Source organism: Rattus norvegicus, chromosome Y (genome assembly GCF_036323735.1).
Source record: "Rattus norvegicus strain BN/NHsdMcwi chromosome Y, GRCr8, whole genome shotgun sequence".
In the NCBI taxonomy this organism is placed as follows: Eukaryota; Metazoa; Chordata; class Mammalia; order Rodentia; family Muridae; genus Rattus; species Rattus norvegicus.
In genome coordinates, this window is record NC_086040.1 from 396,382 (window position 1) to 457,329 (window position 60,948).

The 60,948-nt window shown below is 40.0% G+C and overlaps 3 protein-coding genes, 1 non-coding gene and 2 pseudogenes across 4 annotated transcripts; 5 read left to right on the plus strand and 1 right to left on the minus strand.

Moving 5' to 3' along the window:
• The first annotated feature begins 4,491 nt into the window (after positions 1–4,491).
• Sry3C (sex-determining region Y protein 3C) lies at positions 4,492–5,001 on the plus strand. Its single transcript, NM_001416757.1, has one exon. It carries the CDS (start codon positions 4,492–4,494, stop codon positions 4,999–5,001), a length of 510 nt encoding a protein of 169 aa, NP_001403686.1.
• A 23,339-nt stretch (positions 5,002–28,340) lies between these two features.
• On the minus strand, positions 28,341–33,326 carry Kdm5dl1 (lysine demethylase 5D like 1). Its single transcript, XM_063280660.1, has 3 exons — positions 32,050–33,326; positions 28,825–28,944; positions 28,341–28,740 (listed from the first exon to the last, which is right to left on the minus strand). The coding sequence occupies exons 1-3, from the start codon at positions 32,206–32,208 to the stop codon at positions 28,540–28,542; spliced, it is 480 nt and encodes a 159-aa protein (XP_063136730.1). The 5' UTR covers positions 32,209–33,326; the 3' UTR covers positions 28,341–28,539.
• LOC103694570 (myosin regulatory light chain 12B pseudogene) lies at positions 32,552–43,177 on the plus strand (annotated as a pseudogene).
• Positions 35,573–35,677, plus strand: LOC120099618 (U6 spliceosomal RNA). Its single transcript, XR_005498741.1, has one exon. It is a non-coding gene; the product is annotated as a U6 spliceosomal RNA (small nuclear RNA).
• LOC103694569 (transcription factor E2F6 pseudogene) lies at positions 37,475–38,277 on the plus strand (annotated as a pseudogene).
• Rbmy1j (RNA binding motif protein, Y-linked, family 1, member J) lies at positions 42,516–52,814 on the plus strand. The gene is made up of 9 exons (NM_001408913.1): positions 42,516–42,587; positions 46,541–46,653; positions 47,030–47,136; positions 47,731–47,908; positions 49,459–49,611; positions 50,177–50,285; positions 51,595–51,684; positions 51,762–51,850; positions 52,150–52,814. The coding sequence occupies exons 2-9, from the start codon at positions 46,545–46,547 to the stop codon at positions 52,479–52,481; spliced, it is 1,167 nt and encodes a 388-aa protein (NP_001395842.1). The 5' UTR covers positions 42,516–42,587; positions 46,541–46,544; the 3' UTR covers positions 52,482–52,814.
• Positions 52,815–60,948: the final 8,134 nt, after the last annotated feature.

The window sequence follows — 60,948 nt, forward strand, 5'->3', positions numbered from 1 at the left end:
CATGGAATCTTAACATCCCCTGTCATATTGTTCTGTCACGGCTTCTGTCCCTCCCCCTCCTGTTTCTTCTTTTCCGTTCCAATCTTCTCATCTTCCTTCAAACTTTTCTCCTGCCTGTCCTTCCTTCTCATTCAAACACAGACCTCCTTCTATCCTGTACCTGCCTCACCTGTGACATCATCCCAAATGTGTGTTTTTCTATCTCCCTCTCACTCTCTGTCTCTCTCCATCTCCCTGTCTCTCTCTGTCTCTGTCTCTCTCTTCCTGTTTTTCTTTGTATGTGTTTGTGTGTGTTTGTTTCTCTCTCTCTCAACCTCTCTCTCTCCCTGCTTTTCTTTGTGTGTTCCTCTCTCTCAGTCTGTCTCTGTCTGTCTTTCTCTGTCTGTCTCTCTATATCTATATCTATATCTATCTATCTATCTATCTATCTATCTATCTATCTATCTATCTATAGACCACTCTCTCTACCTCTTTTTCTTGTGTGTGTGTGTGTTAGCACATATGTGAATAATGTTGACTTTCTTCTATATACATATATGTCATTTGAGTGTAAAGAACAATGAGAGATATGCTCATCAACAGGTAGATATTTATTTGAGAGTGGCATCTGACACCAGCAGTGCTGTTCCTGAAGTGTTAGGAGACATTCAGAGGGTGCTTCTCAGTACATTCTGAGATGAGCTATAGCTGATGTCCATACCAAGAAGGCAGTTGGGCAGGAAAAGGAGAGGTGCTTCTAATGTCAGGATAGAGGGGGTTCCAGGCCAGAATAATCAAGGGTTTGGAAGAGAGGCTAGTACATATTTTGGCTATTTGCTGTGTGTGGATTTCCGTGGAATGCTGGATCTTTTCCCTTGGCCGCCTAGCCTTAGTCACTGCAACTTCAGGAATGTCAATGCAGGATAGAGTGTCTCAAACACTTGAGGTCCTTTGGTTGTTGTATTGGCTTCCCCAGCCCTTGTTTGTCCTCTTTGTTCTGAAGAATTGAAACAGTTTTGGTCCTTGAGGGACATTCTATGTCAGACCTGTCACTGACCCCAAGGACCACACAGGTCAACAAGACAGGGTCGGAGTAGGGCCATTCTACTCAGGTTTCAAGCTAGACTGTGGATGATGATAGGACCCCCCAGTCCTCTTGTCCTGTGTGATGGGTTTGACACAAGCAATAGATAACTACATTTGACTTGGTAAACTTGGGGGAAATAGACAGGGCCCCTCTCCTAACCCTGACAAAGAAACATTATTGGAAAGCACCTGGAGAAGGCTGGAAGAACAAAAGTACTCAAGGACCTGGTTCTCTAAGCCATTATCATATTGTTTTGGGGTAGTCCCGTGAGGAGAATTATAAAGGCAGAGGCTATCCATGGAATAAATAGCAGGCAAAAAGAATCCATGGCCAAGTGCAGCCTGTACACATTACCTTAGGTCTCTGCTAGGAAAGTTAGAAGGCAGTCTCAGGTAGGGAGTCCTCTGATGCCCTTGATGGGAGAAAAGGGACTCTGGATGCTATGATCTGGATGGCTGGCAGCGTGTGCTTGGAGAAATGAGACAGGACTGGGACTGACATGCCATTCAGTGACACTACTCCCTCAGCAACTGGTAGTCATGAGGTGTTATCCACGTGAGGAAATAGGGGTAGAGAAGGGCTGTACTTGAGGATACAAAGTGGCAAGATGCCAAAACATGCCTTTGCCAGTGGATGGAGAGCCAAAGCCAAGGGCAGTGGCTTGGCAGAATGGACGGGGGTCCTTTCTGGAGCTGAGTGAGGAAGTCAGAGAGAAAGGTATTTCCTCCTCCTAATAGGTTACATGCACTCTCTTAGGAAGACAGCACACAGATCATCAATGCCTCCATCAAGAGCAACCAGGCAATAACAGGCTACCAGACAAGGCATTTGGGGCACTTTAACTCCTGCTTCAGAGTCCTGGAGGACACACTAATTGCTCCTGCCTCATGTGGGAAATCACAGAATGTTGGCCTTGACAGAATTCCCTGTGCCACCCTCCAGTGCAGTTCTCAATGTTGGGATGTGACCTCACTAGACACACTGACTCAGACACAGGATTCAAGAGTAAAGTCTGGGTTTCTGAGAGTAACCCAGAAAGCCCATCCCCGCAGTGTTAGGAAAGGTGCAGCTTCATTGTCAGCACGGTTATGGAACTCCCCAACTTCCATCCCATCAGTGCCCTCAAACTGACTTTCTCCACAAGTATCAGCTTTTCCTGTTATTGTGTCCACAACACAGGAAAACTGCTAGGCCTCACCTGGGTGTCTGGTGCCCCTCCACCTTGACTTATATTGACACAGCAGCTGCAGAGCAGGGATTGATGAGTCTGAGGATCATGGGGGCTTCTCCAGATCTTCCCTTGCTGATTCTCAAGAAGATGTGGCCCCTTCCTACTTCAAGGTCTACTTCTTCAAGGTCTGGCCAAGACCTATCCGGCATGAATATACACAGAATATGAAATGCCAGCACACAATTGAGGAAGGCTGGCTGGGCATTACTCACAGTGTTTCCTTTACTCTTACTTGAATTGAGCTGGCATTCAGACTCTCTGCCTGAAAGGACTTTGCCTCAGCATTTCCCGAACACCCGACAATACCTTCCTGCCCAAGTGCTGACAAACCTTTCTGTGCCTTCTTGGGCCAAGCAGACATATGTGGTAGGTCCTTCTTGGGCCAAGCAGCATATGTGGTAGGTCCTTCTTGGGCCAAGCAGACATATGTGGTAGATCCTTCTTGGGCCAAGCAGCATATGTGGTAGGTCCTTCTTGGGCCAAGCAGACATATGTGGTAGATCCTTCTTGGACCAAGCAGACATATGTGGCAGGTCCTTCTTGGACCAAGCAGACATATATGGTAGGTCCTTCTTGGGCCAAGCAGCATATGTGTTAGGTCCTTCTTGGGCCAAGCAGACATATGTGGTAGGTCGTTCTTGGGCAAAGCAGACATATGTGGTAGGTCCTCGAAGCAAACTGGGAGAGACATAGGCTTGGCTGTGGATGTTGAGAAATACCTGTCCTATTGCCTCACAGGAGGGACCTATAGCAAATGGCTTTTCCCTGACCTGGAGGTCTGCATCTTCTGCTCCCCACATTACTCTACTTACCGACATTGGCTCCTCTGGTAGGCCATCTACCGTCCACTGAACTAAGAGATGGTTTGTCTGGCACTCTGTGAAGTGTCTCTGCCTGTGCTAAGAGTCCCCCTACCATCCCTTGTACACACTGCTTATCTTCTGGACAATGTGGTCAAATCCAGATAGGTCAGCAGCTCTGTGAACTCTCATATACCAGGCAGCTCAGCCAGGATTGCATGTGTTCTCCCTCCAGCCTTCTCTGTCGGAGAGAGAAGTACTTCTGGATATCCAGACAGATGTCTTCTGCAGTGACCTGAGGCAAATGTCTCTAGCTTCTGGATGGGGGTCCCTCTGCAGCCCACCAAGGCTCAGGACACATTTTTTCAGAGTAGACAATACAGTAGTGTGTTTCTGTTGTATTTGTCTGAGTGTGTGTGTGTCTGTGTCTGTGTGTATCTGTAAATAATTGAGTCTCAAATGCACTTTAGCAACATGCCAGCAACAACTGTTGGTTGTATTGAAATAATCCTAATAACAATATTTTTAGTATTACTACATAGGAAATTTGTACAAACGAGCTTTATGATGCATGTATATGACAAAGAGAGAAAGAAAACTTCCTTGAGATATTTGTTGAGTTTTAGGTTTTGTAGCTTTCAATTCTAAAACTCAGCATTACTACTGTTTTTGTTTTTGGTTTTTCTTTGTCCCATGGTGTAGATCTTTATAGTGGGCTATTGCCCTGGACAGACTGATTCTTTTTCTTCATGCTACCTCGCTTACTGGACTAGGATACAATTGATTGTTTTCCTACTTATCTTTGACCCTCTCTACCACTTGTACATGCTTGTTTATTTCTCAGTTAGTCCATCATAAATATCATGTATGCTACAGGGCAAAAAGAACGGCTTAGTATGCTCATTGTTGTATCTTAATGCTTGTTGAGAAGAAATGACCATAGAGAAAGTTGTATGATTTTAAGGAGTGTAAAAGTGCAGTCTCTACATTTACAATCCACAGGGGTTTTGGTTGACAATATGTAGGTTTGTGTGGTGGCTTCAAAGTAGATTAGTTGGGCTGGACGTGGGAGGTCCTGAGGGAGGAGGGATGAATATTTTCTTACACACTTTAAATACTAAAATCTTTCTTACAAACACAGTTCGGATACTAGCTTTTACCCCTTACACTTTATATCTTGACTTCTGTCTCTGTCTGTCTCTGTCTCTCTGTTTCTGTCTCTATCTCTGTCTCTCTCATCCCATCTCTGACTTCCTGGTTGCAATCCTAATTCTTCCACTACATTCAGCATTTCAGATCTTCACTTTCAGCGTTCAGCCTTCCTTACAGCCTGAGGACATATTAATCTCTGGAGAAGGGAGAGCTTTGGGAGCAGTGACAGTTGTCTAGATAGCATGGAGGGCCATGTCAAGCGCCCCATGAATGCATTTATGGTGTGGTCCCGTGGAGAGAGGCGCAAGTTGGCTCAACAGAATCCCAGCATGCAGAATTCAGAGATCAGCAAGCAGCTGGGATATCAGTGGAAAAGCCTTACAGAAGCCGAAAAAAGGCCCTTTTTCCAGGAGGCGCAGAGACTGAAGACCCTACACAGAGAGAAATATCCAAACTATAAATATCAGACTCATCGAAGGGTTAAAGTGCCACAGAGGAGTTATACTTTGCAGCGTGAAGTTGCCTCAACAAAACTGTACAACCTGTTGCAATGGGACAACAACCTACACACTATCATATACGGACAGGACTGGGCTAGAGCTGCACACCAGTCCTCCAAGAACCAGAAAAGCATTTATTTACAGCCTGTGGACATCCCCACTGGATACCCACTACAGCAGAAACAGCAGCACCAGCAGCAGCAGCACGTGCACCTGCAGCAGCAGCAGCAGCAGCAGCACCAGTTCCACTAGCAGCAGCTAACCTACTTACTGTCCACTGATATCACTGGTGACCCTACACCATAGCAGGAGCACCTCAGCAAAGCCCTGTGATAGGTAATCTCATGATACTGGCTCTGCTCCTACCTATCCCAACACTCCCCTTGCTGTAATTTACAGCTTGAGATTCCTACTTGGTTTGGATACTGAGTTCCCTCTGGTTGTAATAAAGGTCCTGCTCCCCTTTTTTTTCTGGTGGGGGTGTGGGGGAGGAGACCAAAATGTGTGTAAGGATGTGTAGTGTGTAAGAAAGGAGAATGCTTAGAAGGGCTTACTACATACTTTTTGTTTAACAGCGTACTACTCGCATTCTTATGGCATTTAATCGATGGAAGAAACTAGGTTTAGACTCATAATGAATTTATCTGTACTGCCAGCTCAAAGGCAGCAAACAGCTTTAGAGCCAATACAGCTTGACATGCTAAAGTGGGAGGTGGGAGAGGGGAAGGTGGAGTTTTAAAGGAAACATCAGAAGGGTACACACTACAAATATCCAGCTGGGCAAGGAAATTCTTTTCATTCCTGTTTGATAGGAATAAAGGACTATTTCAATCCCTTTCCCACAGATAAGAAGGTGTTACAGGAACAGAGGCAGCTGTTAATTCTTCCCAGCCCATTGTTCTATTCTTTTCTTAAACTCCAGACAGTAGGATCTTGCAGGCATTCCAATGCAAAGGTCAAGGGACTTTACTGGATGCCTGGATGCATATTAAAGTTCTTTAGCCACCAAGGGGAACATATGTAAATTATCACTTAGGTTGAGTATTCTAATGACTAGGATACAGTAGTTCATTTCTGAGCAGGCAAAAACACAGTGCCCTCAGGTCTGGGCTGGCTGTCCTGTCCTTTCAGCATCACCATGGAGACCATTGTCTATCTGTAAGTGGTCAGTACTCATCTCTGAAAAACATACATAATGCTGTAAAAACACTGGCTGTGCCCCTTTAGCATGCAAAGTACTCCTTTGTAGATCAGACACATCTATCTGTTTATCAGGGTCTCTCTCTCCAGCACACAAAACTACATCATATATGACTTCTGTCACTGTGTGTGCTTGCGTGTGCACGTGCGTGCCAGTGTGCATGGGTTTGTCTTTTTCACTTCTCCTTCACACTATGATAAACCCAGTTGTTCTGTAAACTCTTCTCTCTGTAACATCGTTTGATAAAATAAGCATTTATACAAGTTCATGCACAGGAAGTCACATTCTGCTTCTCTTTTACCTATCTTTAAAGAATAAACAGTTTTATTCACAAAATTTTTGTATAAAAGCAGTACAGACAAAGCTATGTTTTCCAGGACCGGGTAAGAATCAGAAACAAAATGTACAAAGCACCAAGTTACATAGGCAAGCTAAGTGGACACTTAGCCTGCAGGTAACACTCCCCATATACAAAATGATGCAAAATGGACTACTACAAAAGGTGAAAGGAATTTAATGAAAATGAAGGTACAACATACCCAAACTTATGGGACACAATGAAAGCTGTGCTAAGAGGAAAACTCATAGCTCTTAGTGCCTACAGAAAGATACAGGAGAGAGCATACATCAGCAGCTTGACAGCACACCTAAAAGCTCTAGAACAGAAAGAAGCAAATATAGTCAAGAGGAGTAAAAGGCAGGAAATAATGAAACTCAGGGTTGAAATCAAATAAAAAGGATTATACAAAGAATAAAAGAAAAAGAAAAAAACAGGAACTGGTTATTTGAGAAAATCAGTAGGATCGATAAACCCTCTTAAATATGAGGTACAGAGCTAAACAAAGAATTTTCAGCTGAGGAATATAAAATGGCTGAGAAGTACCTAAAGAAATGTTCAACATCCTTAGTCATAAGGGAAATGCAAATCAAAACAACCCTGAGATTCCACCTCACACCAGTCAGAATGGCTAAGATAAAAACTCAGGGGGCTGGGGATTTAGCTCAGTGGTAGAGCGCTTGCCTAGGAAGCGCAAGGCCCTGGGTTCGGTCCCCAGCTCCGAAAAAAAGAACCAAATTAAAAAAAAAAAAAAAAAAAAAAACTCAGGTGACAACAGATGCTGGTCCAGATGTGGACAAAGAGGGAACATTCCCCCATTGCTTGTTGGGAGCGGCTAAAGACGGCGCTGACATCTAGTGGTCATTTGTGGTATTACAACCATTATGGCAGTGTCTTTGGCCTTCCTTTGGCATTTACAAGGCCAGAGTGATATGCATGCTAATAAGGTATCTCATACTCCACCAATCCCCAGGGGATAAGTTTACAGTCACTGTCTGTCTTGTATTTAAGGCGAGTGCCTTTGTTTCCCCGGGTCCCTCGTATCAAGGTGTTCCTGCAATAAAGGCTGTTGAGAAGAATCTACCGGTGTTGCGTCTTTCTTGCTGGTCGAGGTAGGCGCTTCAATTGCTGATGGGATTTTAAACTGGTACAGCCTCTCTAGATATCAGTCTGGAGGTTCCTCAGAAAATTGGACATTGTACTACTTGACGACCCAGCTATACCTCTCGTTGGTGTAAACTGAAAAGATGCCCCAACATACAACAAAGACACGTGCTCCACTATGTTCATAGCAGCCTTATTTATAATAGCCAGAAGACAGAAAGAACCCAGATGCCCTTCAACAGAGGAATGGATACAGAAAATGTGGTACATCTACACAATGGAATATTACTCAGGTATCAAAAACAATGACTTTATGAAATTCATAGGCAAATAGATGGAACTGGAAAATATCATCCTGAGGTAAACCAATTTTAAAAAAAAGCAACACATGGTAAACACTCACTGATAAGTGGCCCAAGATACAATCCACAGACCACATGAAGCTCAAGAAGAAAGATGACCAAAGTGTGTATGCTTCAGTCCTTCTTAATATGAGAAACAAAAATATTCATAGGAGGGGATATGGAGACAAAGTTTGGAGCAGAGACTGAAGGAATGGCCATTCAGAGCCTGTTCCATCTAGAGATCCAGCCCATATACATACAGCCACCAAACCCAGACAATATTGATGATGCCATGAGGTTCATGCTTACAGGAACCTAATATGGCTGTCTCCTGAGAGGCTCTGCCAGAGCATGACAAATACCAAGGCAAAAGCGAGTAGCAAACCACTGAACTGAGAATGGGGTCCCCATTGGAGGAGTTAGAGAAAGGACTGCAGGAACTGAAGGGGTTTGCAACCCCACATGAACAACAATACCAACCATCCAGAGCTCCCAAAGTCACTACTCAAAGACTATACTTGGACTGACCCAGGGCTGCAACTACATCTGCAGCAGAGAATAGCCTTGTTGGGGCACCAGTGGAAGGGAAAGCCCTGGTGCTGCAAAGGTTGGACTCCCAGTGCAGGGGAATGTGTTGGAGTGGTGGAGGAGTGAATGGGGAAGGGAACGCCCACATAGAAGTGGAGGGGGAGGAGTTAAGGGGCTGATGAACAGGAAACCATAAAAGAATAGCATTTGAAATGTAAATTAAAAATATATCCAATTAAAAAAAGAAGGACGTTCCACTTGAAAATGTGTGTCCTTAACAATTTATTAATCCCATCTCTCCTCCTGCCCTAAGCTTAATGGCTCCTATCAGCTAGCCTCCACCAACCTCGTGGAAGAGGTTGGTTCTAGGTTCCCAGAGATCTTCCCTAATTGCTTCCTACTCATTCCAAAGTCTGTCAGAAAAGGCCCCCACTCTTTCCCTGTGTTTCCTTTTCCACCTGGGACCTAGAAGTCCTACCTGTCCTTTCCACTGAGCATTTCCTGGCCTCCTTTATTGACCAAATCAAGAAACAATTAGGGAACTAGACCTTTTACTCAAAAGGTTTCAAAAAAAGATAAGGAAGGACATACTCAACAACAGAAAAATCCACCAGGATAAATTCTCATCCAATTCTGAATATCAATAATGCTCCAAATGCAAGGGCACCTACATTCAGTCATAAAAGAAACCTTACTAAAACTCAAAGAACACATTGTATACCACACAATGATAGTGGGAGATTTCAACACCCCACTCTTATCAATGGACAGATCATGGAAATAGAAACTAAAAACAGACATAGAGAAACAACAGAACCAAATGGGATTAAACAGACATCTATACAACATTTCATTCTAAAACAAAAGAATATACCTTCTCAGCACCTCACTGTACCACCTTCTCCAAAATTGACCATATAATCAGTCAAAACAGGCCTCGACAGATAGAAGAAGACTGAAATAATCCCATGCTTCCTATCAGATCACCACAGACAATATGAAAAAAAAAAGGCAGAAAGCCCACATGCACATGGAAGGTAAATAATGTTCTATTGAATGATAACTTGATAAAAAAAAGAAATAAAGAACTTTAAGGCTTTTTAGAATTTAATGAAAATGAAGGTACAACACACCCAAACCTATGGGACACAATGAAAGCTGTGCTAATAGGAAAACTCATAGCGCTGAGTGCCTGCAGAAAGAAACAGGAGAGAGCATATGTCAGCAGCTTGACAGCACACCTAAAAGCTCTAGAAGAAAAAGAAGCAAATACACCCAGGAGAAGTAGAGGCAGGAAATAATCAAACTCAGAGCTGAAATCAACCAGTAGAAACCAAAAGGGCTATACAAAGAATCAACAAAACCAGGGGCTGGTTCTTTGAGAAAATCAAGTCACTAGCTTTCCTATACTCAAAGGATAAACAGACTGAGAAAGAAATTAGGGAAATGACACTATTCACAATAATCATAAAAAATATAAAATGTTTTGGTGTGACTCTAACCAAGCAACTGAAAGATCTGTATGACAAGAACTTCAAGTCTCTGAAGAAAGAAATTGAAGATGTCAGAAGATGGAAAGATCTCCCATGCTCATGGATTGGCAGGATCAATATAGTAAAAATGGCCATTTTACCAAAAGTGATCTACAGATTCAATGCAATCCCCTTCAAAATACCAATCCAATTCTTCATAGAGTTAGACAGAACACTTTGCAAATTCATCTGGAATAATAAAAACTATTAAAACTATCCTCAACAATAAAAGGATTTCCAGGGGAATCACTATCCCTGAACTCAAGCAGTATTACTGAGGAATAGTGATAAAAACTGCATGGTATTGGTACAGAGACAGAGATAGACAAGTGGACTAGAATTGAAGACCCAGAAATGAACCCACACACCTATGGTCACTTGATTTTTGACAAAGGAGCCAAAACCATCCAATGGAAAAAAGATAGCATTTTCAGCAAATGGTGCTGTTTCAACTGGAGGTCAGCATGAGCAAGAATGTAGATCAATTCATTCTTATCACACTGCACAATCTTAAGTCCAAGTGGATCAAGGACCTCCACATCAAACCAGATACACTCAAACTAAAACTCTCATAAAACTTCAAAGCTTTTGTAAGGCAAAGGACAGTGTTGTTAGGACAAAACCGCAGCCAACAGATTGGGAAAAGATCTTTACCAATCCTACAACTGATAGAGAGCTTGTATCCAGAATATACAAAGAACTCAAGAAGTTAGACCGCAGGGAGACAAATAACCCTATTAAAAAATGGGGGGGGGGGGTTGGGGATTTAGCTCAGTGGTAGAGCGCTTGCCTAGGAAGCGTAAGGTCCTGGGTTCGGTCCCCAGCTCCGAAATAAAAGAACCAAAAAAACAATGGGGTTCAGAGCTAAACAAAGAATTCATAGCTGAGGAATGCCAAATGGCTGAGAAGCACCTAAAGAAATGTTCAACATCTTTAGTCATAAGGGAAATGCAAATCAAAACAACCCTGAGATTTCACCTCACACCAGTCAGAATGGCTAAGATCAAAAACTCAGGTGACAGCAGATGCTGGCGAGGATGTGGAGAAAGAGGAACACTCCTCCATTGTTGCTGGGACTGCAGACTGGTCCAACCATTCTGGAAATCAGTCTGGAAGTTCCTCAGAAAATTGGACATTGAACTACCTGAGGATCCAGCTATACTTCTCTTGGGCATATACCCAAAAGATGCCCCAACATATAAAAAAGACACGTGCTCCACTATGTTCATAGCAGCCTTATTTATAATAGCCAGAAGCTGGAAAGAACCCAGATGCCCTTCAACAGAGGGATGGATACAGAAAATGTGGTACATCTACACAATGGAATATTACCTAGCCATCAAAAACAATGACTTTATGAAATTCATAGGCAAATGGATGGAACTGGAAAATATCATCCTGAGTGAGGTAACCCAATCACAGAAAAACACACATGGTAAACAATCACTGATAACTGGATATTAGCCCAAAAGCTCAAATTACCTAAGATACTATCCACAGACCACATGAAGTTCAAGAAGGACAACCAAAGGGCAGATGTTTCAGTCCTTATTAAAAGGGGGAACAAAAATATTCTTAGGAGCATATATGGAGACAAAGTTTGAAGCAGTGACTGAAGGAATGTCCCTTTATACCCTGATCTACCTGGGGATCCAGCCCTTATATATACATCTACCAAACCTAGACAATATGGATGAAGCCAAGAAGTGCATGTTGAGAGGAGCCTGACATAGCTGTCTCCTTGGAGGCTCAGTGAGAGCATAACAAATACAGGGGCGAATGCTAGCAGCAAACCACTGTACCAATTATGGGGTCCCCGTTGGAGAAGTTAGAGAAAGGATGATGGAGCCAAAGGGGCTTGCAACACCATTAAGAATAACAATGCCAACCAACCGGAGGGATCTCCCAGGGACTAAAGCACCATCCAAAGAGTTCTCATGGACTGACCCATGGCTCCAGCTGCATATGTAGCACAGGATGACCTTGTTGGGCACCAACGGTGGGAGAGGCCCTTGGTCCTGTCATGACTGGTCCCCACAGTGTAGGTCAATGTCCAGGCCAGGAGGCAGAAAGGGAGGCTGGTTTGGGAGAGGAAAACCCTTAAAGAAGTAGGGGGAGGGGGAGGGGGAGGGGGTGAGGAATCATGAACAGGAAAACTGGAAAGGGAATAACATTTCTAATGTAAATACAAAATATCCAGTAAAAAAGAAACTGTTAAGTTAACAATTATACAGATATACCTCACAAAAAATTTCAGTCACATTTGCTGAATTGATTACCTTCAGTAGCCTATAGTTTTGTGAAATAAATCTCTCCTAAAACCAGTATTTTACATAAAGTAAAATATTAATTCTCTAGTACTATGTCATGATGCTGAAACAATAATTATATAATGAATGATTACATAATTTTGTGATGTTCACCAAAATAACGTGCCCTTGAGTAATAAATAATTCCTTGATGTTCAACAATAATATATAGCTTCTAAAATACTTCGTTATAACTTCCGTTATAACTCAATTAGTTATTTCTACCATAAATAGAATTTTGTATGAACTGCAAATTTTTTTATAATTGATCAAATTTGTTTGTTATGCTGTTTTATATGGGTTTTGGTATGAATACAAACAAATGGTAAAATTAATGGAGCATTTTCTTCAACTGTTCTGGTTCCTAAAACTTTTCAGTACAAGGCTGCTCAAAACAGGGCAAAGGTTTCTCTAGTTTGTCTTAGCTGAAACTATCTGATTTCTACTGCTTGCCCTGAAAAAATTCTATGGGAAAACACTCAAACCTGTTCTAGAAACTCAGGGTCGAAATTCCCCAGGTTCTTGGCTCTTGTTTGTTGGGATAATCTACCCCACACATCCATTTTATCAAATGGCTATGTAGGTATGTCCCTGCATTTTCAATTTTTAACTGCTGTGTTGGCAGAGCCAAGTGTTGGCAAGTATTTGGTATCGTCCTTTCTATGGTCCATTTCTATGCTTTCTGTATGTAAATACTTGTCTTTCCTCACCTGCTCCAAAGATGATTGTTTGAGATAATCATGTTAGAGGGCAAGTTGTCTTAGTTAAGATTAAGTAGCCCTCAATGCCAAAAATCAACCAAAAGAGAAGTACTAGGTGTTGTTCTGCTGGTCTGATTGGTTCTGACTTCGTGATTTAGTGTTAGCATTTCTTCTAGGCTCTGCCCCACAATTAGGTGGCAATAGCCAGGTATGACAACTCAGTGTAAAAAGAGCTGCTTGCCCCCTCCTCTCTTGCTCTCTTAACCTCTTACCCTCTTCCCTCTCTGTCCTTGTCTCCCCATTCCCCTCTTGCTCTCTCCAAGTGTTCCTGGCTGGCCTCTATTCCTTCCTTCCTTCCTTCCTTCCTTCCTTCCTTCCTTCCTTCCTTCCTTCCTTCTTCCCTCCCTCCCTCCCTCCCTCCCTACCTACCTACCTACTTTCCTCCCTCCCTCCCTACCTACCTTCCTCCCTCCCTACCTACCTACCTACCTTCCTCTCTCCCTCCCTCCCTCCCTCTTTGTATGTCTCTCTCCCTCCCCCTCACTCTCTCCCTCTCTCTGCCTTTCTCTGTCTCTACCCCCTCAACTTTCCTCCCCATGCCCTAAATAAACACTATTCCACACTCCATGCACCTTATGGCTGATACCTCAGGTGGAAAGGATGCCTTAGCATGGCCCTGCAGAGACACCTCCTTCTCCCACTCTGACCCGGCTACCATACCAGGCCTCTACCAAACATACTCCTGGCTTCCCTTTCTTTTTGATAAAAATACACAACAAAAAGGACTGTAGCTTTTTGTAGAATAAAAACCAGCTGAGGCTGAGGTAGGGAAGATGGGAATGGCAGAGAAGTCTGGTTAAGTTAGGAAGTTATTTGAGAGACTCCCCCAGCAAGCAGGCAAACATTTCTAAACTATATAGATGTGTCCATGTCTTTATTATTATCAAACCTCAATCAGGACCCCAAAAGCCTCTCAATACTTGTGGAACTGCTTGCATCTTCCCCTACCTACTGCTAACCAGAATGTACTTTTTCTGTGTTATCTTTTAAAAAAATTCCTTTAATTGCATTCATGGCTGCTTTTGTGAGAAGTGTTTTTCTCCAAGCAGAAGGCTTAATCTACAAACTTTGGTTGTACTGAGTGGTCTTTGGGTCTTTACCCAATAACAATTCCAGAAGAAGAGCAGGTAGGCTGACTGCAGATCTTCACCTCACCCTTTCCCTCTGCTCTCCAAGACTCCCCAGTATCACATCCAGCCCTGCATTAAAACAGCAGGCTCAGCCTTCTTTGCCCCCATCTCTACTTCCCATGGACCCCACAGAGCTTTTCCTTCTAACCTCCATTCCCAGTTTGTTGCTTTGTCCTAGTTCCCAACTTCAGCCGGTAGTCTGAACACAGATCTTCATTTATGCTGCATCTTCATTCAATTCCCCACTTATCACAACTCTGTGGTCTCCCTTCCTCCCCTCTCTCTGTCTCTCTTTGTCTCTGTGTCTCTGTCTTTGTGTGTCTCTCTGTCTCTCTTTGTCTCTTTGTCTTTCTGCCTCTGTGTCTCTGTCTTTGTGTGTCTGTCTGTTTGTCTGTCTGTCTGTCTCTCTCTCTCTCTCTCTCTCTCACTCCCTCCCTCCCTCCCTCCCTCCCTCCCTCTTTCCTCTCCCCACTTCCCTCTCCTTTCTCTGTGCATGTGTACTCTTTATCTCATTCTCTTCCTCCCTTCCCATGGTGACCTTGGCTTTGATTCTTGGGCCAGTGAACTCCCCTCGAACAGCTTCCCAATAAATCTGCCTTTTATATAATCTAATCTGGTTTGAATTAGCTCACTTCATCAGTGGAAAAATAACCTACCACGATCATGAAGCTCTTCTCCTAAAACTTCCTTCCCCTGACTCATTCTATTATTCCAGGCTCCAACACCAGCAGGTATTCCCTGAGACCATGCCAATGAGCCAGCCTGGGAATTAGGTAGGGGAACTGAAAAATAACCAGTTCCTCTTACACTCCAAATCTCTGAAACAGAATACCTGTTGTAGCCTTCTTCTTGCCCTCACAGCCCTCAACTCCTCTGGATCCCACAGAATTTCCCCTCCTAATCTCCCTCCACCTACTAATTGCTTTATCCCACTCCCAACTCCAGAGGCCCTCCTTGCCATAGGGCACCCCCTTTCAGGGAAACAGGTAGGTTGATTATAGACCTCTCCTTGGCTTCCTCCAGATCCAACTGCCCAGCCCTATAGCTGACCTCTCTTCACACTCTGTTCCCATTTCAAAGAGACCAAATAAGTAGATTCTGCTGGAATACTTGTTCTCCTCTCTTCTGAGAATGCCTGGCCCATTCCTAAGTATCAGCTTCCAATACTCAGAAACACATTTTACCCAGAACCCTCAGTAGCCACAACTAACAGATCCACAGATAATCTTCTACCAGACAACGCACAGCCAACTAGTCTCCTAAAATTTAGAGAGGAAAAACAAAACAAAAACAAAAACAAAAACAAAAACAAAAACAAAAACAAAATGTATCCAACAAACACTGGACCAAAAATCAGCACCTGGACATAACCATCTCAATCCCAGATGCACAGGCACCAGCTTAAAAACACAGAAATGGCCAGGACAATGTCTCCGATAAAGCAAGCTATCCTATGTCTGCAAGGTCTGAATATTACAACACAAGAAAAGAAAAAGACTTTAAAACACTCTATAAATACAGTAGAGGCTCTTTTAATGGAAATGAACAATCCCCTTAAAGAAATCTAGAACACAACATATGTTAAGGAATGAATCCTTTTGCTGCACCCAAGAAACACATCTTAAAATAATGAATAGATATCAAAGGCTTGGAAAAGGATATTTTGAATAAATGGGCCTAAGAAAGAAGTTGATATAACCATTTTAATATCTAACAAAATAGAATACAAATCAAAACTAATTTAAAGAGATAGAAAAGTGTACTTCATAGTCATCAAAAGAAAAATGCATGAGGATGACATCTCAATTCTTAATATCTATGTCCCAAATTCAAGAACATCCATTTTTGCAAAAGAAATACTACCACAGCTTAAATCACATATGGACCATTTAACACTAATAGTCAAAGAGTTCAATACCCTGCTCTTACTGCTGTACATACCATCTAGACAAAAACAGAAATGCTGAAGCTTGTAAATTTTATGAATCAAAAAGTCTTAATCCATTTACAGAATACTTCACACAAACACAAAAGAAGATACCTTCTTCTCAGTACCTCATGGAACTTCCTCAAAACTTGACCATATTCTTGAACACAAAGAAAGTTTCAACAAAAACAAGAAAGCTGCAGTAATTCTCTTCATCCTGTCTAACTACCATGGATTAAGGCTGGATATCAACAATGACAGAAAGAACAGAAAGTTTACAAACTTGTGGAAATTAAACAACTCGATACAGAGTTAAAAAAAATGTTTTCAAGAATGATGTATCATAGTAATAAAAATAAGTTTATTCATCACATTATCAAGAGTAATGACATTTGGCAGATTATGAAATTATAGAAAAATTCCACATCCATTAAAACAACACTAAGTTGCGTGAATCAGGAGATGGCTAATTTAGCTCAAATAAATTATGTAACTGAGAAAAAATGGGTTAAAATGGAAATGAAGTAATTAAAAAAGACTTTCTATAATTCAATGAAAATGAACACAAACCATAACCAAACTTAAAGGACACACAAAGAAAACAGTTCAAAGATGCAAGTTGTGTGAACATTAAAACAAACAAACAAACAAACCACACAACTTGTTCAATCTCATACCAGCAAATTAACAACATACCTAAAAGCTTTAGAAGGAAAAGAAGCAAGCACACCCAAAAAGACTGATGGCAATAATTAATCAAGCTCGGGGCTGAAATCAGTAAAATCAAAAAGATAACAATTTAAAGATTCACTGAAACAAAGAATTGGTTCTTCTAGAACATCAACAACATGGTTCAAAAAAGAAAGATAGGAAAGAAGGAAGGGAAGGAGGGGGGGAGGGAGGAAGGAAGGAAACCTCTAATCTGAACTACCTAAACCATAAAGAGAATATTCAAAATCAGACATCAAGGAAATGCATGGAGGCATACCTTAAAACCTGTAGTTCACATAACTGCAAAATCTAAAGGAAATAAATAATTTTCCTGCTATGTAGCACAAACCAAAGTTAAATTAAGACCAAAAAAAAAAAAAAAAAGCAAATTAAATGAACCTATAACCACTAGAGAAATAGAAGCCATCATAAGTTTCCCAAAAAACAAATGCCCAGGGTCTGATACTTTTTTTTTTCTTTTTTCTTTTTCTCGGAGCTGGGGACTGAACCCAGGGCCTTGCGCTTGCTAGGCAAGCGCTCTACCACAGCTAAATCCCCAACCCCAGGGTCTGATACTTTTAGCACAGAATTCTACCAGACTTCCTCTACCAGAGAGGAGCTGAGGACAGTACTCTGTAAATTGTTTCACAAACTAGAAACAGAATAGAAAAACCGCCCAATTCATTTTTTTTTTTTTATTAACTTGAGTATTTCTTATATACATTTCGAGTGTTATTCCCTTTCCCGGTTTCCGGGCAAACATCCACCTCCCCCCTCCCCTTCCTTATGGGTGTCCCCCTCCCAACCCTCCCCCCATTGCCGCCCTCCCCCCATAGACTAGTTCACTGGGGGTTCAGTCTTAGCAGGACCCAGGGCTTCCCCTTCCACTGGTGCTCTTACTAGGATATTCATTGCTACCTATGAGGTCAGAGTCCAGGGTCAGTCCATGTATAGTCTTTAGGTAGTGGCTTAGTCCCTGGAAGCTCTGGTTGCTTGGCATTGTTGTACTTTTGGGGTCTTGAGCCCCATCAAGCTCTTTCCGTTCTATCTCTGATTCCTTCAATAGGGGACCTATTCTCAGTTCAGTGGTTTGCTGCTGGCATTCGCCTCTGTATTTGCTGTATTCTGGCTGTGTCTCTCAGGAGCGATCTACATCCGGCTCCTGTCGGTCTGCACTTCTTTGCTTCATCCATATTGTCTAATTGGGTGGCTGTATATGTATGGGCCACATGTGGGGCAGGCTCTGAATGGGTGTTCCTTCAGTCTCTGTTTTAATCTTTGCCTCTCCCTTCCCTGCCAAGGGTATTCTTTTTCCTCATTTAAAGAAGGAGTGAAGCATTCACATTTTGATCACCCGTCTTGAGTTTCGTTTGTTCTAGGGATCTAGGGTAATTCAAGCATTTGGGCTAATAGCCACTTATCAATGAGTGCATACCATGTATGTCTTTCTGTGATTGGGTTAGCTCACTCAGGATGATATTTTCCAGTTCCAACCATTTGCCTACGAATTTCATAAACTCGTTCTTTTTGATAGCTGAGTAATATTCCATTGTGTAGATGTACCACATTTTCTGTATCCATTCCTCTGTTGAAGGGCATCTGGGTTCTTTCCATTTTCTGGCTATTATAAATAAGGCTGCGATGAACATAGTGGAGCACGTGTCTCTTTTATATTTTGAGGCATCTTTTGGGTATATGCCCAAGAGAGGTATAGCTGGATCCTCAGGCAGTTCAATGTCCAATTTTCTGAGGAACCTCCAGACTGATTTCCAGAATGGTTTTACCAGTCTGCAATCCCACCAACAATGGAGGAGTGTTCCTCTTTCTCCACATCCTCGCCAGCATCTGCTGTCACCTGAGTTTTTGATCTTAGCCAATCGCACTGGTGTGAGGTGAAATCTCAGGGTTGTTTTGATTTGCATTTCCCTTATGACTAAAGATGTTGAACATTTCTTTAGGTGTTTCTCAGCCATTCGGCATTCCTCAGCTGTGAATTCTTTGTTTAGCTCTGAACCCCATTTTTTAATGGGGTTATTTGTTTCCCTGCGGTCTAACTTCTTGAGTTCTTTGTATATTTTGGATATAAGGCCTCTATCTGTTGTAGGATTGGTAAAGATCTTTTCCCAATCTGTTGGTTGCCGTTTTGTCCTAACCACAGTGTCCTTTGCCTTACAAAAGCTTTGCAGTTTTATGAGATCCCATTTGTCGATTCTTGATCTTAGAGCATAAGCCATTGGTGTTTTGTTCAAGAAATTTTTTCCAGTGCCCATGTGTTCCAGATGCTTCCCTAGTTTTTCTTCTATTAGTTTGAGTGTGTCTGGTTTGATGTGGAGGTCCTTGATCCACTTGGACTTAAGCTTTGTACAGGGTGATAGGCATGGATCGATCTGCATTCTTCTACATGTTGCCCTCCAGTTGAACCAGCACCATTTGCTGAAAATGCTATCTTTTTTCCATTGGATGGTTTTGGCTCCTTTGTCAAAAATCAAGTGACCATAGGTGTGTGGGTTCATTTCTGGGTCTTCAATTCTATTCCATTGGTCTATCTGTCTGTCTCTGTACCAATACCATGCAGTTTTTATCACTATTGCTCTGTAATACTGCTTGAGTTCAGGGATAGTGATTCCCCCTGAAGTCCTTTTATTGTTGAGGATAGCTTTAGCTATCCTGGGTTTTTTGTTATTCCAGATGAATTTGCAAATTGTTCTGTCTAACTCTTTGAAGAATTGGATTGGTATTTTGATGGGGATTGCATTGAATCTGTAGATTGCTTTTGGTAAAATGGCCATTTTTACTATATTAATCCTGCCAATCCATGAGCATGGGAGATCTTTCCATCTTCTGAGGTCTTCTTCAATTTCTTTCCTCAGTGTCTTGAAGTTCTTATTGTACAGATCTTTTACTTGCTTGGTTAAAGTCACACCGAGGTACTTTATATTATTTGGGTCTATTATGAAGGGTTTCGTTTCCCTAATTTCTTTCTCAGCTTGTTTCTCTTTTGTATAGAGGAAGGCAACTGATTTATTTGAGTTAATTTTATACCCAGCCACTTTGCTGAAGTTGTTTATCAGCTTTAGTAGTTCTCTGGTGGAACTTTTGGGATCACTTAAATATACTATCATGTCATCTGCAAATAGTGATATTTTGACCTCTTCTTTTCCGATCTGTATCCCTTTGATCTCCTTTTGTTGTCTGATTGCTCTGGCTAGAACTTCAAGAACTATACTGAATAAGTAGGGAGAGAGTGGGCAGCCTTGTCTAGTCCCTGATTTTAGTGGGATTGCTTCAAGTTTCTCTCCATTTAGTTTAATGTTAGCAACTGGTTTGCTGTATATGGCTTTTACTATGTTTAGGTATTGGCCTTTAATTCCTATTCTTTCCAGGACTTTTATCATGAAGGGGTGTTGAATTTTGTCAAATGCTTTCTCAGCATCTAATGAAATGATCATGTGGTTCTGTTCTTTCAGTTTGTTTATATAATGGATCACGTTGATGGTTTTCCGTATATTAAACCATCCCTGCATGCCTGGGATGAAGCCTACTTGATCATGGTGGATGATTGTTTTGATGTGCTCTTGAATTCGGTTTGCCAGAATTTTATTGAGTATTTTTGCGTCGATATTCATAAGGGAAATTGGTCTGAAGTTCTCTTTCTTTGTTGTGTCTTTGTGTGGTTTAGGTATAAGAGTAATTGTGGCTTCGTAGAAGGAATTCGGTAGGGCTCCATCTGTTTCAATTTTGTGGAATAGTTTGGATAATATTGGTATGAGGTCTTCTATGAAGGTTTGATAGAATTCTGCACTAAACCCGTCTGGACCTGGGCTCTTTTTGGTTGGGAGACCTTTAATGACTGCTTCTATTTCCTTAGGAGTTATGGGGTTGTTTAACTGGTTTATCTGTTCCTGATTTAACTTCGATACCTGGTATCTGTCTAGGAAATTGTCCATTTCCTGAAGATTTTCAAATTTTGTTGAATATAGGTTTTTATAGTAAGATCTGATGATTTTTTGAATTTCCTCCAAATCTGTAGTTATGTCTCCCTTTTCATTTCTGATTTTGTTAATTTGGACACACTCTCTGTGTCCTCTCGTTAGCCTGGCTAAGGGTTTATCTATCTTGTTGATTTTCTCAAAGAACCAACTTTTGGTTCTGTTGATTCTTTCTATGGTCCTTTTTGTTTCTACTTGGTTGATTTCAGCTCTGAGTTTGATTATTTCCTGCCTTCTACTCCTCCTGGGTGTATTTGCTTCTTTTTGTTCTAGAGCTTTTAGGTGTGCTGTCAAGCTGCTGACATATGCTCTTTCCTGTTTCTTTCTGCAGGCACTCAGCGCTATGAGTTTTCCTCTTAGCACAGCTTTCATTGTGTCCCATAAGTTTGAGTATGTTGTATCTTCATTTTCATTAAATTCTAAAAAGTTTTTAATTTCTTTCTTTATTTCTTCCTTGACCAGGTTATCATTGAGTAGAGCATTGTTCAATTTCCACGTATATGTGGGCATTCTTCCCTTATTGTTATTGAAGACCAGTTTTAGGCCGTGGTGGTCCGATAGCACGCATGGGATTATTTCTATCTTTCTGTACCTGTTGAGGCCCGTTTTTTGACCAATTATATGGTCAATTTTGGAGAAAGTACCATGAGGAGCTGAGAAGAAGGTATATCCTTTTGCTTTAGGATAGAATGTTGTATAAATATCCGTTAAGTCCATTTGGCTCATGACTTCTCTTAGTCTGTCGACATCACTGTTTAATTTCTGTTTCCATGATCTGTCCATTGATGAGAGTGGGGTGTTGAAATCTCCCACTATTATTGTGTGAGGTGCAATGTGTGTTTTGAGCTTTAGTAAGGTTTCTTTTACGTATGTAGGTGCCCTTGTATTTGGGGCATAGATATTTAGGATTGAGAGTTCATCTTGGTTGATTTTTCCTTTGATGAATATGAAGTGTCCTTCCTTATCTTTTTTTTTTTGACTTTTAATTGAAAATTGATTTTATTTGATATTAGAATGGCTACTCCAGCTTGCTTCTTCTGACCATTTGCTTGGAAAGTTGTTTTCCAGCCTTTCACTCTGAGGTAGTGTCTGTCTTCGTCTCTGAGGTGTGTTTCCTGTAGGCAGCAGAATGCAGGGTCCTCGTTGCGTATCCAGTTTGTTAATCTATGTCTTTTTGTTGGGGAGTTGAGGCCATTGATATTGAGAGATATTAAGGAATAGTGATTATTGCTTCCCGTTATATTCATATTTGGATGTGAGGTTATGTTTGTGTGCTTTCATTCTCTTTGTTTTGTTGCCAAGACGATTAGTTTCTTGCTTCTTCTAGGGTATAGCTTGCCTCCTTATGTTGGGCTTTACCATTTATTATCCTTTGTAGTGCTGGATTTGTAGAAAGATATTGTGTAAATTTGGTTTTGTCATGGAATATCTTGGTTTCTCCATCAATGTTAATTGAGAGTTTTGCTGGATACAGTAACCTGGGCTGGCATTTGTGTTCTCTTAGGGTCTGTATGACATCAGTCCAGGATCTTCTGGCCTTCATAGTTTCTGGCGAGAAGTCTGGTGTGATTCTGATAGGTCTCCCTTTATATGTTACTTGACCTCTTTCCCTTACTGCTTTTAATATTCTTTCTTTATTTTGTGCGTTTGGTGTTTTGACAATTATGTGACGGGAGGTGTTTCTTTTCTGGTCCAATCTATTTGGAGTTCTGTAGGCTTCTTGTATGTCTATGGGTATCTCTTTTTTTAGGTTAGGGAAGTTTTCTTCTATGATTTTGTTGAAGATATTTACTGGTCCTTTGAGCTGGGAGTCTTCACTCTCTTCTATACCTATTATCCTTAGGTTTGATCTTCTCATTGAGTCCTGGATTTCCTGTATGTTTTGGACCAGTAGCTTTTTCCGCTTTACATTATCTTTGACAGTTGAGTCAATGATTTCTATGGAATCTTCTGCTCCTGATATTCTCTCTTCCATCTCTTGTATTCTGTTGGTGAAGCTTGTATCTACAGCTCCTTGTCTCTTCTTTTGGTTTTCTATATCCAGGGTTGTTTCCATGTGTTCTTTCTTGATTGCTTCTATTTCCGTTTTTAATTCCTTCAACTGTTTGATTGTGTTTTCCTGGAATTCTTTCAGGGATTTTTGCGATACCTCTCTGTAGGCTTCTACTTGTTTATTAATGTTTTCCTGTGTTTCCCTAAGTGTGTTCATGTCTTTCTTGAAGTCCTCCAGCATCATGATCAAATATGATTTTGAAACTAGATCTTGCTTTTCTGGTGTGTTTGGATATTCCATGTTTGTTTTGGTGGGAGAATTGGGCTCCAATGATGGCATGTAGTCTTGGTTTCTGTTGCTTGGGTCCCTGCGCTTGCCTCTCGCCATCAGATTATCTCTAGTGTTACTTTGTTCTGCTATTTCTGACAGTGGCTAGACTGTCCTATAAGCCTGTGTGTCAGGAGTGCTGTAGACCTGTTTTCCTCTCTTTCAGTCAGTTATGGGGACAGAGTGTTCTGCTTTCGGGCGTGTAGTTTTTCCTCTCTACAGGTCTTCAGCTGTTCCTGTGGGCCTGTGTCTTGAGTTCACCAGGCAGCTTTCTTGCAGCAAAAAATTTGGTCTTACCTGGGTCCCGAGGCTCAGGTTCGCTCGTGGGGTGCTGCCCAGGGGCTCTCTGCAGCGGCAGCAACCAGGAAGACCTGTGCCGCCCCTTCCGGGAGCTTCAGTGCACCAGGGTTCCAGATGGTCTTTGGCTTTTTCCTCTGGCGTCCGAGATGTGTGTGCAGGGAGCAGTCTCTTCTGGTTTCCCAGGCTTGTCTGCCTCTCTGAAGGTTTAGCTCTCCCTCCCACGGGATTTGGGTGCAGAGAACTGTTTATCCGGTCTGTTTCCTTCAGGGTCCGGCGGTGTCTCTGGCAGGGGTCCTGCCGCTCCTGGGCCCTCCCCCACGGGAGCCCAGAGGCCTTATACAGTTTCCTCTTGGGCCAGGGATGTGGGCAGGGGTGAGCAGTGTTGGTGGTCTCTTCCGCTCTGCAGCCTCAGGAGTGCCCACCTGACCAGGCGGTTGGGTCTCTCTCTCTCGCCCAATTCATTTTAAGATGCTACATTTACTCCGATGCCCAAACTACACAGTTTCAACAGAATTACCGGCCTTCGTGACACATGCAAATTTTTTCACTAAAATACTAGAAAACTGAAACCAAGAACACATCAAAAAGATCATCAACCATGACTCAGTAAGCTTCATTGCAGAGATGCAAGGATGGCTCAATATATAAAAATTGATAAGTATTGATAAATGAAATTGAAGGACTATAAACAGTGTGATTATCTTATGAGATGGAGAAAAGACCTTTGACAAAATTCAACAATGCTTCAAAATAAAAATTCTGGAAAAAAGATACACTACACATACATAATACATACATAATGAAGGTATTTTGCAACAAACCCATAGTAGTCGAAATCAACTTAAATGGAGAGAAACTAAAACCAATTCCACTAAAATCAGGTTGCCCACTTTCTCATCTCATTTCAATATAGTGCATGCAGACATGGCTAAATGAATGAGAGAAAATCAAAGAAATGGAAGTCAAAGTTTCATTATTTTAAAAAAAAGATATGGGGCTGGGGATTTAGCTCAGTGGTAGAGCGCTTACCTAGGAAGCGCAAGGCCCTGGGTTTGGTCCCCAGCTCCGAAAAAAAGAACAACAAAAAAAAAAAAGATATGGGGTTGGGGATTTAGCTCAGTGGTAGAGCACTTGCCTAGCAAGCACAAGGCCCTGGGTTCGGTCCTCAGCTCCGGACAGAAAAAAAAAAAAGATATGACAGTATACATAACTAGCCCTCAAAATTCCAACAGGAAACTCAGATGTACTCACACTTGGTGAACACTTTCATCAAGGTAGCTAGACAGAAAATTAACTGAGAAAACAGTACTCTTCCTAAATAAAAAGGGGGAGGGGGAGACTGAAAAAGAAACCAAGAAAATAAGCCCTTCACAATGGCCACAAATATACAAAATATCTTAGGGTAACTCTAACCAAGCTAAGTGAAAGACTTCTATGACCAAAACGTCAAAGAAATTGAAGAAGAGATCAGAAGATGGAAAGGTTTCCCACACTCACAAATCAGTAGGATTAACATAGTGAAAATGGCCACCTTATCAAAAGAAATCTAGAGATTCAACCCATCAGCCTTCAAAACACCAGTATAATCCTTTATAGACCTTGCAAGAACAATATTCAACTTCAAATGGAAAAAACAAAAAAGCAAGGCAGCTAAAACCAACCCCATATTAAGAACTTCTGGAGGTTGGAGATTTAGCTCAGTGGTAGAGCGCTTGCCGAGGAAGCGCAAGGCCCTGGGTTCGGTCCCCAACTCCGGAGAGAAAAAAAAAAAAAAAAAGAATAATAATTGGAGGTATCACCATCTTGGATTTCAAGCTCTACCACAGAGATACAGTAATAAAAACTGCATGGTATTGATATTAAAAATAAATAAAAAAAGACAGGTTGATCTACAGAATAGAATCTAAGACTCAGAGATAAATCTACACACTTATGGATATCTGATTTTTGATAAAGAAGCTGAATTACACACTGGAAAAAAGAAAGCCTCTTTGACAAATGGTGCTGGTCTAAGTGCATGTCAGGATGTAGAAGAATGCAAATAGATCCATATCTACCACCCTGCACAAAACTCCAGTCCAAGTGACTTAAAGACATAGACATACAACCAGATACACTAAACCTAACAGAAGAGAAAGTGGGAAATAACCTTGAACACGTTAGCACAGGAGACAATTTTCTGAACAGAACACAAACCACTCAGCTTCAACAACTGATAAATGGGACCTCGTGAAGAAGCTAAAGTATACCATCAGTAGGACAAAAGAGCCGTCTACAAAATGGGAAGAGTTTTACCAACTCCACATCTGACAAACAGTGTGAGTGCACATTATTTGGCTAGTATCCAAAATATTCAAAGAACTCAAGAAACTGGACATCGACAAATGAAATAATCCAATTAAAAAAGAGAGTACAGATCTAAACAGAATTCTCAACACAGGAACATCAAATAGCTGAGAAACACCTAAAGAGATGCTCAATATCCTTAGGTTATCAAGGAAATGTAAAACAAAATGACTTTAGGATTCTATCATACACCTGTCAGAATGGCTGTGATTAAAAAACACCAGAGTGCCTGGACTCTGTCCAGGTGACCTCAATGAAGACTTCTAGTAATGGGGGACAGTGAGTCTGAACCAACCATCTTCTGAACTACACAAGGGTCCCAGTGCGGGACTGGTACATTAACCCATCCATAAAACCTTCAATGCATAATCTGCCTTGCCTGTAAGATGTGCTGGGATAATGGTGGTGCAGAAGTAGTCAACCACTGACTGGTCCAACTTGAGGCCCACACCTCAAGAGGGAGCCCACACTGCCACTGCCTGCAGGGCCAGAAACCAGAGGAGGACCACCCAGAAACCCAGCATAGAATCAGACTCAAAAATGACTTGAAAACAAAAAGAAAAAACAAAGAATAAAAAGGAAAGGAAAGGAATGGAAAAAAGTCAGTACAAGTATTCCTAATGATATTCTCTATACCCATAGATCAGTACCTAGCTCAAGTATTATCAAAGAGGAGTCATCTAGCAACTTATGGGAGCAGATGCAGAGACCCTCCACCAAAAATTAGGGGGAGCCATGTGAATCCTTTGGAAGAGGGGAGGAAGATTTGTAGGGGCCAGAGGGGTGAAGGACACCAGGAGAGCAAGGCCCACAGAACAAACTAAGCAGGAATCAAAAGGACTTGCAGTAAGTCAAGTTACACTCCTGGACCCTGTATGCTAGATCCTCTAGATCCTCTGTGTAAGTGCTGTGGTTTGTGTCAGTGTGAAGTCCTCATGGGGTTCCTAAATGGGAATGGGGCATTCATCTCTTACTCTTTCACTTTCTCTTCATCCTCCTGGGGTTGCCTGGTTCAGCCTTGATAAAATGGTTGTGTCTAGTACTACTGTAACTTGTTATGCTGTCTCTGGTTGATATAACTGTGAGGCCTGATGTTTTCTTTGAAAATAAAACAAAGCAAAAAACAGTAACAAAAGAGTAGTTAGTGGATGTGGGGGGAAATGGGGTAAAGAGGGGGAACTGGGAAGAGTGGAGGAAGAGGAAACTGCTGTCAGAATAAATGAAAAAAATAACATTGTGATATTTTCATGGAAATGATGGAACCAAATAACAAATAAATAATCAAATAGTCCATCTACCAGAGGGAGGTAACCTAAATCAGAAAGATAAGTAGGGTAGGTATTTGGTCATAATTGCATAGTAGCCACTAACTAAGTGATATCCAAGCAACAGTCCATAGACCAAGAAAAAAAATAGGTATTTTTAAAGTGAGTAGAGATAACACATGAATCTCTCTGGCAGTGATAATTAGAATACATTTTATGCATGGTGTCAGCCTGGCTGGATTAGGAGTGGAAAGGGTCTTTTGCAGGAAGGAGAGGTTCAAGTGGAGAGGAACACAGGAGGGAGGATTGAGGGAGGAAATGTAAAGAGAGACAGCTAAAACTGCAGGGCATCTAACAATTAATATGGAAATCTAGTTTAAGTAGAAACTCCATAAAATATATGAATAGTATCCTATTGAGGTCTTTAAAATAATGAGGGAGATTGAGTCCCAACTGGCCATCTCATGTCACCAAATGAAGCTTCTAGTACTGATATCGGGGCCTATCCAATTTAGTTTCTGCCAAAGACATACCATGAAAATCCCCAAACAATCCAGACTGACAATTGACAGTAAATGCTCTCCATAAGCTGAAAGCAGGGCCTCATTGCTGAAATCAACACCCACACAACTTATTGAACATGAAAAGATAGGGCTAGTACTGAGAACATTCATCCCTACTTTCTAAAGTCTTGTTATAAAAAGGTACTTTGCAGGCTGCTAAAGGAGAAAGCTACAAATTCTTTGATCAATAGAGCGATCTTGACTGTAAAATGCGTTAGTGCAAAAGTGGCACAAACCTTGTAGGGAATGACCAACAAATGTATGATTTGACTTAAGGTTCCCCTACAAAATGGAAGCCAATCATAACAGACCTTGGGTGACTAAGAACCAGAGACTAGACAGCCATCTACAATCAGAAAAGCTTACTCCTGCAGTAAATTGGAACAAATACAGAGACCCACAGTCAGCCATTATGCAGAGGAAAAGAAAGGCATCTTGAAATATTCCTCTCTAAATTGGATGTCAGAGGGAGAAAGAGAAAGAGAGACACAGACAGAAAAGGAGGGAGGGAAGGAAAGAGGAAGGGAAAGTATAGAGGAGGAAGAAGAGGAGGAAGAGGAAGAGGAGGCAGAGGAGAGAGGGAGAGAGAAAGAGACAAAGACAGAGACCACAAATTCCTCCCCTTACAGCTCAGGAAACCCTGTGGAAGAAGAGAAAAGGGTTAGTGATAGAGCAGACAGAGGACACAAGAACAAGGTTCTCTAAAACAACTGAGGAAGGCTCATATGTACTCACTAAGACTGAAGCAGTAATCATAGGGTCTTCTCAGTTCTATACCAGGTCCTCGGTGTATATACAGCTTTCAGCTTAGTATTTTTATTGGACTCCTCAGTGTGTGAATAAGTGAGTCTCTGATCCTTATGTCTCCTCTTGGGACTCCTTTCATTCCATAGGGTTACCTTGTCCAACTTCTACATAATAATGTTTTTGTTTTATTATACTTTATTTTGTCATGTTTGGTTACTATCTCTTAGAAGCCTGTTCTCTTCTAATCAGAGACAGAAATGGAGTAGAGGAGAGCTGGGGAATGTTTGGAGTTGAGAGAGGGGAAAATGTAGTAAGAATACTATTTGCATGAGAAATGAAATAAAGGGAGAGCAATAAAAATCCAAACAAAATGCAATCATATGAATGAAACGGGCAAAGTAGATATTAGGCAAATTACCTTTTCTTCAGGAGATAAGGTCCATTTGCTATTGTTGACAGGAAACCCACTGCCAAATTCTTTGGAGTGAATGTCTGCTCCATACTCAACTGTCACATCCTCCTCAATGCTGCTCACCAGCCTCCAGAATTCCTTTTCCACAACTTCTGTAGGTACCATCTATGAGAAAGGTGAAAAGATTCTCACGGTTCACTTGTATTTCCTTTCATAAGACTAGCAGACATTAATCATACAGTCACATACATGTACAGGCATGTTGAAGTAGTCAGCCTTGAAGGAATCAGCCATCTCACCAAAACTCTGCAACGTATACTCCTGTGTAGCTTGCTCAAAGCCAAAAGCTTCCAGGGGACGCTTACATTCCTGAAAAGAAAAGAAAAAAAAAAAGAAAAGAAAAATTCAGTAAGCTGAAAGCAAAAGGTAAAAATAAATAAATAAATAAGTAACATAAAATTCAAACACACTAAATCTAATGGAAGAGAAATTAAGGAACTCCCTTAAACACCTTGGCACAGGAGAAAATTTCCTGAGAAAACACAAATGGGTTAGGCTCTAAGATCAACATTTGATAAAGGGTCCTTATGAAACTGAAAAGCTTCTGTAAGACAAAAGACACTGTCAATAGGACAAAAAGGCAACCTACAGATCTTTACCAATCCTATACTTGATAGAGGGCTAATATCCAAAATACAAAAGAACTCAGACTCCAGAGAGCCAAATAACCCTAATTAAAAATGGGGTACAGAGGTAAACAAAGAAGTCACAGCTGAGGAATATCAAATGGCTGAGAAGTACCTAAAGAAATGTTCAACATCCTTAGTCATAAGGGAAATGCAAATCAAGAGAATCCTGAGATTCTACCTCACACCAGTCAGAATGGCTAAGATCAAAAACTCAAGTGACACCAAATGCTGGCGAGGTTGCGGAGAAAGAGGAACACTCCTCCATTGTTGGTGGGACTGCAGACTGGTACAACCATTCTGGAAATCAGTCTGGAGGTTCCTCAGAAAATTGGACATTGAACTACCTGAGGATCCAGCTATACCTCTCTTGGGCATATACCCAAAAGATGCCCCAACATATAAAAAAAGACACGTGCTCCACTATGTTCATAGCAGCCTTATTTATAATAGCCAGAAGCTGGAAAGAACCCAGATGCCCTTCAACAGAGGAATGGATACAGAAAATGTGGTACATCTACACAATGGAATACTACTCAGCTATCAAAAACAATGCCTTTCTGAAATTCATAGGCAAATGGATGGAACTGGAAAATACCATCGTGAGTGAGGTAGCCCAATCACAGAAAAACACACTTGGTATCCACTCATCAAAAACAAAAACATCCAGTGAAAAAAGACAGCATTTTCAGTAAATGGTTCTGGTTCAACTGGAGGTCAGCATGTAGAAGAATGCAAATTGATCCATTCTTATCACCCTGTACAAAGCTTAAGTCCAAGTGGATCAAGGACCTCCACATCAAACCAGATACATTCAACCTAATAGAAGACAAAGTGAGGAAGAGTCTGAATCCCATAGGGACAGAGGAAAATTTCCTGAATAGAACACCAATGGCTTATGCTCTAAGATCAAGAATCAACAAATGGGATCTCATAAAACTGCAAAGCTTCTGCAAGACAAAGGACACTGTCATTAGGACAAAACAGCAACTAACAGAACTAGAAGTTTTCTACTTCAAGACACAGCTATATCACTCCTGGGCATATAGTCAAAAGATGTCCCACTATACTACACTTGCTCAACTACATTCACAGCAGCTTTATTTGTAATAACTGGAATTTCAAAAACTGGAAACAATCTAGATGTCCGTTAACTGAAAAATAAGTAAAGACTTTACACAATGTAATACAATTGTGTAAGTATTAAAAACAAAGACATCATGAAATTTGTTGGCAAATGGATAAAAACTGGAAAATCCTGAGTGAAGTAACCTAAACCCAGAAAGACAGACATAGTATATACTCACTTATAAGTGGATATTAGTCATTAAGTACATGTTATGATCCACAGATGAAAGGAAAAACTAAGTAACAGGAAGGGCCCAAGTGAGGGTATGTGAATTTCACTCAAAGTGGGAAATAAAATAGACATTAGAAGTGAATAAAGGGAGGAGTAAGGAAAGGGATGGAGAGGCGATCGTGGACGGGAATCAGGTGTGAGGAGAGGGCTAAGAAAAATGGAAATCACTGGGCTGGCATCTCTGGGATGAGCAGGAGACCTGAGACAAGGGATTCTCCCCAGAGTCTATGGATGTGACTTTAGCTGAGACTTCTTTTCGTTTTTTGGAGCTGAGGATTGAACCCAGGGCCTACCACTGAGCTAAATCCCCAGCTCCCTAGCTGAGACTTCTAACAGTTGGAGGTATGGCAACTGAAGTGACTAACTCCTATAATGTAGTTAGGCAGGATTTCTATTAGAGGAATGGAACACTAACTCACCCACAAAACCTTCAACCCAAAATATGTCCTGCCTACAAGATGACTGAAGGAACAGCCAAACAATGACTGGGTCAACTTGAGACCATGGGAGAGAAGCCCTGACACTATTAATGATATTGTGGTATGCTTATAGCCTGGTATAACTGTTTCCTGAGAGGCTTCATCCAGCATAGGATGGAAGCAGGTTGCAGAGAACCACAGTCAACTATTAGATGGAGCTCTTAGCATCTTGTGGAAGATTGGGGAATAGGACTGAGAGCTGGAGAGGTGTTAAGGACACCACAAGAAAACCAATAGAGGCAACTAATCTGTGCCTGCAGGAGGCTCACAGAGACTGAACCAGCAACCAAAGAGCATGCAGGGGCTAGATGTAAGCCCCTTAAACATATGTAATAGATGTGCAGCTTGGTGTTCATGTGGGTCCCTTAACAACTGGAATGAGGTCTGTCTCTGATTCTGTTGCTCCCTTTGCATCATCTTCTCCTATCTGGGCTGTCTTATTGGGCATCAGTGGGAAAGAATATTCTTAGTCCTACTGCATTTGAATGTCCCAGGGAGGTACGCTACTCATGGGGGACTTCCCATCTCTCTGGAGAGGAGGATCTGGAAAGAGTGGTGTGTGAAGGTGGGGCTGGAAAGAGAGGAAAGAGTATAGGCTATAACTAGGATATAAAGTGAATAAATAAATGAAGAAAAAGAAAAAAGAAAAAAAAGTAGATTTTCAGGGAAAGTAAGTATTTTACATCAAAAATTCTACATGTTTAAACAGTTTCAAGTTGTTCAATATTAATTTTTCCTTTTAGCCAATATTTTCACAATTTATAAATTATAATTTTATCTGCTTCATGTAAATTGTTAACATCTTTTAGCTATTCTGTCCAATTTTTCTTATTGACTACAAGCTAATCAGAATCTTCTCTACTAATTTTAGTCCATCCATGTCCAAAAGGATAGATTAAAGAAATGGACTAGGTTATGATTAAACTGTCTCAAGATGGACAAATCTTACCGCTAAGATACACTTTGGGCACCTCCATACCCCCTTGGGGACTTCAGAAAGCGGTGGCAATAGGCAAAAGATATGGTAATTGTCGTTGCACCCAACACAGAGCAGAAATCTATCATCTTCATCCCCACGAGAGCATATTCGGCAAACATATGAATCCATCTGGTAGGGTAAAGAAAGTAAATAAGTAAGGTTCTTTTATATACCTATCCCAAGTCTTTGGTCTATTGTATCTGGATTTCAGTAAACATACACTATGAAAACTCCAGTCTGACTGAAAGCACAATAGTATAAAAATAATCATAACAACACAGTAATAAGTGGCTCATGTTCAAAATGTTCAAAAAGCAACAATGAAGTATTCTTTTTGAAAAATCAGTAGTGGGGTTCAAGATGCAGCTAAGTTGGCAAAATGTTTATTTATCATTCATGATGCCCTGAGTTCTCTCCAGTGTAGTACATAAAGAAAGTATGTCCATGCACACTTATAATTCTAACACTTGGGATGGAGGTAAGATGATTCAAGACTCTATTTAGATATATAGGTAGGCTAGTCAGGGATATATTATAACCCTGTCTCACACAGCAAAAAGTAAAGAAAAATATTCAATGACAGAAAATTCACTTGGTCTCTTCCATAAACTTAACTTGCACTTGTATAGCTAACCTAACCTACCTTCCACTAAAAGACCTGTTTGCCCCTTTCCCTAGCCAGGAAACCTAGAGCCTTCCCCAGTTCCCATTCACTCACCACAGCTACCTACTCTAACCTCTGCTACAGATCTCTAGTCAGTTCTCTAAGCAGCCATCAGAATTTGCTCAGCCAACTACCCTCAACCCCTCCCCAGGACCTCCCTGCTCCAGGAGAAAGGACTAAAGCTCTTCCCACTCTCTGGACTAGTCCTTGGAACACACTGACCCACTCACTGTACTATTTCCTGCACATTTGGATAGGGCAAGGAGCTCCATCTTGTACAGCTTATCGAATTCCCTGTGAGAGTCCTTGTCTATTCCCATTTCTAGCTGAAGAACCTAGATGATATTAGTCCTCTACAACTGTCACTCCAACCTACTCTACCTATCTTCCCTGCATGCACTTCGTTCACCCTCTAGAACCATAACTTCTGTTATAACATCATCCATCTCATCCACTTGTCCTAGAGCCAGCCTTATGTGAGTTATTTACTCCCATCCCAGTACCCATCTTGCACTCTCTCAAAATAATGACATAAACCCTTGCACAGGAAAAGTAACAGCTGAAAATCAGAAATTGTTGCAACTTAAGCCAAAGGACTAAAGACTTCTGCATCAACTCAACACAGCTAGGAAGAAGTACTAAAAGATAGAAACCACAACACTGTTTTTACTATAGTTTATTTTCTTTTAGTTATTTTTTTATTACTGTTAATTTTGTATCTTTTATACTTTTGTGTTTTAATTTGTTTACTACTGGAAAAGGCTTGCCTATTTTTATGTGTAATAAAGTAGACTTCAAACAAAGCTTGCAGGAGAAGATTAAAAACAGCCACTATATAGGTAAAGATTCATCAAGAAAATATAATTTGTACATATTTTTGTACTAAACTGGTGAGGTTTGAACTTTACAAAAGAAACACTTTTTTTTTAAAGCATAAGTGTTTCTTATGCTTTAGTTTTTTTAAAGCATAAGTGGTTCTGTCTCAGGCAATAATCATGTAGTCAATTCTTACCTTCCAACAGTTAGTTTAAACAAACAAGAAAAAAATCAGAAAAGAAATGTATCCTGCAGATTAATTTAATGGACAGCTACAGAATATCACATCTGGCAGATAGAGAAAACAACTCTGCAGCACAAGGAATCATCATTAAAATCAATCATGTTATCAGCATTAAATTGGGATTTAATAAATACAATAAATGTTAAAATAATTCCTTATATCTTACTACGACATAATGGAATAAAACCAGAAATCAATAGTAAGAAAAAGCATAGAAAAACTAAAGAAATGGCTCAGCAAGTTAAGAATCCTAGTTGATATTTCAGAAGTACCAACACTAACAAAGCAGTTCTATATGCCCAGTTCTAATAGATTCAATATTCTCTCTGACCTCTTCTGACCTGAATACTAAACTACCACATGGTACACAGACATGCACACAAATATAACACTCATACAAAACAAAATAAAAAATCCCCAAGTTTAAAAAGGAAAGTAAAACTACATAAATACATGGAGGCTAATATAGTTTCAAATGAACCACTAAAAAAATGAAGGAAATTTAAATGGGCTAAGAATTAAAATTAAAAACAAAACAAAACAAAACAAACAAACAAACAAAAACCCAAAAAACAAACAAACAAACAAACAAAAAACTCAGAGAAGAGCTGGGGATATGTCTCAATAGACCAAGTGCCCACCCACAACTTGAGAACCTAATTTTTGGTCACTAGAGCCTGAGATAAAGCTCGGGTGGTATGGATCTGTTGCCAAGTGTCAAGAGAAATAGAGGAAAGTAGTCCAATGTCTAGCCTTTTTTTTGGAGGTCAAAACATTTATTTTACAAAAAAGTAAGTAAATAAATAAATAATCAGATTGTCTCATTCTCTCTAGCTGACACATCAGCACCATATTTAAGAAACACTCAGCAATGCTTTGTTAACCAAAAATAATCAATTGAAAAACACTTCAAAAAAAACCTTTCTCTGGTTACTACAAGATTAATGTTTAAATGCAGTACAATACAGATCCATTCATCTGTACAAAAATGCGGTAAGACATTCTGTGGGTGGCACTTACAGCTAAAATAGACTCAGAGAACTGTATGTTAAGGGCGTCTTTCAGAGGATGCCCAGCATCTATTGGCATAGCAATAGGTAAATCTTATGAGTAACCTGGTAGGGTCCTAATGATTCAAGGAAATTTTATGCTTCAACATTCAGCAATATTTCATGTTCAACAATTTTCAGATCATTTGCATATTAAAGCAGCTTTATTGGGAACATTAAGTCTAAGAAAAATATTTCTACAGTGAGTTCTAGGTAAAACTGACTGCACTTCATTTGACATTGTTATATCATTCATTGTTCTCCTCCCAGAAGCCCAGAGAACTTTATAGCTGGTGTGTCAATAATACAACAAACTAGTACTCCAGTAAAGTGAATTGATATCAGACGCCTGCACTAGCATTTTCAGTGAGTATATATACGTATATATATATATATATATATATATATATATATATACGTATATATATGTAAGTATGTATGTATATATAGATAGAGAGAGAGTGAGAGTGAGAGAGAGAGAGAGAGAGAGAGAGAGAGAGGAGAGAGAGCGCGCGCATGCCAATTTGGCCATCATAGTGAAAACAGAAAATAAATTCCCAAGACATGGCCTCTCCAGTAACTTGACAATATTTAAGTTGAGAACCTACCAAGCTTTCCCTGTGATTCCAAATAACAAAAGATGAAAACAATAAAATTTGATTAATAGAAGACTTGTAAAATTTTTGAGGTGATATAACTGTTAATTAAAATGGTTGATTGGTGCTCACTTCAGCAGCACATATACTAAAATTGAAACGATACAGAGATGATTAGCAGGGACCCCGCAAGGATGACATGCAAATTCATGAAATAATAAATAAAATAAAGTTATTGATTGGTCACAATAAAAACATAGCAAACCTAGAGCTGCACACAATGGCACATCCCTTTAATTCCAGCACTTAGGAGGTAGAGGTTAGAGAGAGGTGGATCTCTGTAATTTTGAGGTCAGCCCACTCTGATGGGGAGTGTTAGAATTGCCAGAGGTACAAAATAGAAAGAACTTGTCTCAAAAGGAATACCAAACCTCTCAAATGGTGAGTTTTCATTTAAATATATTGTTATAAATAGTTGCAATTGGTAACTTTTAATTTAAAAAAACACTCAAACCATAAAAAGAAAATACACATATTAAGAGCTACAGTATTTAATACTAATTAGTAAGAATCATAATCATGAGATTTACATAACTAAGTAAAATCTAATTGCCAATAAAGAAACCTACTGCTTTTCCATTACTGCTGTATATAGCAAATTTGATAATATTTCTTGACAACATAAGCAAGAAAACTTTAATATTTGTAAATATGCTGTGAATTTACCTAAAAAAATTTGTTGATAAATTTTCTTTTCATTATATGCAATCTTGTGAAGATAGCAAATAAATGTCAGCCCATGAAAGTATGTGCAGTAGACTAAATACTCAACTTATATCCAAATTCTATTTTAATGTTCTATGATATTGAACAGTGAAAATTTGACTAAAAGTATTTAAGGAACAGGTTTATAATCTTCCTTTTAGTAATGCAAATGGAACAGCTTCACATCCCACTAACTTTACTTGGAATCGGTGGATTTTTTTTTGACTCAATATATTTTTGCTTATATATATACCTACAAGTATTCTTCACACTAATGAAATATTTAAGAGGAAAAACTTTTAACTGGTATTATAGTAAATTCTCTTTTTAGTAATATCATTATGTTTCATGTGTTATGAAACATACCAACTTTCTGAAAATATGTTGGCTGTTTTGATGGTTACATTTCAGACACATAATCTGACTATAATAGGAGGCTTATTCTACATGTGAATACTTTCTATGAAATTTTAAATTTTCTGCCTATTTGAGATGGGAATGGAAGTTGAATTCAAGGCACTGCACATAGTAAATATTCTACTAATTTTGATGGCCAGTCTCTTTGAAAAACTTTTTCTTGCTAAATAACCTAGATAGGACTGATCTTGCTAGGGAGGACTTGAATTTGGGGTCTTCCTGCCTCGGCCTCCTCAATAGCTGTCTGTATTGCAATTATATTATTAAGATTTATTTGTTATGCAGTTGCCAGTCAGGTCCTCCTCTCCTGTGTGCAGCATCAGGTCAGATTTGAACCGCTACCATGCGAACAAAAAAGCAAGACAACCAAGAAGCACCCTCAGCGCTCAATTGTGTTCGCCATGTTTGACCCGTTCCAGATCGAAGAAATAAAAGAGACATGCTTGTATGCCTGGGGAAGAACCCACCGATGCCTACCTGGACATCATGGTGAACGAGGCCTCGGGCCCCATTAGTTTCACCAAGCTCCTACCATGTTTGCAGAGAAGCTGAGTAGCACCGACCACAAGGATGTCATCAGAAATGCCTTCGAGGTGGCCGGCTCAGGAACCTGAGCACCTCTGCGGTCATCCTGGTCCCCTCTGCGCCTACCCCGATCTTCTCCAGGCCTCAGCACGGCAGTGGGCGAGTGGGACAGCGCGCTTTGTGAGTGGAACCTCAGTGTTCCGTGGGTGGAGCGGGCAGCACTGAAGGGGCGGAAAATGCACGAGCCGAGTCTCCCAGGAAAGTGGAAGGAAGCATGGGGCACGGGGGTTGGGGGGGGAGGGGAGGTGTTTGGGGCAGCATGAGTCAGCAGCAGACCGCGCGGAGACTGCCCAGCTGCTGGAGACTGTGCATCGTCACTGCCAGGACCCCATCACTGTGGAGAACCTACTGCCACCAAAAATACGGATTAATCTAGAAGAAAATGTACAATATATGTCCATGAGAAAAGCTCTGAAAGTGAAGATGTGTTGCTGGTATACTTAACTCGGAAATGTATGGGTCTTGTCAGCTCTGCCCCTAAAGGCGTTCTTGACTTAAACAAGGTTGCCACAAAACTGGGTGTCCTGGATGGCATCAAATTGGAGGAAAACAAATCTAAGAACCACTTTTGGTGGATAGGATCTGACCTGAACAACTTTTAGGGCAGCACCCCAACAGAAGAAGCTGCAGGCAGAGCTCTCTGACCTGTCGGAGATGGAAGACTCTTTGGATGAGTTAATAAAAGATTGTGCTCAGCAACTACTGGAGTTAACAGATGACAAAGAAAATGAAAGACTAGCTTACATGACCTATCAGGACATTCACAGCATTCAAATTTTCCATGAACAGATTGTCACTGCAGTGAAGGCTCCAGAGGAAACCAGACTGGATGTTTTGGCTCCCAGAGAGAATTCTAACATAGTACATATCACAAGCACCAAAGAACTACTGATGAATATTTGTGTGAACCACTCAAATGGTAAAACAACTGATAGAATAGAGGCCTCTCCATCTGACAGCAAACATCTGCAATGGCCAGAGGAAGAAGACAGCGTCTGTAGTGAGTCAAGAACTTCTCAGAGTGACCAACTTATAGCAGCGCAGAGTGACAAAGGTCTTTAGCATCCCACGTGGGTAAATCTTGTGATCCATCCTGTGTCGGCGAATCATGTGCTTGTCTGATCCTCAGCAATAAGTCTCCTCGGATTGCTCTTGTGGTCTTATTCTAGACTCTTGTGATCTTACTCTAACTGAAGGCCAGTAGTGTTCTGCTGAGTAGCCTCAAGCGCAGGTTCCTACCTTAAGCATAGGTTCCCCATTCAGAATCTGCTCTTTCGATAATTCTTCACTGGCTTTTGTCAGTGAAATAGACCTCTTGCCTCCTGAAATCATTTTATCACAAAGACTAGCACAAGGATAGACAGCTGGTTAGCTGGCCCTGGACTGTGCCATGGCCTGATGGATAGATAGTGTTTGCTTCACAGGAGAATTGCCTTACACTGGTTCACATTTGCACTTAGGTATTGTGCACTGGTGAGGTGTACACACAGGACCAAATGTGGCACCTTTCTCCATATGTGTACCATGTTTAGTTTGCTTATGAAATGTCTAAGTGACACTTCTACCCTAGAACACCCAAAATAATGTATGTAGGGAAAATAACCAACAGATCTCTAGTTCCTCAGTTCCTGTAACTTATTAGAACCCCTGGATGGTGAGAGGAGTATTCTAAAGTTTTACATGTAGAAGTTTCAGAAATGCCTGTACATTTAGGTTTATATACTTTAAATATTTAAATATGGTCTGCAGTGCTACAATTGGAGCCACATACTCCTGATTTTAAGATACCTACTGAGTCATCATGTCCCAGTGATGGCATGCCTCAAAGCATTGGGGGCAAGTACAGAATTCCATCTGGCAATAGATGAGTCAGTTCACTACAATGTGAACTTGGTCCTGGTGAAATTAAAAGCATTATTGAACTTTTTGTGAGCAGATTTTATGAAGTTTTTCTGTGTGCAGCCTTGCTTCTGAGTCACAGGACCTTACCTCCTGTGCATTGTACCCCTCTCCAGCCCTCATCCCACCTTCCCAACACCTTGCACTCTCTACCTCAGTGGGTAAGTCATTTACCTCCCTGTGCCTCAACTGATTCAGTAATTTACCACTAGACTGTGAGCTCCGTGAGAGACATTTGTTCATAGTCGCTCTCAGTGTCTTGCACCATGCCTAGTTCAAAACAAGTGCCCAGTGAATGTCAAGCAAACTCATAATTTGGTCCAGTGCAACATGGGACTGATGGAACAGGAGTCTGGGAAGTGTTATTATTGTGTTAAACCTCTCTTGCTGCTGTTGGGGATTTAGCTCAGTGGTAGAGCGCTTGCCTAGCAAGCACAAAGCCCTGGGTTCAGTCCCCAGCTCTGAAAAAAAAAAAAAAGAAAAAAAAAAACCTCTCTTGCTTTATAAAAGATGCAAAGCAGCTTGAAATAACAATCACATATACAAAATAGGGATCCAAAAAAAAATGCCTTTGCTTACTTCTATGAGGAAGCCACAGGCACCATCCTGAGGGAGCTGCTGATAACCATGAGAGATCGATTCACAGATGAGGAAGTGGATGAGCTGTATAGGGAGGCCCCCCCCCCCGCACCTCTTGACAAAAAAGGGGATTTCAATTACATTGACTTCACAGGCATCCTCAAGCACAGTGCAAAAGACAAAGATGATAGAAATGCTGCAGCCGACACTCCTGTTGCATTTCCTTACTCACTTTGTGTTCAGACACTCAACCCCCATAGAACCTATTGCATGCCACTTAGTTTCTCAGACACTCCCTACCACAGGACCTACTGTGTACCAATTGATTTCACAGCTTTTCCACTTTTTAAAAGTATTTATTCCAGACTGTTTCTATCACTTAGCACATGTGTAATTAAACTGGAACTGTTGTAAATTGTACTGAAAATGAGATGGAAATAAAAACCAACAAATGTGAAAAATAAGATTTGGTTGGTTTTTGCTTGTTTGTTTGTTTGTTTTGTGTGTGAGTGTGTGTGTGTGTGTGTGTGTGTGTGTGTGTGTGTGTGTGTTGTTGTGTTCCTGTATGTATGCCATTCTGGGATGCATCAGACGTCCCGTGAGATAGAGGTGAGCAATTATGTGGATAATAAGAGCTAAATCCCAGTCCTCTACAAGAGTAACTAGTACTCTTACCTACTAATCCATCTCTCCATTCTCACAATTTTACTGAATAAAAATAATAAATGTAAAAAATTATGCTTACATTTTAGTCATTGATCTTCTGCTGTGTCATTTACCTGAAAAAATTTTTTTGAAAAGAAAGTTTCTTGAAGATGTAACTGACAAAAGAACATTGCTATTGTGTGTGCAGAAATTGCAAGCAATAAATGGTAAGAATAAAAATAATATAAAATGTAATTGGCATATAATATGACATTAAAGATCTGTGGAAACTACTACTTTGTCAGTAAAATTCTTATAACACGAGTATAAGAACCTGTATAATGACCTATTCTAATTCTTAACACATGTGCTTATGAGCACAATTTAGAAGAAGAGGTAGGTCAATCCTTGAAACTTGATGGCCAGCCTGCCATGATTAGTTGCCATGCCACAGGTCCCAATGATTGTTTCAAAGCCACGGTGGACATCTCCTAAGGAATGATACCAGAGGTTGACTTCTGGTCATCATACTTATGTACACACAAGTTTACACACATGCACCTTTATAAACTGAATATATACAAATATCCATCCATATATAACATATTAACTACTGAAAATGGTAGGGAAAAAAATCTAGTTAAGTTTCTTGATATACAAGAAACTCACAAAAAATGTCCCACAAAATACAAAAATTGTAAATAAAATACAAAAGCAAAAGACATTAAAATAAAAAAATCTTCAAAAAAAATAATAAGAAACAAAAAATCTGCCAAAATTCCGTACAGTTCATTTTGTGTTGGCAAACTACTCAATCAGAGCCTACCCTGAAGTGTGATTAATATACCTGGTAAGACTCAGTTGGAGGCAATTAATTTTTTCTTTGCAATCATGCAATAATTAAAGATAGGAGTGGGAGTCCGTGTATACTTCTCCTTCAGTGCTGAGTGCCTGTTTGTCTGAATTGAACCTAGGTAGGCATACAGTAATATTTTTAACTAGAAAGAAATAGTTTATTACTGTAATATATTTCAGGGATTAAAGAAATCTTATTTGTGTCAAATTATTACAAAGGTTTAATAAGTAAAGAAAATTGATCATTTTAAAATCCAAATTAGAAAAACTAAGCAGGTGTGTGTGTGTGTGTGTGTGTGTGTGTGTGTGTGTGCCACGAGTTGCCCGTGCACACACGTTTATTTTCATATGTGGTAGTATATGTCCATGCAAACACCCCTCACCTTATTTTTCACTAAACCTATCTCACTAAACCTACAGATTACTGGCAAGATGACTAATTAAGAAGCCCTGAGAGTCTTCCTTTTAACACTATCTAACACCTTGCTTTTTATAGGTGTAGTGAGGATCTGAACTCAAGTTCTTATGTTATACAGTAATTCCTTTATCCACCAGAGCTTTTATCCATGGCTTTCTCTAGTCCCTACTAACCATCAGCTTTCAATTTGTGACTTTTTAATTTTTGAGTTTTTCTCCATTTTTATTTTTTGTATTTTGTATGTATTTTAAGTATTTTATATGTACCATCCAAGTAGGTTTTTTTTTTCATTTATAATGTTGAGAAACCCAATTCTACACAATATGGGCCAATATATTATCAATATTTTGGTTGGAAGATAAATACTAGGAATTTCATAATGGTTTTTATAAGCTTGATAATAAATGAAAATAAGGGAGAAAACATGCAAATTAGTGAACATGTTGGTCATTTAAATTTTTTAAATGGACAACAGTGATGTGCTACACCATAGCAGTCTTAGGCTCAGAGCCATGGACGAAAACTGTTTACGGACAACAGTGATGTGCTACACCATAACAGTCTCAGGCTCAGAGCGGTGGCTGAAAACTGGAAACTGCTATCTCAGGTGTTATGGGGGTAATGGACTTGCAATATGAGGCCTCTGCTGGTAGCTGCCCCAACAACTTACTCCATTCATCAATTTTTATCTCCTATTCTATAATTTTTATCTGTTAAGTTCCAACTTATTAACTACTGTCTCCATTTCTGACTCTGAAGCTCAATAACACACCATGTCCACCCCTCAACCAGCCGGTCTTTTGGTACAATCCGCCGCAGTTTCCGACTTCCCTACTTCCTTTGCGATTGGTGACATCCGGGTCCCTCCGCCTATTTATACTGGTTGCGAGGAAAGTTCGAGCGGTCAGTTTGAAGTCGGAGTTGTTCGTGTACTGTGTGATCCGTTAAAGCCGACAAGTTAGGAAATCAGAAAAAGGTAATGAATTCTGAATTTTAACTGTAACCAATAATTTTGTACCTTAGAAAAAGCAAAGGTTATGACAGGGAAATGTAATTCACAGTGATTTTTCTGTCATATTTTGTAGAAAAATTTTAAAATTCTGTATTAGTAAATAATATGTAAGTCGGAATGTTTATGGACATAAAGGAATTCCATTATCCTATCAGAAGGGGGGAAAGCCCTTTTGTTGCTTGAGAAGAGGGAGTTAAGGTTTAAATTATGTGTTTGTATGAAACGAGTAACTGATACCCTTTTATTTGCCTCTCTTTGTGGTGGTTTAATTTTAGATTTAATGGTGCAGGGTGTTTGTCCTGAGGTGTGTTTGTCGTGAGATGTTTAGCCTAATGCATTTTATTTCAAGCGGTGCGCCAAAAGTTTAGGCACCATTTTGTTTCAAGCTGCGCGCCAAAAGTTTAGACACCATTTTGTTTCAAGCTGCGCCGCGCCGCGCGGCGCTGCGCCGCGCGGCGGCCTTTGTTCCACAGAAGCAACTGCATAGCTTTGCTGACTCAGAAAACTGGAGGTGCACTTTAAAGGTGCTACAGTTTATGGACAACAGTTATTAGTGCTATAGTCTCTTTGTCCTGATTTTGCCAGCAGTGCAGTCCTGTTAAACTACCAGCTACCATTAGTTAGGTCCAGCGTAAGAGGATGCGGGTAGAGCCACAGAACAGGGTTTCTGAGCAGGGGCAAGCTCGTGCTACGCCACTACGTTGATAGGTTAGAATTCAGAACCACGCCTGCGTAGAGTTGGACTCCGCCTACTGGTAGGGCAGGCTCAAGCTACTCTACCACTCAGATAGGTTAAACTTTGTAAAGACACAAAGACGTCACTTGCGCCTGCGTACTCTATACTAGTTAGACGCCTCCTTCTAAAGAGAATCTCGTGCGACCTCTTCGTGTGAAAGCTACTTCTACGGTGCTGGGACCGACTTGGTAGAGCCGGTTTGTGAACTGCTGCTGACTTCTGTAGGTAGTCTAGTGAGATGGGGGAGCCTGATTAGAGCAGACTTTTGAGAGTGGAGCAGCTTCTTAGGCAGATTCTTAATATGCTGCTCCCTTGGTAGGACGGAGCACACTCCTAAAATGTCCGACCAGCTTGTGAAAGACGCCGCTTTCCCTGAAGGACAGGTTTGGGGGGAGAATGCCACCTGGGTCCCTCAGGCCTTCTGCCAAGATACCACTGCTTGAGTGGTGGGCATACTGGTACCATGTACCACAGCTTCTGTAAGGTTAGAACCCTTAAGATTTTTGTCCCTGGTTAGAATGGCAGCAAGTGAGATGCTGCAAACTGAGAGGCAAGTTTGTTGGACTCTGATCTAAAGAACAGCAGGCTCCCGCTATAGCACCCATGTGAAGAGCCACCTTTTAGGACATGGTGCCTGAGAAGAGCCTTGAGTGACACTTGTATCTCAGAAGTATATACACATGGGATTTTGCCCTGAAATCCTTAGACACCTGCTACAGCACCATCCTTGTAGAGCCAGAAGAACACTTTTTGGGTAGGAGAGATTCGTTGGATGCCCCCAATTTGGAAAAGCAGGATATTAAACACTGCCTCTTAAGTTTGATAGGCTTATGGGATGTGGCTACCTGTATGAGGGCAGTCTTAGAACTCTGGGTTGGAAAGGTTGTGAGACACAATGGCTGAGAAAATCAGGGTAGTGTAATCCAGCAGTCTGGGTAGAGCTGTTTAGTGACCTGTTTCCATGTAAGAAAGGCATGCTCAAGGAAATGAAGTGTCTGGAAAAGACCAGTGCATTGATGCCTGGGTCTGAGTAAAATAGCTACAGTCTGCTTGAGTGGGGCAGGTTGGCCAAATTCCTTACCTCTGGTAAGACAGGCTTCTGCTTATTTCAGAGTAGGCTTATAGAAAAGTAAGCCTGGTAATTAGGCTGTATTAATGAGACAGGTTTGTGGGACTCTGGCCTTAGAAACCTCCTGGGTAGAGTAGATTCAGCTGCTATGGTGTCATACCAGTGCATAGGAGCAGCCTCTCAAGCATTCATGGGCTATGTAGGGCAGACTGATGTGTATTTCTATTAGAATATTAAGATACAGACCGCTTGGTAGAGTACCTAATATTTGACTGCCTGGGTATCACAGGCTATTAAGTTGCATTTATGATGGATTTCAGGCCAGTGTAACTATTTGGTTAAGACAAACTGCTAAAGATGCTATTGCTGTAGTTGGGTAGGCTCCCAACATGATTCAGCTTGAATAGAACAGGCTTCCCTGATGCTGCCTTGGAGAACACCACTTAAATTAAGACCTGCATCCTGGGTAGGGCAGACTTATGCTAGGAGTCACCCTGGACTAGGAATGTTTGTGGTATGCAGGCTAGGTAGAGAAGTTTTAGGTGATTTTTCTGTCTAGGAGATTCCTCTAGGGTAGTGCAAAGATGATACCTTGGTAGGGCAGGCTTGGACCAGCCATCTCTTCCTTTTTCCCCTCTCAGTTCTGGCCTCATGTCGGTCTCCTCGCAAGTTGGTATGTGTCATAATTGAAAAAAATAGGTAAAAATTTTAGTATGGTTTAAATTTCACTCCTAAAGGAAAATATTTTGAGTGTACAATTCAGTTTTTTTACTTTTTTTTTTTTTTTGGTTCTTTTTTTCGGAGCTGGGGACCGAACCCAGGGCCTTGCGCTTCCTAGGTAAGCGCTCTACCACTGAGCTAAATCCCCAGCCCCGTTTTTTTACTTTTTAAATAATGCCAAAGTCTTTGAAAAAACTTTCAGTTATGGATTTGCCTCTGTGGAAAATACAATTCTTATGTTTTAGATTTGACATGTGTTTGTGTGTGTGTCTCTGTGTGTGTATGTGTGTGTGTGTGTGTGTGTGTGTGTGTGTGTGAGAGAGAGAGAGAGAGAGAGAGAGAGAGAGAAGGATAGTATTAAATTTAACTACAATATTTAGTGTATATAATAAGTTTTGTACATTTGGGATTTTTCCTGGATTCTGAATGTGTTCTTCCCTATATATTCTTGAGTGGAGCTTACTACTTTCTATGCAGAGTAGGAAATTGTGACAGTTATCCTGTTTTGTGCTGGGATTACAAGCATGTGGAGCTGTCAGACCCAATTACTTTGATAAAATTCTGTTTCTTCAGATGTATTCTGCAAATATTTTTTACTACCCTATTTCTAGGCTACTGATTTTAAGGGTTTTTTAAATAACCAACAATTTTAAAATAGCACTGTCACTGTAGGTAATTTACTAAATACATGAAAATTATCACTTCAAAAAACAAATACAAGGTGATCAATATGGTTTTAATACTAGTAAATAGCATACTATAACTCATAAATGTGATTATTTTTAAGTGAAAATGAATAGAGGTTTAGTAATTATGACCTTTCCCATTCTTAATAAAAACTAGAACCATTACATATGCTAATTGAGCTTTTGATTTCTTTCATTAAACAGTGGTGTACACCTAAACTCTGAGTAGTAGATGTGTTGAAGCAAGAAGAGGGACTAACTTGAGCTAAATAGAAGACTGTCATAAATGAAAGGAAAAAAAATAAACATTAGGATGTCAGGCTATGTATTTCCCTTAAGTTGTATTTTCTTAGTGTTTATCTATATGAATCTTGCCTGTGTGTATGTCTGTGCACCATGTATTTGCATGGTGTTTGTATATGGAAGCCAACAGTCCCTAAGAACTGGAATTACTTTTTTTTTTTTTTTTTGGTTCTTTTTTTGGAGCCGGGGACCGAACCCAGGGCCTTGCACTTGCTAGGCAAGCGCTCTACCACTGAGCTAAATCCCCAACCCCCTGGAATTACTTTTGAACCAACATGTCATGCTAGGAATCAGATCTCGGATCATCTGGAAGAGCAGCCAGTGTTTTTTAACTAATGACCTCCATTGTTTGCTTAAACGTTTTAAGCATATTTTAATACTTTATCCTTTTGTCTTCTTATAGAAAAATGGCAGAAAGTGAGCAGCCTGGGAAAATTTTTATAGGAGGCCTCAACTTAGAGACCAGACAAAAGACTCTTCAAGTAATATTTGGGAGATTTGGACCAATAACACATGGTAATTCTTAATACCAAACTATATGTCTTTTCAGAGTAAATATAAATATTTCTGTGTTATGTTCATTTTTGGAACTTAGATGATTATTTTTATGATATAGAACTACTATTGCAGTGGAATGAGTGTATTTATGTATGTGTGTGCATGTACAAAAAAAGCTGACATTAATTTATGGTTTATTGATATTGAGAATATAACTAATAGTATGAAATGTAAGGTTTTAGGGTTTTAAGATTTGTGAAGAATGATTTGTACTGTGTTCTGCTTAGCCTGTCAAATTAAGGGTCCTATGAGTAACTAACAGTTAAAGAAATTAATTTTGGAAATAGAATAATTAACTTTTATATAATTTTGTAAATGTTTAAATGTATTGCAGTTATTTTGATGAGAGATCGTGAAACTAAGAAGTCTAGAGGCTTTGCTTTCGTTACTTTTCAATGTCCTGGAGATGCTAAGAATGCTGTCAAAGAAATGAACGGAGTGGTAAGTATGTAGTAAGAATATGCTAATTCTTTTCAGTAGTTAATAACATTAGTTGATGTTTTCAGTTTGCTAAGATATGAGCAAAACTTCTTCATTGTTTTTTGTTTGTTGTAGTAGTGCCAAGATTCTGACTAGTAGAATATTTCAATATTGTGATATATATTAAACCTGTATCATATTCTTTAAGAGTAAATTGGATGCAATCTTTAAAAGAAACAGAAAAAAGGTAAAAAGGGTAACCATGTTTTTAAAATTCATCGAAGAAATTCTTAAGGAAAATATTCTGTAGAAAGTTACGTTTGAGTAAAATTCAGCTCTAAACAGATAATAAGTCTTACAGCAATAAATACAAATTGATTTTCTCAGTTATTGGAATAAATAGAGTTCCTACCTAAACCCTAGTTTATTTTTACTAACTTGAAATTCTTTTGTCTTTCAAAACTAACCATATGAGTGTTTTTATCTCATAATTTTTTCTTTCAAACTTAAGTGTATTTGCTTTAAGAAAAATTTAAACCTCATGTTTGATGCAATAAAAGGTAAAGAATACAGGTTAAATTTAATTGTGCTAATAATATTCTTTGTCTTTTTAAGTCTTTGGATGGAAAAAGAATTAAAGTAGAACAAGCCAGAAGACCATCATCACTTGAAAGGAGTAGCAAGAGGAGACCATTATCCTTTTCAAGAACCAGAGGTGCTTCAAGAATTCTGAAATGTGGAAGAGGAGGAAGTAGCAGAGGAAGAAGTCGTCCTTCACGTGAAAGAAATTTGGGTAACTTTACATAGTGGAAGCAGTGTGACTGACAATTAGTAAGATAATATAACTAGATGTATTTCAACTTATATTCATACATTATCATGAGTAGAGCAGTTGCCTTTAATTTAAAAAAATTACTTCAAAGCACTGTAGGATTAATATAAATAACTGACATCATAATTTAAAATTGAATTTACACCAGAGTGGAAATTTTTTAAGACATTGGTATTTGTCCATACACAGTTAACAGACTTTGCAAGATTTACTTGTTTTGCTTCTATGTGTATTACTATGTGAGGATTTCATACCTGGAGTTAACATTTTTAGCTGCCATCTGGGTATTGGGAATTGAACACAGGTCCTCTGGAAGATCATTCAGTATTAAGCACTGAGCAGCAAGATTTATTTCTAATCGTATTTTTAGTTTTGTACTTTGGAGGCCAGTATTAAATGTGAGTTGCAATTTTAACTATTAGGGAGGTTAAAACTATAACAGGATGAAAATAAAATTGACTAAAAATGCCCAGAACTCAGAAGTACATGTTTCAATTAAATAGAATTGATCAGACAAAATTTGTTGTTGTGTATTTATCTGAAAACTGTTCATTTCTTATTTTGATGACAGTTTGTATATAAGCCTGCCGAACATCCTGGAATTATCTAAACCTTGAACTTTTCAAGGCTGTTCCAGACTTTGGAGCAATTTAAAAGAAACAGTACTTTCTAAGTGTGTACATGTTAACTTTATTATGATGATTCATTAGAATGTTTATAGACAATGGCTAAGAGAAATTTGTTACTTTAGAAAATAAATTTTTACTTAAAAATATCTATATATATATATATTTTATATTAACATTAAATAACTATATAAGGGCTGTTTGATAATGAGATAGGTGATTTACTGACAGGTGATAATTTTCTCAAGTGGATTTATATTTTGTAATGCTCTCCAAGTGATCTTAATGATTGGTTAAATCTAAGTTTTTATTCTCAGATGTATAAAAACACAAATTTTAGTTATAATTGGGAAGTAGATGTATTTTATGATGTTTTAAGCTAAAATGATTATAAAATAGTTAATATGCATTTCATAGATAGTCCTAGTTTATAAATTATAATTGTTCAGTGTATCTATGTATTAATAGTATATATAATTTTTTATTTTTTGATATTTGGGCTTAAATTTGGGTGACAATTTATTTCATAGATGTATCTTACAAAGTATTATTTGAGACTAGAAACATAAAAGTTAATCTGCTTTTTAATAATGAAGCGATTATTTTATCTGAACTCTAGGAATATTTAATTGGCAAACTTTCCCTCTTCACTCCAGTTCTCTGCCACTTCTTTAAACACTGTATAGTCTTTAAATTATACTATAAATGTTAAAGCCTCTTTTATGTACTGTTTGAATTATACTTAAAAAAGGAAATAGTAAATTTTACCAATTTAGATAAAATACTAATTGCTGAGATCACTGTATTGTTTATCAAAGGTTTATAAGTGATAAATTTTTTTTAAGTATTGATGCCCCTTAGCTAAGATTTTTTTTAAAAATACAGATGATGGTAGATATACTCCTAATTTCAACATAAGTTCTTCTGGGAGACACTTTGCAGTTAAAAGAAGTACATCTTCAAAAAGGGAAGGTCCTCCTTCTAAAAGATCTGCAACTTCTGCTCTGACAAGAGCCAATCCTGGACTGAGAGGACGAGGTAAATACATGCCAAGCAGACATTTTCATGGAAGTAGTTTATAATGAATGAGAAAATTTAAATAATTGCCTATTGATTTTTGACATCTCAGTCTTATGGGAGATATACACTCATGTATATATGAAGCAAAGAAGGAAAAATTTACATTTGTAGATCTATCCAAAGATTTTAGCCAGAATAATAGTGAAATTTCTATTCTAGAGTATTAGATGGTATAGAATCAACATAATGAATCATGTTGTAAGCAATATGAGTAAAGAACATTAAAATAAAGAAGATGTGAAACATGAATAACAAGAGATTTACCCATAAAGTAAGAGGAAGAGTAATGTTTGATTACGCTGACAATAATATGGCTATATTTAATTTATGAGATAGTTTACTGATACAGCTTAATTAAGGAAGGACGTGTGCCACAGTGATTTATAGGCAGATGTAGAGATGGAGCTTGTTTTAGAATATTGTAAAAGGTATTTTGCAGAGAAAAATCCAATGTTCTTATTTCTACTTTGAAACGTCTGCAGCTTGAAATACTTGTATAATCATTTTTAAACTTAACATCCAGAACCACATGGAAGAGAGGTGTCTAGAAATATGCCAAGAAGAGAGCCAGTATCTTCCAGAAGAGATGAATATCCATTACCAAGGGATGATGGTTATTCTTCTAATGATAGGTAAAGAAAAATAGAAAGATGGTTAAATTTCCCATTGTTGAGAAAAAATGTTTTAACTATTGTGTTTAGTATCATGCAAAAATATTTTATGTAGTGTCAAAACTTATGTCTCTCATTAAGACTGCTTTCAAAGGGTAGTGAGATGTCTTAACAGGTTGAGTAACTTGCATGAGATCTAAGATGTTGAGATGCCACAAAATCTTGGGAAAAAACAGTTTTTATTTTCTGAGTTCCACATACACAATGACTAAATAGATAAGTGCATACAAAATTTTTTGCAAACTGTCTTGTAGGATAAGAAAAGCAGTTCAGGTTGGGGATTTAGCTCAGTGGTAGAGCGCTTGCCTAGGAAACGCAAGGCCCTGGGTTCGATCCCCAGTTCTGAAAAAAAAAGAAAAAAAAGAAAAGCAGTTCAGTGAACCAAGCATTTCCTTTAAGATGAAGACTTGCATTAATATACTGAAAACTAAAGAAGTTAGGCATAAAACCTGTAATCTTATTGGTGCTAGTTGGTAGAGCCTCATGTTGATATCAGACTCTCATGGGTCTGATAGTATTCCATGGAAAAATTCCAGGACAGTTAGAGACACTGTTTCAGACAGAATATAGAATGGACCTGAGAACCAATATATGAGGATTTCCTTTGATATTTATACTCATTCCCTACATGTGACTATCTCAAAATCCTACCATCTATTCTTTGTGCACAAAATACATACAATCAATTTTTATCTGTAAGTACACAGATATGGAATCAGTTTACTGTATTCTGATTTGAACTGTACAATTTTAGATTTAATCTTACAAATTTTATTTATTAATAATATATATTAATTATATATTCTGTTGTATGTCCTTTTAAAAGCTGTAATTTTGCATTGTAATACTGCTAAGGACATCCATATACAGATAATAGAGTTCTTATTTTTAGCTATTTTAAGGGTACTAGAGTTAAATTGCTGGGCAATATGGTAGTGTATTATGTAGAACCATGCCATTTTACATTCCTATCTGTGGTCAGGATTTTAAATTCTACGAATTTCTATGAAATGTAACTTTTTCTCCAAATATTGTATCATCTGCATTTGTTAAAATTTAGCCAGCCTAATAGAAGTAATTCATTAGTACATTTGGTGGAGTAGTATTCATGTGTCCCAAGTCATGTTTGAGGCATGTACCTTATTTGGAGTAGTGCCATTTTTATTTTGCTAAGTAACCTAGATGCATAGCCAGTAAACTAATTGGCCAGTTCCAGGATAGTGAGAGACTCTCACATAAAAGACCGGATGGTTATTTTTAATTTCTTAAGTTATTCAAGGAGATATGCGTCAACATCTAGAGGATACCGTGACTATGGCAATTACAGCTCTCGGGATGAACATGCATCTAAAGTCTTCAGGTATTATAATTTCTTATGAAATATGTTACTGAAATTGTTAGTTCTTGTGTTAACTGAAACTTTCTTTTGAAATTTAGTGATCATGCTGGCTACCATGGGGGACGTGATAGAGATTTCTCTGAATACTTAAGTGGAAGTTCATACAGAGATACATATGAAAGTTATGGTAAGAGTCCTATTTTGACTTTGAAATAATTGCTATGTTAATGAATTTTAAACATACAAAGAAATGTGACATGGATTATTGATTGTAGTATTTGTAATTCCTGCATTCTACATTTATTCTATTACATGAAAAAATTTAATGTCCAGGCTTAATACGTGTGACTATAGAGGTAATAGAAGCAGTTAAAATTCCAGCTTATTTTTAGAAAATTAAATGCACATATGTCTAAAGATTTAGAATGTAAAAATTATGATACAATTAAAAAACTGGTTTCTTACTTGGACATTTATCTACTTTAGGAAGCTTCCATGAGGAACCATCTGCAAGAGGCACTTACACTGGAAACAACCGCTATGATGACTATAGTAGCTCACGAGGTGGATATGGTGGAGGACGAGAAACTTACTCAGGCAGCCGAAGTGACATATATGGCTATGAACGTAGTGGTAGACAAGTGCTTCCACCTATTGATAGGGAATACTCTGAGCGTGGGGGCAGAGAAGAAAGAGGGCACTCACCTATGGATAGGCTGTATAGGGCATCTCATGAATCATACACTATTAGTTCAAGGTTTGGGGGATACCATGGAGGTCATGAAGAAACCAGATATGAAAGTGGAGGCAGGCGTTAAAAGTCTTAAGTGCCAAACATCATTTCTAAGAAGAAAAATGAGGTGTTAATCCTATGTTCTCTGATGTTAAGTTGAATATATTGATTTAGGAATTAAGGCATATTAAGTTTTACAGCATTGCCCAAATACTGAAATTCATTGGTTTGGCGGAAAGTGAAATACTATCTAACTTTCCGTCCATGAATTCGACTAGAATGTAAAGCAAGAAAGCTTTAACTGTTAAAAAATATTCTTTGTTAAGTAATACCTGTTAATGTTAAATTAGAATTGAACATTAGAGATTAAATATCTGCATTGGCAAAAAAAATTCTGTCAATAAAAATTGAAAGAAAATGTGATTGTCTGACTTTGTTCTTAAGTAACATTATTTCTTCCTTATTTTTGATGGTTTTTCCTTGGGCAGTTATTAGTCCTATCTGCTGTCAGTGTAAATGTTGGCTATGGCTCTTTTTGCCAGTTTTAAGGCCTGGGTAAGAGCCCTTTGCTCGGCTTTCTGAGCTGAAGTTCCCAGCAGCAAATCAGTGGTCCAAATAACAGGTCCAAGTCCACTACCACCACCCCTGCGTCCCTGACTCCATTCTGGATGAAGCTGCTCCTATCCCTGTGGTACATACGTTCCCCATCAGCCTGACACTCTGGATGTGCCCCAGAACTATATAGAGAACAAACATGCTGCACATCTGTGGCTGGGTCAGAGAGGAGGATGGCTGGGTTTAGGGCAGAAGATGGGTTATATCTTATGTGAGGGGACTCAAAAGTAGAGCCTGAAAGTGCACCAACTGGGGTTGGACAGCCACTGGCTGGTGGATTCTTGAGGGTCCCCTCAGTAGCATGGGGGAGGGGAGATAGTGATAACAAGTCCCTGACCCATGGTTATGTTGCCAGCATCTTTGACTAGAAGGACAGTGGCAGCTGTGGTCCAGAAGCAGGCTGGCCATTTTTGGCCCACCGGGTCCAGCTTCTTAGATAAATCAGACTCAGGTCTTTTCTATGATCCCAAAGTTTGGGTGAGCACCCCCTTTGCTGTCCCCTCTCTCTGATCCACATACAGGTGAAATGGTTTGTGACTCTCTAGGAGGGCCAATGCTGCCATCTCCAGTAAGGCTCTTCTTAGAGTCTTAAGAGCTACATTCCTCTTATGGGTCCATCTACTTTGTTTTCTTGGTCCTGGACGACCTCATAAGGCTTTGGCTAGCTCAAGCACAACAGCTGTGTAGCTTTCATTTGTGCGTGGCTGTTTTGCAGTTGACCTTGGTGTGCATAATTATTCCATTACATCTGACCTTCCTACTTCTTTCTCCTTCTGCTCTGGTGAATTTTGTGTAACTAGATGTTCCCTGATGCAATGAATCTTAAACAATTGGAAATTGAGAGATAAGGGCACAGCACAGCACAGTCCTAATGGCCCAGGTGCATGCTGTGTGTGCTCATCTTGGAATCAATGTAGTAACTGCACAATAATAGTTCAGATTAATGCTTGACTTGCAAAGAAACTTTAAAGGATTTATTAGAAAATGAATTAGCACCAACATTGGGACTCCAAGAAAGGAAAAATTTATTGAAGTAACGAAAAACGTTTTATATAACATTTAACAGTGGATCCTAGATAAGGAAGTATAGAATACGTAAAATTACATACTAGTAAAACTAAGTCAAAATAGTGGAATTCTTAGGAGAGTGTTTGAGTGCAAAATAAAGGAGGAGAAAGCTAGCAGAACTATTGAGTTAAGGGTTAACTTGATTCTTTCTGACTACTGCCTGGCAGTTTTGTCTGTCATTTATCATTAGAGCTTCCCAGGAAAATGCAACAAGCTGAGCTCTGAGCTCTGAGCTCTGAAGTATAGTAAGTCGAAAGTTAAAGTTTAACTAATGATAAGTTTGCAATTGTTATTATTTTGGTCACAGGCCTGAGAATAGGGAAAGCTTGAAACTTTGGGTAACAACTGTAATTCTTTTTTTTTTTTTTTTTTTTTTTTGGTTCTTTTTTTTTTCGGAGCTGGGGACCTAACCCAGGGCCTTGCGCTTCCTAGGTAAGCACTCTACCACTGAGCTAAATCCCCAGCCCCCACAACTGTAATTCTTAATTCTTTGTGCAATGTGGTTATTCTTTTGAATTTGATTTGGCAATGATTGTGCAATGTCTTTTCTTTAAACCTGCTTTTGGAGTAACATTAAAATAGTGGGGCAAGAAAGAGGCGAGAGAGAACGAGAGGAGCATGTGAAGCTAAGCGTGAGTGAAGAGAGAGTATGAAGAGTGAATGAAGAGAGAATGTGAGGTGTGTATGAAGAATGTGTGTGTGAGTGAAAGGAAAGTGCATGTGATATGTGTGAGATATGTGTGAGGTGTGTATGACGAGTGTGTGTGAGAGTGAAAGAGGAATTAAGACATCTGTGTATGTGTGTGTGAGTTTGAGAAAAGAAAAGTACAGAGGAGAAAAGAAGAGCACACAAGAAAGTGCAGAGTGTGCAGCCTCAAGCTGCAGGTGTGTGTGTTTGTGTGTGTGTGTATGAGAGAGAGAGAGAGACAGACAGACAGAGACAGAGAGGGAGAGAGAGACAGAGGGAGAGAGAGATGGAGGAGGAGAAGGAGAATGAAAGGAAGAAGAGGAAGAGGAGGGAGGGAGGAGGAGGAAGATGATGAAGACAATGAAGAAGAAGAAATTAAAGAAACTTTAAGCATTGAAAAATTGCCTGTCAGTTTGTACTCCAAAGTAGTCTTTTATAGTTTTTCCCCTGCTTCCAGTTGAGAACTGTCATTCAGAATTGAGGCTGGACCCTGACAATAGTCAGAGACGGCCAGCTGCACTTGGCTCTGGACGGTTGCTAAATGCTCTGAGCACAATTCTGTGTGCCTGCCTGCCAGCCTATCTCCATCATAGTCAAGGACGCCAGCCCTCTGGTACTGTGAGCTCCCAGTGAATCAATCTTAGCTTCTTGAGGTACCTTGTTCATGGGGTACTTCATGACAATACAAGGATAAGAAAGACACTGGAATTTAGTGTGGCTTCAGATGTCACATGTGTACTTGTAACTATTGCAATAGTCTTCTGCATGACTTCAGAACCTCTGTGAGTTCATATGTGCAGCTGCCCTGCTGTATGAGAAGGAATACCATTGACCTGTAGCCATCCACATCCTCTGGCTCTCATATTCTGTCTTTTCCACCCCTACCATTCCACAATGGATCTCTGATCCTTGGAAGGCAGAGTGCAGTCTAGAAGTTTTCCACTGGCTTTGCTGCAACTGGTGAGTCTGACAAAAGCCACCTAATGGGTTAAGAGACTTGAGAGATGGCTTTGTGGTTAAGAGTGATTCTTGGGGGCTGGGGATTTAGCTCAGTGGTAGAGCGCTTACCTAGGAAGCTCAAGGCCCTGGGTTTGGTCCCCAGCTCCGAAAAAAAAGAACCAAAAAAAAAAGAAGAAAAGAAAAGAGTGATACGTGTTCTGACACAGGAGTTTGGCATACAAATGCCTGTAGGAATTCCAGCTCCAGGGGACCCAACACTCTCTGCTGGCTTATGCTGGCACCTAAGACATATGCCCCAACCATGCACAGCCAGGCAATTAAGCACTTGACTAAAGGTTTTTAAAAAGTCCTGCTACTCTAAAAGAACACAGTCTTTGTTGTGATACTGTCTGCCTCTCTGCCTTCTTAGTAGTCTTCTAAATAAAACTTTTTCTTTCTCCAACAACTGCCCTGGCTGTTTGCCCTTTCTAGCTGACAAGGAGTAAATGAACTTAGGTTTGTGATTATAACACTGGCAGCAGGTGACAACAGTCCCCAAAGTATATCATGGACTTGCATAGAGAAGCAAAACACACAAAGTCAAAAAGCAAACAAGCTATAAAACACCAAACCAACGGACGCAAAGAGCTATTCTCCAGGTTTTTCAACTGCTGTGGCTGAGCCCAAAAATGATTTTTTCTTTTGAATGTCAAGGGTCATCTGATATCCTTTGTTTAGACAGGCTGACCCCCTGCCATTGTGACAGGGGACAAATGGATGATTTTAGAAAAGCAAATGTGTGCTGCATAACCATATAACAAAAGTTAGTTATGGATTTTGAGCACCTCACTACACTTTCACCACAGAACTGGCATCCACACCAATGTTTATCACGCCCTTGTGAGGCAGAGGAGGGGAGGAAGGCTAAGACTAGCCTGGAATTCATAGCAAGACCCTGCCTCCAATTCAAACAAACAGGCCCTTGATAAGTAGTGTGAAATCACATGGTTTTATATTCTTTTTATAAAGTGAAGAGCTTGCACAGCGTACATAGTTGGTGTCCAAGTTTAAGTACCTCTTGGGGGTTAACGTCCATGGTCATCTATTGCTTCAGTGTCACACTTGGAATCCAAACCTAGTTTTCCCTTCTGTTCAGGCCAAATAGTAGTTATCAAGTTTTAATTCACTGGCTCCCTGAAGACTCCTGGAGGTATGGGTACACAGAGAGGCAAGGAATGGTTCTTTCAGTAAATTAGATGTAGCCCAAGGTAAGGTAAGTAGCGTCTGGACCTGTCACATTCCAATCTCTGCACAGGAAACACAGCTTCTTTCCTAACATTGACCCCACAATCGCCTAAAACTCATACTGATTGTGGCCAGTATGAGTCACACAGTGAGTCTGAGGCCAGCCTACAGTGCATAGTGAGAACTTGCCTCACTGGTGCTCATAGGCCTCACTGGGTTTACAGGAGATGCTAGGCCTCCTCTTCTCTCTCTTAGCTGGTGTCTGGTACATGTTGGACTCAGCACTCTGTTACACATTTTACAGGGGAATATCAGGAAAGGGGGAAGCAACCTCTAGCCCAAGATTGTTTATTGGATGAGGCATGTGTACTTGGCCAATGAGATGTGAAGTTTGGTTCCATCATACAGACAGAGAGAGGGGGCAGACATTTCTCCCCATGGGAGGACTGTAAAACCCACTCTCTTGCCCCTAAACCAATGTTCCAGAGACGTTTTTGCCCCTGGTCTCCATGACAGTGTGTACACATTCCCTTTCTGCAGAACTCGGTGCTGAGAATGACTTTTTCTTTCATCAGTCTCTGAATTTGTTACTGTTTTATTCCCAACAGAGATTAAGTGCACATGGGAGAGAGCACAACATTGTTACCCTGTGTACTTTTGTATTTTGATGGCTTAATGGGGAGAAGAACTGGACAGATGGGACTCAGAGATACATTTAAGGGTGCTTGTTGTACCATCCTGAGTGTAAGAAAAGTAAGGCAGAGAGGCAGAATGACTCCATCTCAACAGGCTGAGACTGTTTTGTTGCAATAGTGAGTGGCATCAACCTTTTCCTGGGATGAACGTTGAGTGCACTTAGTGGCGTGAAGGAAAATATTTTTATACATAAACACATACTTGGGTAGCTACCAGGAACTTCCAGCTTGTGTGTACTCTGTGTGTGTGTGTGTGTGTGTGTGTGTGTGTGTGTGTGTGTGTGTGTGTGTGTGATTTGAGTGGAATCTGTGTAGTTTGCTTTTGAGGCCCAGACATATTGTTTCTGCAGGTGGACAGAAATGACCAGGCAGGATGGACCTAAGTCACTCTTTTTGACTGAGGGTTGTTGACCCTTACATCTTGACTTGATTCCTCATGACCTGAGGCTATTATCATTATCCAACATAGCCCAATTCTGGAAGGGTAAAAAGAAGATGGGAGAGGGGCCATAGTTTCATGTGAGTGGGAAGGCCGGGTGGCAAGTGGGGATGGGACATCATCCATCTAGAGGAGTCAAGGAGATGGGTATGTTCTGAATGGTGGAAGGAGCATGCTGAGACCCTTCCAGGTAGGATAGGCAGGGACTGTGAGGTTTGGACCATAAAGGACTCTGTGACCCTCTGAGCAGTGCAAGCTTGTAGTCTACATTGGAGAAACTCGGTGAGACAGCAGAAAGACCGGAAACAAAGAGTGAAGTTAGCACAAATCATAATGTTAGTACCTGACTAGGAAGCAAAACCATCACTTGGCAGTCAGGTAAATGCTGTCTGCCCCTTTTCTGTTTTTAATTCTGTTCAGTGATGGCTTAGCTTTCTCTGGTACTTGGCCAGATCGGTCACAGAAAGCCAGCATCCTTCTTCCTCTAGCAAGGCAGAGACACCTTCCTTTTCGGCAATCATTACATCTAATGCATTGCATTTTGGGAGGAACACTGCAGCCAGGCAATCTATTTGGTTCAGTAGGGTGACTATACTTTGCTGTACCAAAGTCAGGTCTTTCTTTGGCTGTCTTGTACCGCTTGGAGCTCAATTGCTCGTTCGTGGGTGCCTCTTAATGCCTCGTGCTGGTGAGATCCACTGGGAGCTGCTTACATGGAGGGTTTCTTTGGGTATGAGGTGAATTTCAGTAGGGTGAAGACCGTGTAAAAGTGTGAAAATGCAGATGATAATGAGGAAAGGAGTGATCCAGGGAAAGAGACAGACTGAGAGAGAACTCATGGCCCATGCATAAAAGGAGGCTTGTGGTTGTATTTTGTCTGTCCTTGTGTGTTTCAACCACCTTTCAAACCAGTTAGGGTTTGTTGGTGCATGAGCAGCATTGTTGGATGAAGAGGGCACCGATCCTCTCTTTAGCAGTAGTCAGATCTAGTCTTGGGGTAGATATTGCAGCAGCCATGGTTCTGAAGGGCTAGAAACTTCTCTAAGGTTTTTGAGAACTGGTGAAGCAGAGACATTAAAAGGATATAGTTCACCTGTTTTAGCTCTGAGACCTGAAAACAGTGCTCAGTGTGGCCAAAAGAGTGAAGAGGTGGATCCAGGCGTCAGAGGTTGCCAGAATTGCCTTTAGGAGTTTAGCATGCAGATTCCTTTTTGAGCTGGCAAAAGGGACTGTGTAGAAAGGGCAGCAGCTGTTGCACCCTAAAATAGTGTCTGCTGAAACATTGAAAGAATGGTCCAATGTGAGCAATGCCTTGGGGACTGTGAGAGATGATACCGGAAAAGGGCAGAGGACCTTATTTTTCCCCCTCATGTCCACTTTGTCCCCTAGATTGTTGTTGGATGTGATTTTGTGCCTCCTGTGACAAACATTTTCATTCAATTCATAAGGCATGTTTTATTCTTGTTGGATGTCAGTCCACAGCTATAGGTTCCAATCTGGTCGGTGTACTTGAATCTAGACTTGGCCTTCTGCTTTGCTTTCATGCTTTCCCAGATATAATCTACAGTACATGCCAGGCAGTTGTGTTTAACTTTGGTCTGTCCAGACCGAGATCTGGGAAATTGCTGCTCTTGTTAATATTTTGTATGTTCTTACTGGTGTTTATTTACATGCTTTTCTCAGTTCAAACAACTGTCCTTGGGTCATTGCTTTCTTTGTCACATCCGTGTACAAAAGTACCTTCATGTATACAAGTACACCGAAACTAAAGTAAGGGTGGGTACACTATTACAGCATAGTCAATCACATTCTTTCAGGTCCTAGGTTGTCAGGTCCAACAAGAAGAATAGCAGGAGACAACGGTGACAGGGTCCATCCAAGGGGTCACGATAAAACTCAACAGATGGCAAAGATCCAGGACAAAAGTCAGGAGGTAATAACTGTACATCTTTGTAGGGAACATTAAGAGACAGTCCAAAATAACTTTTGTTTAGTAACCTCAAATGCCATTGTACAACTGGCTGGAGGATGTACCAGAGTTTTGTAGGAAAAAACAACTGTAATAGCAGTGTGCTACATCAGGACTCCCAGATAAAGAAAGACCACCTGGAAGCGTTTTTTTAAAAAAACTCCATGGAATTCGGCATCTAATCGGCAATTTACAAGACAAATAGAACCCCATTCTGAGTTATGTTTACAAAATTGTCTAGCTAAGTTTCCAAAGGCACCACTTCAGTACACAGAATCATTGCCCTAAACTATGAGTTTGATGGCAGAGAACTTGGCAGCCCCCTTTAGTCATGGATCATTTGTGGTTAGTGTGTGGACCATGAAATTAGCTCCTGTTAAAATGAAGACTTGAAAGGCATAGCAGAGGGCATGGTCAATTGAACTAGCACGCAGGTCCCATACCAGTCCAGTGATAGGCTTACTTTCCAGGTTCCACTGTTTATAGCATCCTCACATGTCAGTGTAGGAGACAGTGAGGCCAGAGTAGTTGATTTTTCACTCTCTGTTCTTTGGGAAATAAAGGAAGCTTGTGAGACTGGAAGATCCTCCATGAGGCAGGAGCTGGCCAGGTCTACAACAGTCAGAGCTGGTCAGGCCTGAACAGACAAAGACAGCACCATCAGCCTTTTGACATCCTATTTTCCTATGCATATTTCTCCTGCAACAAAGCTAGCCTGGGGCTTACTCTTGTCTTCCATACAATGGACCTACTTATAGGCCTACGGAAATCCTGCTATGCAAGTGTATTATAAATGAAACCTATTTTACCCAAGCATTTATTTTTTCATAAAAATAGTTTTGTTTTTGCTTCTAGTATTCCAATTTTGAATATTATTTTACATTAAAGAGAGTA

Coding starts and splice junctions, on each gene's coding strand:
- Sry3C (NM_001416757.1), top strand. CDS start 4,492: ATGGAGGGCCATGTCAAGCGCCCCATGAATGCATTTATGGTGTGGTCC.
- Rbmy1j (NM_001408913.1), top strand. CDS start 46,545: ATGGCAGAAAGTGAGCAGCCTGGGAAAATTTTTATAGGAGGCCTCAAC. Junction 47,137..47,730: donor TCAAAGAAATGAACGGAGTG/GTAAGTATGTAG, acceptor TGTCTTTTTAAG/TCTTTGGATGGAAAAAGAAT. Junction 47,909..49,458: donor TTCACGTGAAAGAAATTTGG/GTAACTTTACAT, acceptor TTAAAAATACAG/ATGATGGTAGATATACTCCT.
- Kdm5dl1 (XM_063280660.1), bottom strand. CDS start 32,208: ATGGATTCATATGTTTGCCGAATATGCTCTCGTGGGGATGAAGATGAT. Junction 28,945..32,049: donor GCCCAAAGTGTATCTTAGCG/GTAAGATTTGTC, acceptor TTTTCTTTTCAG/GAATGTAAGCGTCCCCTGGA. Junction 28,741..28,824: donor ACTTCAACATGCCTGTACAT/GTATGTGACTGT, acceptor CCTTTCTCATAG/ATGGTACCTACAGAAGTTGT.